The sequence below is a fragment of the Zosterops lateralis genome (assembly GCF_965231275.1).
Source record: "Zosterops lateralis genome assembly, chromosome: Z".
In the NCBI taxonomy this organism is placed as follows: Eukaryota; Metazoa; Chordata; class Aves; order Passeriformes; family Zosteropidae; genus Zosterops; species Zosterops lateralis.
Window position 1 is genome coordinate 54,034,793 of NC_139800.1, and position 72,089 is coordinate 54,106,881.

Below are 72,089 nucleotides of genomic sequence, written 5' to 3' on the forward strand. Positions count from 1 at the left end.
CTAGATAGTTGCAACTGACTGAAGATCATATGTTGTGTGGGAAAGTGAACAGTTTTTAGTAAGGAGAAAACTGTTTGAAAGTTTCATTTTTTTTCTTTTCTTATTTCTTTGTGTGTGTTAATAAACTATCTCTTTACCTTTAAGTTGAGCCTGTTTTGCCTTTTCTCCCAAAATCCTACCTCCCGGAAGTAAAAAAAGCGCAAACATTCAAACCACTACACTGAATTTAGCAAAACATGAACTCCGTGAACATGAAACAATTACAGCTGGGCAGGTGACACAGCTCAAGATGGCTATCCTGCAGAGGCAGCTGGACGAGCTTGACAAGCGGGACTGCAAGAAGCCAGTGGAATTTAGCAAGTTCAAGGTCTTGCACCTGGCACAGGGCAATTCAAGGCTCATCAGGCTTGGAGGAGACTCTCCAGATCTCCCAGTCCAGCTGTCAACGCAGCACCACCCCAAGCACTCCTAAAGCATCTCCAGACCTGCCACATCCAGAGTTCTCTTGAAGACCTCTAGAGATGGAATGGTTTGCTAGTGGAAGGAGGCTTCTGTTAGAAATCAACTTCCATTAAACACACTGGCCAAAAAGCCAAATTCAAGAAAAGAGGCAACCTAACCACACGGGTGTTGAATGAGTTTCATAGTAGCCATTTACAGCTGCTACGGAATTTTGGACAACGAAGTCCACTGGGTATGTGGAGGAGATCCTTGTAGCTCCCTTGAAGGTGACCTAGAAAGGAAGGAAGACTGAACACAGAGACGAAGCTTTGGCTTCCTTCTTGGCTTGGGGGTATGTGTTGTAAAGCTAGGAAATCAGGTTAAGCACAGTGTCCTATCTTGTGCTAGGATAGACCTTCCAGATATTATCGAGCCCTTCTAGTGTAGGACTACAGCTAACTGGAAGATCTGCAATTCCTATTCTTTTCCAATGGTTTTTTCCTCTCGTCCTTCCCACTTTTTGGTCTCTGCTCCTTTGTTTGTTGTCTACACTGGTTTTCCCCGGGAAATCTGACAGCTACCAAGGGCTGAACCGCGGCGTTCCTGTTCCTGCTTCCCTACAGGGGAAGCAAGGAAGAGGAACTACCTCTGTCAAAAGCAGGCAAAGGGCTTCACACACCCTGTGTCACTTTCTCTGCTCTGCAGGAATGGACACAGTCTAGCAATCTTGCGTAGACAGCATTGCCTCTTTAAAGCAGTGGCCTCCATGAGCATGGCATGTCATTCTAGTCTAGGGGAAAGACAAGAATTCCCATCAAACCACTGTGCCTTGAGATAGATAAATAGGTGCATTTGGAGGGAGTTACAGCAGACAGAAAGGCTCTCCAGTTCCTTTCCCTCAGTTCCCTTTTCTCCCAGTGTCCCTGAAGAAGGTGTACATTGGAAACAAACCCGTCTTGACCTTGCTTTGAGAATCAGCCCGTTTGCACAGTTGCCTTGAACATAACCGGAGGGACCCACATGAGCGTCCAGTTGCAGTGGCAAGGAGAGAAAACATCTGCCATTGCCTGATCTTCTTAGCAGTCCTGCTAAAGAGGATCCCTGCCGAGATACAAGAGAGCCTTGTATGTGCTGGCTGAGAGAGGAGAGCCCAGACCACCACCAAGGTCAGCATGTTCAAAAGATGTCTGACATCGCAGGAGGGCCATGAAGGTAGTGCTTGATGGGAAGTTCTGCTTTCAGATGGGAAATAAAGGAAGTTAAATTGAAGAGCACACCCTGAATATGCCTGTACTTGGCGGAGCCTCCACTTCAAGAGGCAACCTCCCTTAGAGACAACCGAGGAAGAAGGCAAAGCAGACATGAAGGGATCACGGCAGGGGAGATTCACAAACGATGGGAAAAACCCACTGTGTGCTCTGGAGCTGTGCTGGGGCTCTACCGTAGGCCATCCACCCCAACCAGTGATTGTGTAAGGGAGCAAGGGACACGTCCAACTAAAGTGCCCTTGTCCTCAGCGGGGAATTCCACTTGCTGGATGTTACCTGGGAAGACCACAAAGCTGGTACAAACCAATGCAGGTGATTGGCAAATTATGCCGGGACGAAAACTTCTGGAGGTTGAACTCTTCTTAGCGTGTCCACAGCAGAGCCACTCGGTGGCATTCCGCTGTGTGAATGTGCGAGGATTTCTTTCAGAATTCAAGGGTCAGGATCTAAATGAAGCCCAAGGAGACAAACCTGGTGTTTGAGAAGCGTTTATGGGTAAGGAAAAGCCAAAAGAGAGAGGAGTTAGGCAAATGAAAGTGGTCCAGGAAAGACAGAAAAGAAGGAAGGAAAATGGAAAAGGAATGAGGGGAGGGGTAGGGGAAGGGTGGCAAGAGGGCAGGGAGGAGAAGGAGAGAGAGAAAGGGGAGACAGAGGGGAAAAGCCGACGTTAGCAGCAGCGGATCAGGGAGGGCCGTCGACGTCGGTGTGACATCCAGGTGCCCGCGTGTGTCAGCTGCCTGCTGAGGAGCCCGCACAGCTCTGGGAGAGGCGCGGCTTCCCAGGCAGGGCTCCCGTGGAGAGGGGCCAAGGCAGGTGTGGGGAGGGGGCGCTCCCTCCCCAGGAGGTGCCCTGCCCTGGCAAGGGTCCTGGTGAGGATGGCGCTGGTGGGCTGGCTCAGAAGCAGGCAGGTTTGGACGCGGGGACACAGGGAGGCAGGACAGGACAAGCAAGGAGGAGCTAGCAAGGGCTGGAGAGCCAAAAGACAGGCTGTGGCCAGGGCAAAAGGGACAAAGACTAGGCTTGGGCAAGTCAAAGGAGCCAGCAAGGCAGCGAGCAAGCAGCAGGCAGCTAGCCCCAAGAAGCAAAAGGCACAAACCAAAAGGCCTCATCTCCAAAAGCCCAAAAGACAAGGGCTCAAAAAGCCCTTGTGAAAAAACAAGTCTCAAAAGGCCCTGAACCACGAAGGCTCCAAAGCAAAAGCGCAAGAGCCAGAAGTGCTAAGGCAAAGAGCCTGCACTGGAAAAGCAAGTTTCCAAACGCCTGCCAGGAGGCTGGGGTGCCATTCCTTTTTGTGGCCTCCTCCCAAAGTCTGCCTGCTGACAGGAGACCATTGGCCCAGTGCAACCTTTCCCTGCAGTGCATTGCTGGAGACCTTTCACCGTGGGATTGGAGAGTGTCTCTGCAGGGTACAGTGCCTTTGGTGGTCTCCTGCTGAGTGTCTATGAAATGGCTGCCAGGAAAAGTGTCCCCAGAGACAAGGCTTTCTCCCATCTTCTAGTTGACTCCTGCACATGGCACGTGTGCACCCCTCCTCCACATGCCTCTAGCCATCAGTGCTGGAGGCCAAACAAGACAAACGTGGCTCCTCATGCAGCTGCTTGTGGATTTCAGGGGAAGGAAGCATTCAAGGCTCATAAATGCTCATGATCAAAAGGAACAAGCGAAGGCACAGGGTGTGCAAAACCTCACCAAGGTTTATTAATAACTTACACAGTCGGCATGGAAATTGCTATGTTAGGACCTAGCCTAGCCTAAATCCATAGGGCAGAGAGCTGGGGAGAAAGGGGTGGGGTAAAAGGGAAAGGAGAAGAGATGATTTCAAGAGGGAGAGGGAAAAAGAATGGAAAGAAAGAGAAGGAGAGACTACTACTCCTGCTTCTAAACTACACACTTGGCATAGAAATTGCTGCGTTAGTCCAATGCCCAAATCCCCTCCATATTGTACCCCAGATATCTCTCTCTCTATATATATAGATAGATATATTCCTATTCTCTAGCCTAAGCCCCTCAACCTTAACTATTTCACCCTGTGACCTCACACACTTCTATACAACTGCACACACATCCTCCCAGTGCTATCACTGAGTTTTGGAAGCCGTTTCCACGGCCTCAAGTCAAAGGCGGTACCCCTCTAAGAGTCACCACCTGCCCAAACAGAAAGCCTGAGAGTTTCTGCATGCAGTGTTCTAACACCTAGCCTACCCTATCTACACATGGCAGAGGGTTTGGGAGAAACGGGTACGGTGGAAGAGAAGGGAAAAAAGAAGAGGTGAATTAAAGGGAGGGAGGGAGGGAGGGAGGGAGAAAAAGAGGGGGAAGGAAACCAGCAGTCCTGGTTCCAGCATCCATCTGGATGCTGGGATGTCATTCCTGCTTCCACCATTGATCCAGCTGATGGGATGTCCTTCTTGGTTCAAGCATGGATGCAGATGGTGGCATGTGAGTCCTGCTTCCAGTGTTCATCCGGTGATGGGCCGGCAGTCCTGGTTCCATCGTTGATGCAAACGATGGCATGTCTGTGGTCCAGGGGAGCCCTGGCTGGGCTCCGGGGAGGTCCGTCCATTTTATGGATGGCTTTCCCTGCCCTAAAGACAAGGTTTTGCGCTTCCGATGCCCTTAGCTGTCAGGCGTGGTCTGTTCTTTCAGACGTGTTGGGAAATGGGCCAGAGGCTCTTGCGTGCTCTTGACTCTGCCCTCTAGTTCATGCTCACTTCCTGGCTTCATTGCTGCTCTCTTGCTCTGCTGGGTTGTGTTGACCTCCGGGGACTAGAACAAGGAGGTTTGTTGCAGGGAAGTGGTGTCCTGCCTGCGCATGGCCCCTTCTGCAGTCACAACTTGTTCTTTCCCAGGGCCGCTTCTTACCAACAGCGCTGGCTTTCTCCCACCAGCTCTGGCACGGTTTTCCCCGGATCCCGTGTCTGACTCCACAGCCATGAGGCCGTGGGTGTTTGAGACACATACGCCGGAGTCTTGTCTTCTGGGATTGCCCATGGGCGTTGCTCCCGTGGGATGCTGAGCAGGCTCAGGGCCAGCCAGCACCTCTGGGGCCTGGCCCGGCGCTGGCAGTGGGGCACTAATCCTCAGGCCGTGCCCCCATGCAGGCACAGCGGCACAGCCTGCTCAGAGCCCGCAGCGCCCGCCTGAAGCGGGAGGGACGTTGGCTGCCCACAGCCTGAGCCCTGCCGAGGCCACGGCTTTCTGGCCATCTGGGCAAAGGGCTGAGTGGGTGGCAGGGGCTGTGCAGGGCAGCTGCCTGCCTCTGTGGCCCTGTGACTGTCACCGGTTCACCAAAGGCAGGAGAAGCTTCTCTTGCGTCCTCTTGTGCCTTGGGGGCGACTGGTGCACAGGGCTCCTCTTCCTCAGGAGCTCTGGCCAGAGCAGCACCTGCTGCCTCGGCGCCCGTGGCACCGGCTGTGGCAGGGGACGTGCTCTGCAGGTCAGGCACTGCCTCTGCTGCTGCCTCTGCTGAGTCCAAACTGCTGAGAGAGCTGGGCAGCTGGTGGGGCTCAGCGTGAGGATCGTAGTCATTGCATGGGCCCAAGAAGTAGTCCCAGAGGTCGTAGATGTCCCAGATGGCATCATTTTCCACTTGGAACTGCTCTTTGGCTTTGCTGCGTTCCCCTTGCAAAAGCTTTTGCTCGTTATCCTTTGCTGCCTGCCTCTGTGGCCCTGTGACTGTCACCGGTTCACCAAAGGCAGGAGAAGCTTCTCTTGCATCCTCTTGTGCCTTGGGGGTGACTGGTGCACAGGGCTCCTCTTCCTCAGGAGCTCTGGCCAGAGCAGCACCTGCTGCCTCGGCGCCCGTGGCACCGGCTGTGGCAGGGGACGTGCTCTGCAGGTCAGGCACTGCCTCTGCTGCTGCCTCTGCTGAGTCCAAACTGCTGAGAGAGCTGGGCAGCTGGTGGGGCTCAGCGTGAGGATCGTACTCATTGCATGGGCCCAAGAAGTAGTCCCAGAGGTCGTAGATGTCCCAGATGGCATCATTTTCCACTTGGAACCGCTCTTTGGCTTTGCTGCGTTCCCCTTGCAAAAGCTTTTGCTCGTTATCCTTTGCTGCCTGCCTCTGTGGCCCTGTGACTGTCACCGGTTCACCAAAGGCAGGAGAAGCTTCTCTTGCGTCCTCTTGTGCCTTGGGGGTGACTGGTGCACAGGGCTCCTCTTCCTCAGGAGCTCTGGCCAGAGCAGCACCTGCTGCCTCGGCGCCCGTGGCACCGGCTGTGGCAGGGGACGTGCTCTGCAGGTCAGGCACTGCCTCTGCTGCTGCCTCTGCTGAGTCCAAACTGCTGAGAGAGCTGGGCAGCTGGTGGGGCTCAGCGTGAGGATCGTACTCATTGCATGGGCCCAAGAAGTAGTCCCAGAGGTCGTAGATGTCCCAGATGGCATCATTTTCCACTTGGAACCGCTCTTTGGCTTTGCTGCGTTCCCCTTGCAAAAGCTTTTGCTCGTTATCCTTTGCTGCCTGCCTCTGTGGCCCTGTGACTGTCACCGGTTCACCAAAGGCAGGAGAAGCTTCTCTTGCGTCCTCTTGTGCCTTGGGGGTGACTGGTGCACAGGGCTCCTCTTCCTCAGGAGCTCTGGCCAGAGCAGCACCTGCTGCCTCGGCGCCCGTGGCACCGGCTGTGGCAGGGGACGTGCTCTGCAGGTCAGGCACTGCCTCTGCTGCTGCCTCTGCTGAGTCCAAACTGCTGAGAGAGCTGGGCAGCTGGTGGGGCTCAGCGTGAGGATCGTACTCATTGCATGGGCCCAAGAAGTAGTCCCAGAGGTCGTAGATGTCCCAGATGGCATCATTTTCCACTCGGAACCGCTCTTTGGCTTTGCTGCGTTCCCCTTGCAAAAGCTTTTGCTCGTTATCCTTTGCTGCTTGGGGAAGCTCTTCATCCAGGCAGTATTCCTTTTGGGACAGCTCTTGGGGCCTCTCCAAGCCTTCTGCTTGGGACATCTCCTTGTCATTGGTTTCCTTCCCTTGGCATGGCTCCCGGGGTCTGTTTTCTTCTGCCTGTTTCTCCTCCTTCCCTGTGGCCCCGCACTGGCTCAGGAAATTTGCTTCCACACAGTCGGGCACGCTCTGATGACTGGCTTCCCTGAGCAGGGGCAGCCTGTGCTCTGCATTGTCTGCATGCTTTGTGTTAAGCTCCTGCACAGGCTGCTTCTGGGACATGGTGCTCAGATAGTCGCCTGACTTTCCAGGCACTGGCAGAGATGTGCCACTGAGGTTTGGACTCATTTGGACACAGGACACTTGTGTGTCCTGCTCTGACTCTTGCCTCTGGCCCCAGGTGGCTGGAAGCCCTCCTAAGGGAGCTGACCCAGGCATGCTGTGTGCCTGGTCCGGCTGGGCTCTTGGCTGCTGCCTGGGCCTCTGGATCCCAGTGGAGACCACACGGGAGACTGGCACAGGGATACGGCTCCTGGACTCCACGTGGGTCTCCCGGGGTGCACGGCGGCCTGCCCGTGTGCTGGTCTTCAGCACGCGAGGAGGCTCTGATTCGCCGAGCAACGACACTGCTTGATCCCCGTTGCCTGGGGAAGCTGACCCAGGCATGCTGTGTGCCTGCTCCTGCCGGGCTCTTGGCTGCTGCCTGGGCCTCTGGATGCCAGCAGAGAGCACCCGGGAGACTCGTACAGGAATACGGCTCCCGGACTTCACGCAGGTCTCCTGGGGTGCACGGCAGCTGACCTGCGTGCTGCTCTCTGGCACGTGAGAAGGCTCCGCCTGGGAGATGACACTCGCATCCTTCTCACTCTTCTCAGGGTCCGGCACAGGCCTGCTGCTGATGCTCTCCTCCACGAGGAGCAGTGGCCCTTCTGGGTCCCGCTGGGCCAAGGGAGCCGCAACAGGCCGGCTGCGGGCCTGGTCCTGTGCGGCTGCTGACTGCTGGCTGTGGATCCCAGCGGAGACCACACGGGAGACTGGCACAGTAATACGGCTCCTGTGCACTGTCCTTGTGTCGTGGCATGTGGTGCGGCGCAGAGCAGCCGCCAAGCTCTGAGAGCTTGTGGCTGTGCCCCGCTCACCACGGTTGCCCCAACGCTTGGGGATTGCCTTCTCCTCCATCTGCATCTCTGTCTTCCTCAGCTGCAGAGCTCTGCAGGGAGCTGCTTCCTCCCAAGAGAGCCGAGTAGCTGTGCTGGCAGGAGATTCTGTGCGTGTCAGGGCAGGGGTGTGTGGCATCACAATGGCCTTGGTGCTGATGCGGCCCCACAGACAAGGGGCCCTTGCTTGGAAGGTGCCTGTGTCATCACAAAGGGCCACACCCGGCCGGCCCTCCTGGAACAGTGGAGCCAGCAGGACTTGGCTGTGCCTGCAGGGGACGGGCCCTTGCACTTGTAGACTTGTGGGCCCTGCTGTGCCCAGGGGCCTGCAAGGCTCTTCACACGCTTGGACGCAGCATCCAGATCTGCAGGCAAGGAAGCCCTGGCTTTGAAGGCCGTGCAATAGATTTGGGGCATGAGGCATTGTGTGGATGGATGCAGCCAGAGAGAGGGCTGTGGTCAGTGGCTCTATTGTCCTGCTGGAGATCAGGGTGTCGGTCAGCCTTCTGCCATGGCACTGGGGCCCTTTGATGTCGATGATGCTGAGAGTGGCCTCGAGTGTACCCTCAGCACTTTTCCAGCAGAGAGGAAGCTGAGCTGTTGTGGGAGTTCAGCACGAATGCAAAGTTTCTTTTTCTAAGGAAGGCGCAGCGTACATTGGCAGCTTGGGTGGCCAAAAGAAGAGTTGTTCTCACCTCTGGAGGAGCCAGTCTTAAATGACTTGCCCCTTTTTCCCCTGCCGGCTGGCAGAAGTTCACATCACTTGCCAAGTGAGAGGCCTCAGGCGGTCGGGGCGGGGCCCGGCCAGGCCTCCGGGAGCTGCTGCCCCACGGGAGAGAGGCCCGGGCCGGCCGCGTCCCCTCTTCCCCCTCGGCTGCCTCTCGGCACGGGGAGGGAGAGATGGCAGCTCAGTGGGGCCAGCCCTGTGCCGGGGGCCATGGCGGCCTTGCCCTTGGCTTGGCCGCCGGCACCGCTGGCCCGAGGGAAGGAAGACTCTTTCTCCGGAGCCTCAGGAAGCCAATCCAAGTCTGAGTCTACTTTGTATCTGACATGGAGTGGAGGAGGCTCATCTCATCGGCGTTCCCGAGCCCCGAGCGTGCTTCCTCCCCCCGCCCCTGCCCCCCGACCTCCATCACCTGCTCGGCTTTGAAGTTCCACACCAGGGGTCAGCTAGAGAAAAAAGAAAGATTCTGGGCCAAGACACAAAAACCCTTTCCCTCCTCCATGGAAGACAGAGTAATTTAAAAGGTAGAGAAACAGCATGAAATAAAGTCAGCAAGAAAACCTGATAAAGACTACTAGAAGAAAGGAGGGAGGAAGTGGAGACATTTTTGACTGTCTGACGTCTCTAAATGTAAACCATAGAGAAATGAACTATTTATCTGTAATATCATAATGCTGTTTGAATGAATAAAGTTTCCAGCCAAAAATTGTGCGTATTGATAGAATTGAGATTTAATGGAGAATTTTGAATAGACTAAGCCCCCTGGCTCCTGGGGTAAAAGAAGGAAGTCTCAGCTTTTGAGACCAAGATGATTCTAGAGAGCAAGTGATTTTAACGCCCCAGCTCCTGGGCTAAAAAGAGGTGTCTATTTCTTTTGCGACAGAGACAATTTTAAAAATAGAAGAAGAGAATCTTTGTTTTCTACGAGAAAAAGCATTCTTGAAACGGTACCCCAGAATATGCTGGGGCCCATAAACAGCTTGGAAAGCTGTTAAATGAGTAGGACTGCACAGATCTGCAAAAGTCTGAGCGGTTGCAGATTTGTGACATTAAAGCCACCAGACCTTTTCTTGTAGCATGTCTCCGTGAAATTCTAGAGAAACTCCTCTCCCAAAGTAATGCAAGATTATGTCTAGATAGTTGCAACTGACTGAAGATCATATGTTGTGTGGGAAAGTGAACAGTTTTTAGTAAGGAGAAAACTGTTTGAAAGTTTCATTTTTTTTCTTTTCTTATTTCTTTGTGTGTGTTAATAAACTATCTCTTTACCTTTAAGTTGAGCCTGTTTTGCCTTTTCTCCCAAAATCCTACCTCCCGGAAGTAAAAAAAGCGCAAACATTCAAACCACTACACTGAATTTAGCAAAACATGAACTCCGTGAACATGAAACAATTACAGCTGGGCAGGTGACACAGCTCAAGATGGCTATCCTGCAGAGGCAGCTGGACGAGCTTGACAAGCGGGACTGCAAGAAGCCAGTGGAATTTAGCAAGTTCAAGGTCTTGCACCTGGCACAGGGCAATTCAAGGCTCATCAGGCTTGGAGGAGACTCTCCAGATCTCCCAGTCCAGCTGTCAACGCAGCACCACCCCAAGCACTCCTAAAGCATCTCCAGACCTGCCACATCCAGAGTTCTCTTGAAGACCTCTAGAGATGGAATGGTTTGCTAGTGGAAGGAGGCTTCTGTTAGAAATCAACTTCCATTAAACACACTGGCCAAAAAGCCAAATTCAAGAAAAGAGGCAACCTAACCACACGGGTGTTGAATGAGTTTCATAGTAGCCATTTACAGCTGCTACGGAATTTTGGACAACGAAGTCCACTGGGTATGTGGAGGAGATCCTTGTAGCTCCCTTGAAGGTGACCTAGAAAGGAAGGAAGACTGAACACAGAGACGAAGCTTTGGCTTCCTTCTTGGCTTGGGGGTATGTGTTGTAAAGCTAGGAAATCAGGTTAAGCACAGTGTCCTATCTTGTGCTAGGATAGACCTTCCAGATATTATCGAGCCCTTCTAGTGTAGGACTACAGCTAACTGGAAGATCTGCAATTCCTATTCTTTTCCAATGGTTTTTTCCTCTCGTCCTTCCCACTTTTTGGTCTCTGCTCCTTTGTTTGTTGTCTACACTGGTTTTCCCCGGGAAATCTGACAGCTACCAAGGGCTGAACCGCGGCGTTCCTGTTCCTGCTTCCCTACAGGGGAAGCAAGGAAGAGGAACTACCTCTGTCAAAACCAGGCAAAGGGCTTCACACACCCTGTGTCACTTTCTCTGCTCTGCAGGAATGGACACAGTCTAGCAATCTTGCGTAGACAGCATTGCCTCTTTAAAGCAGTGGCCTCCATGAGCATGGCATGTCATTCTAGTCTAGGGGAAAGACAAGAATTCCCATCAAACCACTGTGCCTTGAGATAGATAAATAGGTGCATTTGGAGGGAGTTACAGCAGACAGAAAGGCTCTCCAGTTCCTTTCCCTCAGTTCCCTTTTCTCCCAGTGTCCCTGAAGAAGGTGTACATTGGAAACAAACCCGTCTTGACCTTGCTTTGAGAATCAGCCCGTTTGCACAGTTGCCTTGAACATAACCGGAGGGACCCACATGAGCGTCCAGTTGCAGTGGCAAGGAGAGAAAACATCTGCCATTGCCTGATCTTCTTAGCAGTCCTGCTAAAGAGGATCCCTGCCGAGATACAAGAGAGCCTTGTATGTGCTGGCTGAGAGAGGAGAGCCCAGACCACCACCAAGGTCAGCATGTTCAAAAGATGTCTGACATCGCAGGAGGGCCATGAAGGTAGTGCTTGATGGGAAGTTCTGCTTTCAGATGGGAAATAAAGGAAGTTAAATTGAAGAGCACACCCTGAATATGCCTGTACTTGGCGGAGCCTCCACTTCAAGAGGCAACCTCCCTTAGAGACAACCGAGGAAGAAGGCAAAGCAGACATGAAGGGATCACGGCAGGGGAGATTCACAAACGATGGGAAAAACCCACTGTGTGCTCTGGAGCTGTGCTGGGGCTCTACCGTAGGCCATCCACCCCAACCAGTGATTGTGTAAGGGAGCAAGGGACACGTCCAACTAAAGTGCCCTTGTCCTCAGCGGGGAATTCCACTTGCTGGATGTTACCTGGGAAGACCACAAAGCTGGTACAAACCAATGCAGGTGATTGGCAAATTATGCCGGGACGAAAACTTCTGGAGGTTGAACTCTTCTTAGCGTGTCCACAGCAGAGCCACTCGGTGGCATTCCGCTGTGTGAATGTGCGAGGATTTCTTTCAGAATTCAAGGGTCAGGATCTAAATGAAGCCCAAGGAGACAAACCTGGTGTTTGAGAAGCGTTTATGGGTAAGGAAAAGCCAAAAGAGAGAGGAGTTAGGCAAATGAAAGTGGTCCAGGAAAGACAGAAAAGAAGGAAGGAAAATGGAAAAGGAATGAGGGGAGGGGTAGGGGAAGGGTGGCAAGAGGGCAGGGAGGAGAAGGAGAGAGAGAAAGGGGAGACAGAGGGGAAAAGCCGACGTTAGCAGCAGCGGATCAGGGAGGGCCGTCGACGTCGGTGTGACATCCAGGTGCCCGCGTGTGTCAGCTGCCTGCTGAGGAGCCCGCACAGCTCTGGGAGAGGCGCGGCTTCCCAGGCAGGGCTCCCGTGGAGAGGGGCCAAGGCAGGTGTGGGGAGGGGGCGCTCCCTCCCCAGGAGGTGCCCTGCCCTGGCAAGGGTCCTGGTGAGGATGGCGCTGGTGGGCTGGCTCAGAAGCAGGCAGGTTTGGACGCGGGGACACAGGGAGGCAGGACAGGACAAGCAAGGAGGAGCTAGCAAGGGCTGGAGAGCCAAAAGACAGGCTGTGGCCAGGGCAAAAGGGACAAAGACTAGGCTTGGGCAAGTCAAAGGAGCCAGCAAGGCAGCGAGCAAGCAGCAGGCAGCTAGCCCCAAGAAGCAAAAGGCACAAACCAAAAGGCCTCATCTCCAAAAGCCCAAAAGACAAGGGCTCAAAAAGCCCTTGTGAAAAAACAAGTCTCAAAAGGCCCTGAACCACGAAGGCTCCAAAGCAAAAGCGCAAGAGCCAGAAGTGCTAAGGCAAAGAGCCTGCACTGGAAAAGCAAGTTTCCAAACGCCTGCCAGGAGGCTGGGGTGCCATTCCTTTTTGTGGCCTCCTCCCAAAGTCTGCCTGCTGACAGGAGACCATTGGCCCAGTGCAACCTTTCCCTGCAGTGCATTGCTGGAGACCTTTCACCGTGGGATTGGAGAGTGTCTCTGCAGGGTACAGTGCCTTTGGTGGTCTCCTGCTGAGTGTCTATGAAATGGCTGCCAGGAAAAGTGTCCCCAGAGACAAGGCTTTCTCCCATCTTCTAGTTGACTCCTGCACATGGCACGTGTGCACCCCTCCTCCACATGCCTCTAGCCATCAGTGCTGGAGGCCAAACAAGACAAACGTGGCTCCTCATGCAGCTGCTTGTGGATTTCAGGGGAAGGAAGCATTCAAGGCTCATAAATGCTCATGATCAAAAGGAACAAGCGAAGGCACAGGGTGTGCAAAACCTCACCAAGGTTTATTAATAAGTTACACAGTCGGCATGGAAATTGCTATGTTAGGACCTAGCCTAGCCTAAATCCATAGGGCAGAGAGCTGGGGAGAAAGGGGTGGGGTAAAAGGGAAAGGAGAAGAGATGATTTCAAGAGGGAGAGGGAAAAAGAATGGAAAGAAAGAGAAGGAGAGACTACTACTCCTGCTTCTAAACTACACACTTGGCATAGAAATTGCTGCGTTAGTCCAATGCCCAAATCCCCTCCATATTGTACCCCAGATATCTCTCTCTCTATATATATAGATAGATATATTCCTATTCTCTAGCCTAAGCCCCTCAACCTTAACTATTTCACCCTGTGACCTCACACACTTCTATACAACTGCACACACATCCTCCCAGTGCTATCACTGAGTTTTGGAAGCCGTTTCCACGGCCTCAAGTCAAAGGCGGTACCCCTCTAAGAGTCACCACCTGCCCAAACAGAAAGCCTGAGAGTTTCTGCATGCAGTGTTCTAACACCTAGCCTACCCTATCTACACATGGCAGAGGGTTTGGGAGAAACGGGTACGGTGGAAGAGAAGGGAAAAAAGAAGAGGTGAATTAAAGGGAGGGAGGGAGGGAGGGAGGGAGAAAAAGAGGGGGAAGGAAACCAGCAGTCCTGGTTCCAGCATCCATCTGGATGCTGGGATGTCATTCCTGCTTCCACCATTGATCCAGCTGATGGGATGTCCTTCTTGGTTCAAGCATGGATGCAGATGGTGGCATGTGAGTCCTGCTTCCAGTGTTCATCCGGTGATGGGCCGGCAGTCCTGGTTCCATCGTTGATGCAAACGATGGCATGTCTGTGGTCCAGGGGAGCCCTGGCTGGGCTCCGGGGAGGTCCGTCCATTTTATGGATGGCTTTCCCTGCCCTAAAGACAAGGTTTTGCGCTTCCGATGCCCTTAGCTGTCAGGCGTGGTCTGTTCTTTCAGACGTGTTGGGAAATGGGCCAGAGGCTCTTGCGTGCTCTTGACTCTGCCCTCTAGTTCATGCTCACTTCCTGGCTTCATTGCTGCTCTCTTGCTCTGCTGGGTTGTGTTGACCTCCGGGGACTAGAACAAGGAGGTTTGTTGCAGGGAAGTGGTGTCCTGCCTGCGCATGGCCCCTTCTGCAGTCACAACTTGTTCTTTCCCAGGGCCGCTTCTTACCAACAGCGCTGGCTTTCTCCCACCAGCTCTGGCACGGTTTTCCCCGGATCCCGTGTCTGACTCCACAGCCATGAGGCCGTGGGTGTTTGAGACACATACGCCGGAGTCTTGTCTTCTGGGATTGCCCATGGGCGTTGCTCCCGTGGGATGCTGAGCAGGCTCAGGGCCAGCCAGCACCTCTGGGGCCTGGCCCGGCGCTGGCAGTGGGGCACTAATCCTCAGGCCGTGCCCCCATGCAGGCACAGCGGCACAGCCTGCTCAGAGCCCGCAGCGCCCGCCTGAAGCGGGAGGGACGTTGGCTGCCCACAGCCTGAGCCCTGCCGAGGCCACGGCTTTCTGGCCATCTGGGCAAAGGGCTGAGTGGGTGGCAGGGGCTGTGCAGGGCAGCTGCCTGCCTCTGTGGCCCTGTGACTGTCACCGGTTCACCAAAGGCAGGAGAAGCTTCTCTTGCGTCCTCTTGTGCCTTGGGGGCGACTGGTGCACAGGGCTCCTCTTCCTCAGGAGCTCTGGCCAGAGCAGCACCTGCTGCCTCGGCGCCCGTGGCACCGGCTGTGGCAGGGGACGTGCTCTGCAGGTCAGGCACTGCCTCTGCTGCTGCCTCTGCTGAGTCCAAACTGCTGAGAGAGCTGGGCAGCTGGTGGGGCTCAGCGTGAGGATCGTAGTCATTGCATGGGCCCAAGAAGTAGTCCCAGAGGTCGTAGATGTCCCAGATGGCATCATTTTCCACTTGGAACTGCTCTTTGGCTTTGCTGCGTTCCCCTTGCAAAAGCTTTTGCTCGTTATCCTTTGCTGCCTGCCTCTGTGGCCCTGTGACTGTCACCGGTTCACCAAAGGCAGGAGAAGCTTCTCTTGCATCCTCTTGTGCCTTGGGGGTGACTGGTGCACAGGGCTCCTCTTCCTCAGGAGCTCTGGCCAGAGCAGCACCTGCTGCCTCGGCGCCCGTGGCACCGGCTGTGGCAGGGGACGTGCTCTGCAGGTCAGGCACTGCCTCTGCTGCTGCCTCTGCTGAGTCCAAACTGCTGAGAGAGCTGGGCAGCTGGTGGGGCTCAGCGTGAGGATCGTACTCATTGCATGGGCCCAAGAAGTAGTCCCAGAGGTCGTAGATGTCCCAGATGGCATCATTTTCCACTTGGAACCGCTCTTTGGCTTTGCTGCGTTCCCCTTGCAAAAGCTTTTGCTCGTTATCCTTTGCTGCCTGCCTCTGTGGCCCTGTGACTGTCACCGGTTCACCAAAGGCAGGAGAAGCTTCTCTTGCGTCCTCTTGTGCCTTGGGGGTGACTGGTGCACAGGGCTCCTCTTCCTCAGGAGCTCTGGCCAGAGCAGCACCTGCTGCCTCGGCGCCCGTGGCACCGGCTGTGGCAGGGGACGTGCTCTGCAGGTCAGGCACTGCCTCTGCTGCTGCCTCTGCTGAGTCCAAACTGCTGAGAGAGCTGGGCAGCTGGTGGGGCTCAGCGTGAGGATCGTACTCATTGCATGGGCCCAAGAAGTAGTCCCAGAGGTCGTAGATGTCCCAGATGGCATCATTTTCCACTCGGAACCGCTCTTTGGCTTTGCTGCGTTCCCCTTGCAAAAGCTTTTGCTCGTTATCCTTTGCTGCTTGGGGAAGCTCTTCATCCAGGCAGTATTCCTTTTGGGACAGCTCTTGGGGCCTCTCCAAGCCTTCTGCTTGGGACATCTCCTTGTCATTGGTTTCCTTCCCTTGGCATGGCTCCCGGGGTCTGTTTTCTTCTGCCTGTTTCTCCTCCTTCCCTGTGGCCCCGCACTGGCTCAGGAAATTTGCTTCCACACAGTCGGGCACGCTCTGATGACTGGCTTCCCTGAGCAGGGGCAGCCTGTGCTCTGCATTGTCTGCATGCTTTGTGTTAAGCTCCTGCACAGGCTGCTTCTGGGACATGGTGCTCAGATAGTCGCCTGACTTTCCAGGCACTGGCAGAGATGTGCCACTGAGGTTTGGACTCATTTGGACACAGGACACTTGTGTGTCCTGCTCTGACTCTTGCCTCTGGCCCCAGGTGGCTGGAAGCCCTCCTAAGGGAGCTGACCCAGGCATGCTGTGTGCCTGGTCCGGCTGGGCTCTTGGCTGCTGCCTGGGCCTCTGGATCCCAGTGGAGACCACACGGGAGACTGGCACAGGGATACGGCTCCTGGACTCCACGTGGGTCTCCCGGGGTGCACGGCGGCCTGCCCGTGTGCTGGTCTTCAGCACGCGAGGAGGCTCTGATTCGCCGAGCAACGACACTGCTTGATCCCCGTTGCCTGGGGAAGCTGACCCAGGCATGCTGTGTGCCTGCTCCTGCCGGGCTCTTGGCTGCTGCCTGGGCCTCTGGATGCCAGCAGAGAGCACCCGGGAGACTCGTACAGGAATACGGCTCCCGGACTTCACGCAGGTCTCCTGGGGTGCACGGCAGCTGACCTGCGTGCTGCTCTCTGGCACGTGAGAAGGCTCCGCCTGGGAGATGACACTCGCATCCTTCTCACTCTTCTCAGGGTCCGGCACAGGCCTGCTGCTGATGCTCTCCTCCACGAGGAGCAGTGGCCCTTCTGGGTCCCGCTGGGCCAAGGGAGCCGCAACAGGCCGGCTGCGGGCCTGGTCCTGTGCGGCTGCTGACTGCTGGCTGTGGATCCCAGCGGAGACCACACGGGAGACTGGCACAGTAATACGGCTCCTGTGCACTGTCCTTGTGTCGTGGCATGTGGTGCGGCGCAGAGCAGCCGCCAAGCTCTGAGAGCTTGTGGCTGTGCCCCACTCACCACGGTTGCCCCAACGCTTGGGGATTGCCTTCTCCTCCATCTGCATCTCTGTCTTCCTCAGCTGCAGAGCTCTGCAGGGAGCTGCTTCCTCCCAAGAGAGCCGAGTAGCTGTGCTGGCAGGAGATTCTGTGCGTGTCAGGGCAGGGGTGTGTGGCATCACAATGGCCTTGGTGCTGATGCGGCCCCACAGACAAGGGGCCCTTGCTTGGAAGGTGCCTGTGTCATCACAAAGGGCCACACCCGGCCGGCCCTCCTGGAACAGTGGAGCCAGCAGGACTTGGCTGTGCCTGCAGGGGACGGGCCCTTGCACTTGTAGACTTGTGGGCCCTGCTGTGCCCAGGGGCCTGCAAGGCTCTTCACACGCTTGGACGCAGCATCCAGATCTGCAGGCAAGGAAGCCCTGGCTTTGAAGGCCGTGCAATAGATTTGGGGCATGAGGCATTGTGTGGATGGATGCAGCCAGAGAGAGGGCTGTGGTCAGTGGCTCTATTGTCCTGCTGGAGATCAGGGTGTCGGTCAGCCTTCTGCCATGGCACTGGGGCCCTTTGATGTCGATGATGCTGAGAGTGGCCTCGAGTGTACCCTCAGCACTTTTCCAGCAGAGAGGAAGCTGAGCTGTTGTGGGAGTTCAGCACGAATGCAAAGTTTCTTTTTCTAAGGAAGGCGCAGCGTACATTGGCAGCTTGGGTGGCCAAAAGAAGAGTTGTTCTCACCTCTGGAGGAGCCAGTCTTAAATGACTTGCCCCTTTTTCCCCTGCCGGCTGGCAGAAGTTCACATCACTTGCCAAGTGAGAGGCCTCAGGCGGTCGGGGCGGGGCCCGGCCAGGCCTCCGGGAGCTGCTGCCCCACGGGAGAGAGGCCCGGGCCGGCCGCGTCCCCTCTTCCCCCTCGGCTGCCTCTCGGCACGGGGAGGGAGAGATGGCAGCTCAGTGGGGCCAGCCCTGTGCCGGGGGCCATGGCGGCCTTGCCCTTGGCTTGGCCGCCGGCACCGCTGGCCCGAGGGAAGGAAGACTCTTTCTCCGGAGCCTCAGGAAGCCAATCCAAGTCTGAGTCTACTTTGTATCTGACATGGAGTGGAGGAGGCTCATCTCATCGGCGTTCCCGAGCCCCGAGCGTGCTTCCTCCCCCCGCCCCTGCCCCCCGACCTCCATCACCTGCTCGGCTTTGAAGTTCCACACCAGGGGTCAGCTAGAGAAAAAAGAAAGATTCTGGGCCAAGACACAAAAACCCTTTCCCTCCTCCATGGAAGACAGAGTAATTTAAAAGGTAGAGAAACAGCATGAAATAAAGTCAGCAAGAAAACCTGATAAAGACTACTAGAAGAAAGGAGGGAGGAAGTGGAGACATTTTTGACTGTCTGACGTCTCTAAATGTAAACCATAGAGAAATGAACTATTTATCTGTAATATCATAATGCTGTTTGAATGAATAAAGTTTCCAGCCAAAAATTGTGCGTATTGATAGAATTGAGATTTAATGGAGAATTTTGAATAGACTAAGCCCCCTGGCTCCTGGGGTAAAAGAAGGAAGTCTCAGCTTTTGAGACCAAGATGATTCTAGAGAGCAAGTGATTTTAACGCCCCAGCTCCTGGGCTAAAAAGAGGTGTCTATTTCTTTTGCGACAGAGACAATTTTAAAAATAGAAGAAGAGAATCTTTGTTTTCTACGAGAAAAAGCATTCTTGAAACGGTACCCCAGAATATGCTGGGGCCCATAAACAGCTTGGAAAGCTGTTAAATGAGTAGGACTGCACAGATCTGCAAAAGTCTGAGCGGTTGCAGATTTGTGACATTAAAGCCACCAGACCTTTTCTTGTAGCATGTCTCCGTGAAATTCTAGAGAAACTCCTCTCCCAAAGTAATGCAAGATTATGTCTAGATAGTTGCAACTGACTGAAGATCATATGTTGTGTGGGAAAGTGAACAGTTTTTAGTAAGGAGAAAACTGTTTGAAAGTTTCATTTTTTTTCTTTTCTTATTTCTTTGTGTGTGTTAATAAACTATCTCTTTACCTTTAAGTTGAGCCTGTTTTGCCTTTTCTCCCAAAATCCTACCTCCCGGAAGTAAAAAAAGCGCAAACATTCAAACCACTACACTGAATTTAGCAAAACATGAACTCCGTGAACATGAAACAATTACAGCTGGGCAGGTGACACAGCTCAAGATGGCTATCCTGCAGAGGCAGCTGGACGAGCTTGACAAGCGGGACTGCAAGAAGCCAGTGGAATTTAGCAAGTTCAAGGTCTTGCACCTGGCACAGGGCAATTCAAGGCTCATCAGGCTTGGAGGAGACTCTCCAGATCTCCCAGTCCAGCTGTCAACGCAGCACCACCCCAAGCACTCCTAAAGCATCTCCAGACCTGCCACATCCAGAGTTCTCTTGAAGACCTCTAGAGATGGAATGGTTTGCTAGTGGAAGGAGGCTTCTGTTAGAAATCAACTTCCATTAAACACACTGGCCAAAAAGCCAAATTCAAGAAAAGAGGCAACCTAACCACACGGGTGTTGAATGAGTTTCATAGTAGCCATTTACAGCTGCTACGGAATTTTGGACAACGAAGTCCACTGGGTATGTGGAGGAGATCCTTGTAGCTCCCTTGAAGGTGACCTAGAAAGGAAGGAAGACTGAACACAGAGACGAAGCTTTGGCTTCCTTCTTGGCTTGGGGGTATGTGTTGTAAAGCTAGGAAATCAGGTTAAGCACAGTGTCCTATCTTGTGCTAGGATAGACCTTCCAGATATTATCGAGCCCTTCTAGTGTAGGACTACAGCTAACTGGAAGATCTGCAATTCCTATTCTTTTCCAATGGTTTTTTCCTCTCGTCCTTCCCACTTTTTGGTCTCTGCTCCTTTGTTTGTTGTCTACACTGGTTTTCCCCGGGAAATCTGACAGCTACCAAGGGCTGAACCGCGGCGTTCCTGTTCCTGCTTCCCTACAGGGGAAGCAAGGAAGAGGAACTACCTCTGTCAAAAGCAGGCAAAGGGCTTCACACACCCTGTGTCACTTTCTCTGCTCTGCAGGAATGGACACAGTCTAGCAATCTTGCGTAGACAGCATTGCCTCTTTAAAGCAGTGGCCTCCATGAGCATGGCATGTCATTCTAGTCTAGGGGAAAGACAAGAATTCCCATCAAACCACTGTGCCTTGAGATAGATAAATAGGTGCATTTGGAGGGAGTTACAGCAGACAGAAAGGCTCTCCAGTTCCTTTCCCTCAGTTCCCTTTTCTCCCAGTGTCCCTGAAGAAGGTGTACATTGGAAACAAACCCGTCTTGACCTTGCTTTGAGAATCAGCCCGTTTGCACAGTTGCCTTGAACATAACCGGAGGGACCCACATGAGCGTCCAGTTGCAGTGGCAAGGAGAGAAAACATCTGCCATTGCCTGATCTTCTTAGCAGTCCTGCTAAAGAGGATCCCTGCCGAGATACAAGAGAGCCTTGTATGTGCTGGCTGAGAGAGGAGAGCCCAGACCACCACCAAGGTCAGCATGTTCAAAAGATGTCTGACATCGCAGGAGGGCCATGAAGGTAGTGCTTGATGGGAAGTTCTGCTTTCAGATGGGAAATAAAGGAAGTTAAATTGAAGAGCACACCCTGAATATGCCTGTACTTGGCGGAGCCTCCACTTCAAGAGGCAACCTCCCTTAGAGACAACCGAGGAAGAAGGCAAAGCAGACATGAAGGGATCACGGCAGGGGAGATTCACAAACGATGGGAAAAACCCACTGTGTGCTCTGGAGCTGTGCTGGGGCTCTACCGTAGGCCATCCACCCCAACCAGTGATTGTGTAAGGGAGCAAGGGACACGTCCAACTAAAGTGCCCTTGTCCTCAGCGGGGAATTCCACTTGCTGGATGTTACCTGGGAAGACCACAAAGCTGGTACAAACCAATGCAGGTGATTGGCAAATTATGCCGGGACGAAAACTTCTGGAGGTTGAACTCTTCTTAGCGTGTCCACAGCAGAGCCACTCGGTGGCATTCCGCTGTGTGAATGTGCGAGGATTTCTTTCAGAATTCAAGGGTCAGGATCTAAATGAAGCCCAAGGAGACAAACCTGGTGTTTGAGAAGCGTTTATGGGTAAGGAAAAGCCAAAAGAGAGAGGAGTTAGGCAAATGAAAGTGGTCCAGGAAAGACAGAAAAGAAGGAAGGAAAATGGAAAAGGAATGAGGGGAGGGGTAGGGGAAGGGTGGCAAGAGGGCAGGGAGGAGAAGGAGAGAGAGAAAGGGGAGACAGAGGGGAAAAGCCGACGTTAGCAGCAGCGGATCAGGGAGGGCCGTCGACGTCGGTGTGACATCCAGGTGCCCGCGTGTGTCAGCTGCCTGCTGAGGAGCCCGCACAGCTCTGGGAGAGGCGCGGCTTCCCAGGCAGGGCTCCCGTGGAGAGGGGCCAAGGCAGGTGTGGGGAGGGGGCGCTCCCTCCCCAGGAGGTGCCCTGCCCTGGCAAGGGTCCTGGTGAGGATGGCGCTGGTGGGCTGGCTCAGAAGCAGGCAGGTTTGGACGCGGGGACACAGGGAGGCAGGACAGGACAAGCAAGGAGGAGCTAGCAAGGGCTGGAGAGCCAAAAGACAGGCTGTGGCCAGGGCAAAAGGGACAAAGACTAGGCTTGGGCAAGTCAAAGGAGCCAGCAAGGCAGCGAGCAAGCAGCAGGCAGCTAGCCCCAAGAAGCAAAAGGCACAAACCAAAAGGCCTCATCTCCAAAAGCCCAAAAGACAAGGGCTCAAAAAGCCCTTGTGAAAAAACAAGTCTCAAAAGGCCCTGAACCACGAAGGCTCCAAAGCAAAAGCGCAAGAGCCAGAAGTGCTAAGGCAAAGAGCCTGCACTGGAAAAGCAAGTTTCCAAACGCCTGCCAGGAGGCTGGGGTGCCATTCCTTTTTGTGGCCTCCTCCCAAAGTCTGCCTGCTGACAGGAGACCATTGGCCCAGTGCAACCTTTCCCTGCAGTGCATTGCTGGAGACCTTTCACCGTGGGATTGGAGAGTGTCTCTGCAGGGTACAGTGCCTTTGGTGGTCTCCTGCTGAGTGTCTATGAAATGGCTGCCAGGAAAAGTGTCCCCAGAGACAAGGCTTTCTCCCATCTTCTAGTTGACTCCTGCACATGGCACGTGTGCACCCCTCCTCCACATGCCTCTAGCCATCAGTGCTGGAGGCCAAACAAGACAAACGTGGCTCCTCATGCAGCTGCTTGTGGATTTCAGGGGAAGGAAGCATTCAAGGCTCATAAATGCTCATGATCAAAAGGAACAAGCGAAGGCACAGGGTGTGCAAAACCTCACCAAGGTTTATTAATAACTTACACAGTCGGCATGGAAATTGCTATGTTAGGACCTAGCCTAGCCTAAATCCATAGGGCAGAGAGCTGGGGAGAAAGGGGTGGGGTAAAAGGGAAAGGAGAAGAGATGATTTCAAGAGGGAGCGGGAAAAAGAATGGAAAGAAAGAGAAGGAGAGACTACTACTCCTGCTTCTAAACTACACACTTGGCATAGAAATTGCTGCGTTAGTCCAATGCCCAAATCCCCTCCATATTGTACCACAGATATATCTCTCTCTCTCTATATATATAGATAGATATATTCCTATTCTCTAGCCTAAGCCCCTCAACCTTAACTATTTCACCCTGTGACCTCACACACTTCTATACAACTGCACACACATCCTCCCAGTGCTATCACTGAGTTTTGGAAGCCGTTTCCACGGCCTCAAGTCAAAGGCGGTACCCCTCTAAGAGTCACCACCTGCCCAAACAGAAAGCCTGAGAGTTTCTGCATGCAGTGTTCTAACACCTAGCCTACCCTATCTACACATGGCAGAGGGTTTGGGAGAAACGGGTACGGTGGAAGAGAAGGGAAAAAAGAAGAGGTGAATTAAAGGGAGGGAGGGAGGGAGGGAGGGAGGGAGAAAAAGAGGGAGAAGGAAACCAGCAGTCCTGGTTCCAGCATCCATCTGGATGCTGGGATGTCATTCCTGCTTCCACCATTGATCCAGCTGATGGGATGTCCTTCTTGGTTCAAGCATGGATGCAGATGGTGGCATGTGAGTCCTGCTTCCAGTGTTCATCCGGTGATGGGCCGGCAGTCCTGGTTCCATCGTTGATGCAAACGATGGCATGTCTGTGGTCCAGGGGAGCCCTGGCTGGGCTCCGGGGAGGTCCGTCCATTTTATGGATGGCTTTCCCTGCCCTAAAGACAAGGTTTTGCGCTTCCGATGCCCTTAGCTGTCAGGCGTGGTCTGTTCTTTCAGACGTGTTGGGAAATGGGCCAGAGGCTCTTGCGTGCTCTTGACTCTGCCCTCTAGTTCATGCTCACTTCCTGGCTTCATTGCTGCCCTCTTGCTCTGCTGGGTTGTGTCGACCTCCGGGGACTAGAACAAGGAGGTTTGTTGCGGGGAAGTGGTGTCCTGCCTGCGCATGGCCCCTTCTGCAGTCACAACTTGTTCTTTCCCAGGGCCGCTTCTTACCAACAGTGCTGGCTTTCTCCCACCAGCTCTGGCACGGTTTTCCCCGGATCCCGTGTCTGACTCCACAGCCATGAGGCCGTGGGTGTTTGAGACACATACGCCGGAGTCTTGTCTTCTGGGATTGCCCATGGGCGTTGCTCCCGTGGGATGCTGAGCAGGCTCAGGGCCAGCCAGCACCTCTGGGGCCTGGCCCGGCGCTGGCAGTGGGGCACTAATCCTCAGGCCGTGCCCCCATGCAGGCACAGCGGCACAGCCTGCTCAGAGCCCGCAGCGCCCGCCTGAAGCGGGAGGGACGTTGGCTGCCCACAACTTGAGCCTTGCTGTGGCCATTGGCTCCTTCTGGCAATGTGAGGCCTGTCCTGGGACCTGGTCAAAGGCCTGTGCCCTTCAAGGTTTGGGCCTATCTTACTCCAGAATTCTGACACTTTGGCATTGTGTGTCATATCTTCCCTTTTGGACAGTTCTTGGTCAGTTTCTGCTCAGGACATGTTGTAGACTCTGTAATTTTTCCCTTGCTTCAGGTCTTTTTGGGACTCTACAGAGTCCTTAAACAGGAGTATTAAATGTTATTTTGAAAATCCCAGAATGGGCCCTGGAACTGAACTTTTTTGGCAGAAAGGCATCAATATTATTGTTGCAATGCTCTTCTAAGGAGAAGGATTTGGGAGAATCATCTTTAGCAAGCATTTAATGAGGCAAAACATTTATGAATCTGGTGAAGCGAACTTCCTGAGGAGAGACTGTTTTGTTGAGGTGATTCTTCCCTGGTTAAACTGGCTGCATGGTTGTTTCACTGCCTGAATGCTTTCTGTCTTTTTGTACAGGTTTGTGTTAGTTATAGCTGTGTTTGTTGCTATAACAAGCTGAAAACTCCAGGTATGTCCACTTTTGAATATCGTCTTCAGGAACAGCTTAGTGTGGCTGACTTTTAAATGTGTGTTATCTTTTACTTACATTCAGCTCAACAGAGCAATGACATTTAATTTTACAAGTCTCTGAGCACATCTTTCAAAACTTTGTTATGTTTCTTTTTTCTGTTTGTTTTAAAATATTTAGAAAATATTTACTGAGTTAGTGTTTATTTTGTATTTCTGCCTTCTAAAATTACTCCAAAGGTGAACAGAGTACAACTGGAGTGGTGGTTTGGTGTCACAGGAATAAATACTTGAATAGAGATTCCAATAATAAGTGATTTGTTTGGGAGCTTATTTACAAATGAGGCCTCCATCTTGATTCTTAAGTAGCTCAGTGTTGGGAAAGATGAATCAGGGAAACCTTATAAATATGATTGCTTAGGAAAAGATTCTGAAAATATGAAACCTGTAATCGAAATGAAAGCGTACTTTGAGTTGTAGGATACTGAGTCTTAGTTACTATATAACCTAAAGACAATGGCCTAGCCAGCTGAAGGAGAATCCCTTTTGATTGAACCATACCTTTCTGCTGGCTAAGGGATCCAAAGGTCAATGTAGCAAAACAGAAAAGTCTAAAGAGTAGTTTTTAGAGTTTAAAATATAACACATGGTAATGTAGTAGTTCTTATAGGCTGTATGTAGATTCTATAGGGTTTTGTGTCTTGTATTGGTTGGTCACTGTAAATTAGAATATTCATCACAAAAGGAGATATAACGTATTGTAACCAGGACCTCGCTCTCTTGTCTTGGCTCTCCTACCTTTCGCCCCTCTTCTCTTCTCTCTTCCCCCTGCACTCTGACCCCTACCACATTTCTCTAGCTCTCTCCCCTCTTCTTGCCAGCTTACCCTCTTGCTCTCTCTCTCCCTCTCTCTCTCTGGGACTTCCCTTCAGCCGAGGCTGGTGGCTGAAGGGAAGGCCCTTTCTACCCACGACCCTTGCAATAAAACCACATATTCTAGAATATCTCAGGTTTGCAGAATACCTTGTCCCTGATATCAAATGCTTCTACAGCTCAGAGCCCAAAAAATCCAAAGCACATATCCATTGGACTGTATGAGATGCTGCTAAATATGGACTTTAATTCTATGAGATGTACAAGCCCTGTTTTAGGATATAACATGCAATCAAGATGCTATTTCCTCTTAACAGCTCTCACTGCTTGGATGATTTTCCTTAAAATGTCTGAATTTACTCTTTCTTAATATTTTACATGTAAATGTAACTTTTTTTTCCTGATATTAATGAAATAAGTTGGTCCTAGCTAATTTGGGCTAAAAGGTTAAATTTTCTTTCCCAAATGATATTGTTAGTTCTTAATCAATTAATTGGTCTCTAAAAATCTTCTTACATTACTTTAGAATGTCCTTTTTAATCTTCCTTAGCAACTGTTTCCAATGTAAATAACAAAAAGGATTTTTCCTCACCTAAATTTTCTTTTGTTCTTCCCATCAGCCTTCTGTTTCCAGGTTCTAATCAGCTTTCTGGAAGCTCCTGTAAGCAGACATCATCACTAGATGGTGATGTTCTACCAAAGAAAAGCTTAAAATGTGAGAACTACAGATTTATGAAGAAAGGATGAAAAAGACTAGCAAATGTAGAGATTACAATTATTTAGTTAATGTAGTTTTTTCTCTGCAGTTTTGCAAAATTTTGAGTTCAGGGGAAAAACCCCCTCTTTTCTGGTTGATTTCTTTCAAACAGACAAATGATTTTTTATGGACCTTGACTTGAGTAGTGGCCTTGTACATGAATGATTACATCTTCCATCACCAGGCAGTTAACACTACTGCTGTAAAGATCTTGGGAAGGTTGGTGGCAGCTGATACTGCATTTTCAAATCTAAAGTTTAAAAATATGCCTGGAGTCGATATACAGAAGGGAGTAAATAAGGTGCTGAGGTTGATGATGTGCAGTTGTGAGACATTTCTGCTTTCATAAATGTATTTGCTTTGGTTTATGTTTTCCTAATCTATAGGGAGGTAAAAAAGTGTTTCTTAAAACCAGGATGGTCCTCCCTTAAATAACAGGATAATTGTTGCTTGTGTCACAGGCAATAGCGTGCTGACTACTGGAATTTTCAGAAGAATCATCTTTTCATCATTTTGAAACAGATGTTTAAACTTCTTCATTTTTTTTCCCAAATACCCAATTTTTTGTTATCCCCAAAAATTTTGACCAGATGGGTAGAATTTGCCTTTCCAAAGTATAAATGAAGTCTTGGTCATTACCTCTGTATTAAAAAGAAGTTGAAAAGGTGTATTTAGCCCTTTTCTCTCTGGTGGTTGCTGCTTGCAATTTGTGTTATGAAACTTGCAAGAACAAGAGCACCTGTATGCTAAAATAAGTGAATTGAGTCCTATCTGTCTTTTAATATGTGCTACTCTTTAGCATGACTCTCCTTTCCTGGCAAATACAAAGACTTTCTTTAGAGTGGCTACCATTCCTACTTCTGCAAAGTTATTTGTCTTTGTCATCTCTTTAATGTAGATTAAGAAGGAGCAGACACACACTGGAAGCTATGAAATAATACAAGAATCTTCTGGTTAGTCATCTGTGCTCTTGTGGGTTATCAAGAATTTTACTCTATGAGCACAATATTTTGGACTGGATAGGCACAAGGGGAAAGAAGTAGTCTCCTGAGTCCACAGCAACCTGTTTAGGAGTTCCAGCATATCTTTCGAGAATTGTGCATGTGTGAAATGGTAAACCAAAATTTTCCACCCAGATCCGATTCCTCCCAATTGCATTCCAAAGCTAGTTTCTGAGAAAGCATTTTTAAGGGCAGTGAACAACAAATACCCCAAGAACTTATGGCTACCCACCAATCTCAAAAGCAACAGAGTCAGTTATGAAATGTGGACAGCAGAGGAGGGAGAGGGAAAAGCATTGGTACAGGTAGGTGCAAAAAGCTTTTCCAAGTCTAGCGATGTCTGTGAGGCTTGTGGGGTAAAAAAATAAAATAAAGCATTTTTATACCAGCAGAGTAAATGTCTGGTGCAAATGCAACTCATTCTGACAAACAAGTCAATACAGTTTATTTCATTCGCAATTGTAGTAACAAGCTGTGTCAGCATAAGCAGTCTTGCTGTGTAAGCTGTATCGGTCCTGTGAGGGTTCATTAACTTTACCTGCTGTAGACCAGGCCTTTTAGAGGAGCTTCTTGCTTAATTACTGGCAACAGAAAAAAATGAGAGAGACATCAGCAACTTCTGATTACTAAGTTCTACATTCATCCTTTTGAAATGTCATGACTATTCTAGTATTGCTGTATATACTGATGACATCCCTGATACGGAGGTGGCTTTTAGGCAAAAATCAAACCACATTATGATAGCTTGCTTTCTTGCTTTTACACAGCAGAAAACATGCACCCTGTAAACAGTTCCACAGCTCTTGCTGCCCCATCTGAAAGCTTTTGTCTGTTTTATGCCATGTCTAATCATGCTGCAAAAGGAAGATTTTTCTGGAGTAGAAAATACCAAGATTCTATTACTGATCAAACTTTGAAGACAAGAATGCTGTTAGAAAGGCAAAAACCATCCCAACTCTATAATATTGAAACCTTGAGAAACTGCTGAACAACCAACAGGATGCTGTGGAATTAAATCAGGAGACTACTATAAAGATGCCCCTGTTTATTATATATATTTTTAATTTCATGGTCTCATTTTAGAGCCAAGTGCAAAGTTAATTGTATCCTGTATCTAACAGGATGGGAGGAAGCTTGTCCATCAGCTCACTTGAGTTTATCAAGTCCAGAGGATGAGTCCTAAGTATAGCTGATGAGAAGAGCATTTAGCAGGATTCTGGTTATCCAGCACATTTTTTCATTTAACCAGGAATATTTAATAAGAAAGGGAAGCAGCATATTCTAGCACATGCCCCTTGCAATGAAACATTTTTCAATCCACAGGCTGCTGGCATTTAGTCCTTTGAAAAGCTAATAACCTTTGAAATGTCCTCCTTCATAAGGAAAATCTGTTAAATTATTTTTTTTTTTTTGGGGGGGGGAGTTTTCCGCTGTGCTTTCCATATTAAATGTTAGGATTCGGTTGAGAAAACTGGATTTGTATTTATATTTGAAATTTGTGTTTCCTCTGTAAATGTCTCAATTCTGTAATAACATTTGAGTTTTACATGTTTTTAATGCTGGCACTTAGGAACTCTGCAGACTCCACATCTGGAAAAAATGCACACCATCTATAATCATGACAATCTTTTAGGTTAATTTTGTTTACTCCTGACAGAGTGACAATTTTTAATATATTTAATTATGCAACACCTTTTCTTTTATTGTTAAGCATTAGGAAAAACCCCACAATTTAAGCTTTGAGGCTCCTGCTTGTACTCTCAGTAAAATAGCTCTGCTTCTCTTGTAGGCAATGATGGTAGATCTCAGAAGTAGCAATATTCTTTGGGGCATGTTGCAATGTAATAAAATGCTGAAGCCTGTTAACTCTGTTGGTGATGCATTCAGAATGGCATCCATTCTTTCAACATTTAACTGATCCTGTTTTTGAGTGAAAGGAGATTTTGGGCATTTAGTTAACTTCTGGAACTGGAAACAGCCATCGACAGCACTCTAATGCCAGGGCTGTGCACAGGTAACTGCTTTTTCTTCAGTATTTTCAGGCAATACTGGGTAAAATTACTGCCAAAAAATCAATCATAAAGTGATTTTTCTCCTGCTGTGTGAATAGTGGAATTAGTATAACATTATTTTACTTAGTTTTTTTCATTTGGAAGATTTTCATTCATGAAGGCCCGTAGAGATATCTGTGCAGTTAAGCCATTCTGGTTATGCCAATCCCAACCCCGACACAGCTGTTGTGGGCAGCCTGTGTGTGCAGTGTGGTTCTGGAATACCTGGTTGCATAAGGCAGACCTGTGCCTGCAGCAGAACTCTCTGGCTGCAGCAGGAGAGTGAAATCAGTATCAAGTCCTTTAACTTACCAAAACCCACAAATACAGTGAAGGGGTAGAAGAGATTCTTTGCTGACTGGGAACAGAAACCTTGTACTACAGTGGGCAGATTATGCATTTGAGAGGGGCATTTTCTTTGGGTTCAGGATGGATACACCTCTTAATTTCATACCTTTTTGTGTAATTGTGATCAGGTGGTGGTGCCTCTCTGTCCTTTCATACTTCAGAAATTTGAACTGGTGATAGGAAGGTAAAGTGTTCTACACATTAAAAACTGTCTGCTGCCTACTGTGTTTTGCGCAACTAATCAGGGTAATGAATAGGGGAGTTTTAAGGATTATGGCCGTCTGGATACATAGCAAAAATAAATGGAGAAGAGTTAAGATCACTCAGCTGTAATGAGATAGAGTTTTGTAAACAATTTTTTTTTTAAATAAGCTGTGCTGGTTTGAAGCTAAGCTGGAAGTAGAAGTTAACCCCACACAAATACCTTGCAAGAGATTTTAAGTCAAAGTTACAATTTAATAGAAAGGTTACAATAAATGCAATGGATACAGAAAACTGGCTTAAAACCACGTAGTACAACCTGGCCTCTGTTAGTCAGGGTGGCGGTCTCAGCCCGACTGAGAAGTAGTTGCAGTGCTGTTGGGAGATGATTGCTGTCTTGTCAAAAGAGGTGGTCCTGTGGAAAGTCTGCTCCCACTCCAGATGTCCAGGGGTGGTGGTGGTGTCCTCTGCCACAGATTGTATACAGGCAGGAATGTTTGGCGCCTCCCCCAGGGCAGTCATTTTCACAGTAGAATGATGTAATCCTATCAGTCATAGGATATTTTGGGGAGACCTTGGTGGCCCACTGGCTAACATGGTCCCCCTTAGGCTGCGTGCATTTATCATGTGAAGACAAAGAGAGCACTGTGCCCAGCTCATATGCGGGACATGCATGGGACAGCTGCTGCAAATGACCCTCTATTAACAGTTCATCAGGAATAATGTAGATGGGAGTGAAATGCATACTTTGGCTACGCCCATATTGACACTGCTTCTCCTATAACCACAACAGAAGATAGTAAAATATTTTACAAGGAGAAAATGGTATTGGTTAGATCATGGAGTGCATCTCACATTTTCACCCTCATTTCACTGAGGAAAAAGACTTCTAGTTTTGTTTTCTTTAGCTGTGAGTGTAAGCTCTGTATTACCCTTTGGCCAGTAGCTAAGAGTTAGGGTAGGCGACAGTGAAGGTCTTTTCATCAGGAAACCTATGTCCTATTTGCATAGCAACAAGTGCTGTGGAAAAAAAATCTGAATAAATTTGGAGCAATGAGGTTTTTTTTCCCTAAAATGTCCTCAACCTCTACTTACTTTGGAATAAGTTTTGTCGGAGGTCTGGAACAGAGAGAAGCACTCGAGTAATTTGTGTCTATTACTATCAAATTGAAAAATTGCCATTGCCCTGCCTTCCATAGCTATACCACATAGGACAGCAGAGCTTTTGCTTTCTGATACTAGCAGGACATTGATGTTAGTGAGGCTTCTTTCCACACTGAATTGCTTCTCTGGAGGTGATGTTTTGCAGTTAGAGGTGATGCCTGTGATACTGTAGTGATCAAACCCGTATTGACTGTACACCCTATTTCTTCCCTCTAATGTTTTATCTCCATGAGGGTGGCCAGTCTATTCCAGACTAAACCACAGAGAAGCAGTTCTTGCAGAATGCTGTCTTGTATAGACGCGCAGCTCGCAAATAGAAAAATTGATCAGAATCTGGATTACTTTACTGTCTTGCAAAGTAGATTAAATAATCCAGAACAATTTTTATGAATTAGCAGTGTTCAAGTAGTAGCATTGCTTAATCTCTCCCTTATGGCTCTTGTAGATGAGACTAGCAGATTTTGTTTGTGTTCTGCTTCAGTTAATTTTCAAACCATTCATTATTTCTGTGTTCTACTGTTTCTAGCCAACAAACTAAAATAAAATTGCAGGAAATTGTGTTATAGTGTTTGGTATGGGTACCAAATAAAATCAATCTCCTTTTGTAATATTTAGTAATTGTTACTGAGTTTCACTTTGGGAGTCTCAAAAACTCCATCTCAATGAGTTGTAAGCTATCAGTGATTTGTGTTCTGCTTGCTGTTTATGAGTTATTGCTGTTACCAAAGCTGGGTCACATTCTCTTTGTGCCCAAAGCTTGTGACTTAAAAGTAGAATTTGGAATTAAGCTGCAGTAAAAAAAAGGAAGTGTAATTGAACATATTCAGGCAGTGCTAGTCTGCTTAGCATTCAAAGTTCGGTGTCTTTTAACCTTCTCATTTTATGGGTATAAATTTCTTTCCTTACTTCCCTGCTAACGGTTAGTGATCTGAAGGTTCCCAGCTGAGTGTTTCCCTATGTCTCCAATCTAAATCACATTAGGGAGGAATCTACAAAGCTGTGTGCCCACAACATACTTTAGTGGTTTTGCCATATGAGGAGAAAAAGGAAAAAGGAAAAAGAAAAAAGAAAAAAGAAAAACGAAAAAAGAAAAAAGAAAAAAGAGAAAAGTAAAAAGACAAGACAAGACAGAAAAAAGAAAAGAAAAGAAAAGAAAAGAAAAGAAAAGAAAAGAAAAGAAAAGAAAAGAAAAGAAAAGAAAAGAAAAGAAAAGAAAAGAAAAGAAAAGAAAAGAAAAGAAAAGAAAAGAAAAGAAAAGAAAAGAAAAGAAAAGAAAAGAAAAGGGAAGTCGAAGGATTTGTTTCCCTCTGTTTGTATGCACCAAGATATGGGACACATTTTCACCGTCTTCTCAAGGGAACATGAAGGGACAAAAAGATGACAGAGTTTGCCTTGTTGTTGTAGTTGTGGAACTACAGCTAGTTCAGAAGGATGGGAGTTGAAAGGTGATCCCTGAAATATGCTTGTGATTTCTTAGGGACTCCACAGATACTAAGGTTACCAGCACATGGTCTTTCCCCACCTTGGCAGGACTGACCCAAATGTCATTTTTTTGTGGAAGCAAATAGACAGAAAAGGTGGGAAAAGGAAAAAGACGGGACAGGGAAGTGTGCTGGAGAGAAGGAGAAGGTGGAGATCTGGCTGCTGCAGGAATTCCCAGGGGAATTTTTATACAGGGCCTTTGACAGTGAGGGTGGTAGGCTTACCATGGCCACCAGCATTCTTGTAACCTGAAAAGCTTTTGTGTTTTGTGTTAATTGGAGGCTTTTGTATTAACTGGAGACTATTAAATTTTCTCAGTGCAGGTGGGTGCCTTAGTGACACATAAATACCTACCCAAAACATAAGCTTTCATAGGCTTTCAGCTTCACTGAGACTTCCAGCCCTTTGTGATACCACCAGGCAAATTTGCAAGGTGAGAGCACAGCCCCCAGCAACTCTCTGTTCCCCTTGTCGAGGAGAATTTATAAACAAGGCAACTGGCATGGTGAGAAGAGACTGTCAGGACATCAGATTTCTTTTCCTGAATCCTGGCTCTTTGAGGCTGATTCCAACAAAGTGATTATTTATGTATGTCTGCAGCATGATTGGCATTTCTTCTTGTGAAACCTCAGGAGGTGCAAGTCATGATAAATGTGAGTGACAGAACTGAATTATGAAAGAAGCCAAAACTATTTCACAGGGGTGCCAGGAAATATTTTTGTAAAATATAGGATACATTTTCTGTAGGAGACTGCAAATACTTTAGTATTTAGGATAATAAATTCTTTTCTTTAATACATTGCTAGACAACCAGTCTTTACACTCAGCTAGCTTGGAAATTATTCAGAGGAATCAAAATAATCTTATAAATTCTCATTTATTCATGAGCCTTTAATTTGGGTGATTCCCCCTGCCACTCCCCTTCTCTCAGTCTGTGGGAGATGAAAGGCTCAAGGTTTTATATTGCAGTGAACAGTATCACCAAGTAACAGACAATTGATAAGAGGTTGCCTGGGAAACCCTGTGCCCATTGATTTTCATTTTGCTGCATTATGTGCTTGTAGGTGTAGCTATTTTCAGCCAAAAAATTTCCCTCAAATTTCTTCTCATGGAATCACCATGCAGTGATGGGGAAATTACCTTTTATTTTCTAGAGAATTTAATCTTCGTTTCTCATTTGATTTTTGATCCTCTCTAACAATGGGGGTGTTTCGTGTGTGTGTGTGTGTGGAGGTTTCTTTGGAAACTACTTGCAGCAATAGAAATTCTGCGTGAGAAAGCAATATGGAAATGAACTGCTTTAAATGCAGCTCACGTACAAAACATTGTCTCTCTGCCAATGGAAAAACCCCACCAGCTCTCAAGAGAGCCCTGCTCTGATCAGTCTGAGTAGATTATTCCTTCAGCTTTAATAATTCAAACTCCCTGTCTGCCTTACAGGGAGTTTTCCTCTCGCCTGGAAGACATATGATGCTGACTTGGGAAATCCCCAGTCTGCTCCTCGTATTTTTAATGATAGGTTTGTTCTTGACACTATCTTCTTAAGGAAAAAAACCAAAACCAACTCCCCCCAAAAACCAACCAACTTTTTAGTAGGAAAATCTGTATGCAATCTAAGAGATTTACATGGACTTTCACTGTCCGGTTACTTGGGATTTTCCCCCTCAAGTAATAGGAAAAATTCAAGGTTAAATATTTAACTTATGCTATCAGTAGAAGACTAATCAAAATCACGATTAACCTGTTTCACCTGATTTGATACTCTGATCCTCTTGGTATCCTAATACCCATTGTGTGCCCAAAGTATTTTCTTGATACAAGATTTGATGCTAGGGTACTAATAATGAAATAAACGAAAACCTGATTCTCTGTCCTGCATATCCACTATGCCATTTGCTGAGTTCTCTGTGTGCGTGTTCCTCTGGTGGTATTTATTGGCCATACTCTGCTGACTTTATTGCTGCAAGGTTTTATCTCTGAACACCACAGTACTAATGGTGAAATCCCAGGAAGCCCTGCAATCTCTCTGTGGCTCCTGCCCTTCTGTTGGGATGGGTCTCCCCAGCCTGGCTGAGATGAGTAAGGTCAGTCCATGTGTCTGTGAGAAGTGGCCATTGGTTACTCATGGCATCCTTCCCTCTAGAAGGGAATTAAGTCTGACAGACAAATATGATCAAAGTAGGGAAAAAAGTTGGTGGTACAGGTGGTGGAGGAGCTCTTTATCTAACAAACTGTTTTTGGTAGATCACTGTCCTGCTGGAACTGCCATAGATGGAGAGGTTTTCCAGGGCTTGAGCACAACATTGGTGCACTGCCTTCTGGTGCAGTCCATGTGTGCTTTGTGCAGGCTGTTTCCACCTGGCCACAGGAGGGGTGGCTGAATCTGCACAACACCTGAATGTTAACAGCGGGCCTTGAATGTGTGGGGCAGGAGTGAGCAACTGCACTCTGTGCTCACGTGGATTTTTGCTCACACGGATTTTCGGCACCCGCCTCGCTCAGCCAGCAGCAGTAGAGCAGTTCAGCTTGCAAAGCTGCCTCGGATGGCGGGGCGGGGAAATGGGGTCAGCCGAGGTCGGAGCAGGGACTTGTTTCTGCAGGTTCTCACGCTTCCATGTGCTGCCCTGCATCTGCGATGCTCTCTCATGCCAGTCAGGGCTCTGACACAGCATCCTCCTGACTGCACAGCCTTGAAAACTTTCCACCTGGGGTGAGAACAGCAGTCAGGTGAATTCAGAGCAATGAATTGTTTTTCTTAGTTGCTTTTCACGCACACAGTGGAAGTGATACTCATACCTGCAGGTGACCACGGACCAGTGCAGTGGCTGAAAGCTGCTGAAACACAGTGTGACAGAGGGCCATTCCAGAAATGAGGACATCTATCTTCGTCCTCTTTGCAGAGCCAACCTGGCAATGGGGTCAAACAGTGTACCAGTAAGTGCAGTACATCAAAAGGAGAACTGGGTTCTTGCTCCTTTTTTAACTCTCTCCTTTCTTTCTCGTCCACTTTTTTTTTTTTTTTTTTTCCTTCCTGTAAAACCTAATTTCTGCTCCTAAGACTGCGTTTCCTAGGAGTCAAGCATTCACTTTCTTTTCTGTCAAAGGGTAAAGAAGAAGATCAAACCCCAACTTTTATACCAGATAAGTGGTAAAAGCAAGAGATTTGTATTTCAAAAAGCTAATAGCACAGAATTAAATACGGTTGACTGTCAAATTCACTTCTGTTGCTATGCACAGATTTTGATTCAAGGTTATGCAGCTCCAAAGACTTCACTGAAAGAAGTGATACTTTTAGTTGTTTCAAGTCCTTGTTTGCGCACAGCTGTTACTTTCATTTATCCAATTTTTTAACCCACATTTTCTGCAATAGATGTATATTTGATTTCTTCTTGGCAATGATGCAATACAAAGATATGGTTTCCATAAAAATATGCTACATTTTCCAGGAGACTTTCAAATTGCTAGCAACATTGCTTAAGCACAGAAATTTGTTTAGTAAAACAGATTTATTGGAGCAGTACGGAATTAGTGGACATAATGTATAACCCACAGTTTGACATTGCCTTCTGCCCTCTCAGCTTTACCAATATTAAGTAGATTAGCTTGACCATGCAATAAGCTGTGCCTGCAATTTCCTCTTTTATGGGGAGGTTAAATGAAACACAACAGAACAGTTGTCCTGACTGTGCTCACAGAGCATATTTGTCAGGACAAAATAGAAGTCTTTTATTTTCCATGCCTGTGTCCTACTCCAATGATGGCACTCTTTTTTCAACACTTGTTATTTTACATGCTGTAAGTTTTCAATTTACATTTCCAGTTAAATGTATTACTGCCTAGTATATTACTAGTTAAAAAGTAACTGGGTTATGGCAGACTGTTTTTACTTGAAGTGTTCTGCTTTCTCTTAAAAAATATATGTGATTAGATTTTGCTTTATTTAGTACACTTTTGGTCTTATTTCTCCAAAGCAGAATGTCACCTTAACTTTCATGTTTCCTGTCAGAAGTGACAATACACTGCTACAGGTAAAACATGTTAGTTAAGAATCCAAATGGTATAGAAAAGTAGAAGACTTTAAAGTATTGAGTTTTAGAAAATGCACAAAAGACAGCGGGAGATGAGATATAGGGGGATACAAATATTCAAGATAAGATTATAAGGGCAGCTATTTCTTCGATGCTCACTAGTTTTTCCTTCTTATAACAAGAACTGAACCACTTTTGCTGTTCCTGAGATAGACAGTGGCTTAGGCATTGCATCAGTTCTTACTATTTTGTCCTATACTAGTAGTCTGCATTGGCTTTGGATCCAAGCAAGCCTAATTTTTCTTGAATGTGGAAAAATACATTGCCAATATATATATAACCTTAATCTGGCCATCATAGTGTAACTTGGATAAACTTTGTGCCTGGATAAATGGAGATGAAGGTCTTTGCTGCTACTGCTGAAGTTGGACCAGCAATTCAAGGGAAGTCTTTTGCTCTGAGAGTTAGTTATTGAGATACCAGGAAATGAGGCCCCACAAAAAAAGAATTTGTATCTAGTAAGATTATCTAACTTCAAACTGCCTACAAATGTATTTTGTACTAAGATTTGAGGCTTGTACACTGATGGAAATGCTGCACATCTAATAAAAACAGACAGCAAACATTTGTACAAATTGACTGCTGCCATTTTCTATCCCTTATGTTCCTCAACCACACCCCCTTGTCTTGTCTCCACCCCATCACTCTGAGGCACTGTTCAACCATAGAAAATTGGTCAAAAAGACGTCCAAAGTCAATTAGAGGTGTGTTTCTCTTAACATGAGGCTCATTGTCCTGTGCAACCTCCAACTCTGAGCAGCTGGTGTCAGAATTTCCTGAAGGCGCAAATTGTCAAAGATTGGTCCTGCCAGTGTCTCTCACTTAAGTCTCTGCTTTTGCATGCCTCTACTGTAGGTCTTCCCACCAGGTTTTTTACACTGCTGCTGAGAATAATTCTGTTCATCCTCAGTCTGGTTTCACCCAGTGAAACTGAGACTAGTTTCTTTCTCTTTCCCTGGCTTCCACCGTTATCTCTTAATGGTCTTCGTGTACTCGCTCTGTCAAGACTTAGTGGTGGGACCTGAGATCCATCCTTTCTCCCAAGAAGATGAGTGAATTTTCTCACTTTCCAGTAGCTCCTGGAGGGCTCTTGGGCCTTAGGCCCTTAGACGACAAATCAGACTGCAGCAGCAGACACTGAGAAACCCAAAGGATTAATGATCCATGAGCCTTCACTCTTAGCTGATTGTCAAGCTGCTCAAGCCTCTCAGTACTCTCTAGCTGCTCTTTATTTTTAGAAGAATTAGAATAGTGTGTCTGCTCAGCTATGGCTAATGTGATGTCAGTTTAAAAGTCAAAAACCTAACATCTTGAATATCAACTCAGTGGTTCAGATTGTCTCAAAGTTTGCTGCTTCTCTGGGGACAAGGCAGTTATCAAGATTTGGATGCTCTGAAGCTTGCAGCCTACCCAGGACATGGTCACTGCAACCCTCCAGCTCCTCTTGCTTCATGTGCACAGTGGAGGCTAAAAGTGCTGTTTCACTTCTCTTCAAAGGGATCTGTTTTACTAGGGATTTACCTAGTGTCTGGTAAAACAGAAGAAACTTCTGCTTTGGCAGAAAAAAACACAGTAAATGTAATAAAGGATGATATTTGTAACACCAAATGAGGATGAGAAAAAGAGTGGCCTGGGAGACTGGAATGGATATGTGCAGCAAAACTGCATCAGCACAGGGTTTTGTTGACAGCATCTTGCTGCAGACCTGAGTGTCTCGAGGGAACTTGTCTGTAATTTCAGAATCTCAGCTACATTTGTGCTTTATGAAATTAAAGCTTACATCAGCAACTTTCTGTATATGTGTGTAGTGAGCTGCCCGAAATGAGACCAGTGCTTCTAGGCTGAAAATTCCAACATACTCTGCAGACCACCCTGATTGCATGTTAGGAGTGTTATACGGGATATACTGCATTTGATAATTCATGCTAAAATAAAATATAAATAAAAATAATGAATAAGCCCAGATAAGACTCAACGACTTGACCCACCTGATGCAGCCTTCCTGGAAAAATAATCAACTCACCGGACTCTGCCTAGAAACCTGTTCAGAAGGGGGACTGCCTCAAAAGAAAATCTGAAGAATACATCATCCCAGAATAGTGGACAGAAGATCTAGCCTTGGGGAAAATAAACTGTATAAAAACTGGACTCTTGGTGATGGGATTCGTGAACGAGGGAGGACAAGTGTGATAGAGACTTGTCCATACGTTCACCCAGTTGCCGACCCGGGATCGGAGCTGCCTTTTTATCGTGGTTTTCCATGTTCGTTGTTACGTGAAAAATAAATTCTGTTTTTTCATTTTATTTTTTTCAAATCTGGCTGTCTCATTTATAACAGGAGGAAATGAGTCACTGTCAGTGACTCCACACCTGAATGGTGAGGATATTTTTTGTGGCCCATGCTTTTGTATTGCACGTGATACAAACCTCCAGGAGCAGTAATTGAGTATTACCCAGCTCTTTCTGACTCAGCAAAGAAAGAAGTTACTCCAAGCATGATAATTTGAAGCTCTTGCAACAAGATCCAAGCTATTTTCTGACCCTGCTTCTAGGAGTTTTTCTTTTAATGTGACAAATGAGTAAAAGACAAGAGGTTAAGGTGGTTTAAATTCTGCTTCATATCATTTTTCTAAGTAGGTCAACTGACATCATGATCATTTCTTTCATCAGATGAGGATCTTCCCATCCCACAACAGAGCTAAATAAAAAGAAGATATCTTTCTTCCATTTCTATCTTTCTTATAACAGTAGATAAAATGAACAGTATTCATTTAAATGCATTCCTTAATCTTAGCAGAGACTTCAAAGAGACTGCATCTATTACTGATATAAATTTCAGAAAGAGTATGTATCAGATGGATCTCACTTTGCAGTTGCTGCATCATTGCATTGAAGTTGGGGGGAGTAAAATAGTAAATGTTTGCCCCAAAGGCAAAGCACAAGTCAGTCTTGTTGCTAGGCTCTTTCTCACCTGATCATGATCATATTTTTTTTTCTTTATCCCCTCATGTCAACTGTAATAGCAACAAAATTAAGGGACATCTAAATGGTAGAAAGAAAGCCACCTATTCCAGATATTCAAAGCAAAAATCAGCTTGATTGATGATGTCCTTGTGCTGGAGGCAATGCAAACCCATTTGCAATGAAGATCAGAAGACTGAATGAGTGTGGTGCATCCCCTGTGTTACCTGAACAGCTCGTTGCAAGACAAATTACAGAACAACAACTGGCTAGGTGAAGGGAAAACAGTCTGGGGACATAATGGCTCGGGGGACAGCCATTATTGTCAATTTAGCCGATAAGACAAGTCTTTTCTTGTTAAAAGAGGCTTTTCCTGGAGTCCCGCACAAACAGGAGTTTGCCCTTTGGAACCTCAAATAAGTTATGAGATGGAGACAAAAAATGCAACTTCTTTTTCTTTACTTTCAAACAATACTGTACTTCAGGATTGGATGTCGATGTTTGGGCAATGACCAGGTTTCATATAAATCGTTCATACTGACAGCTGATTAGATATTTCAATGTGTGGAAAAAACATGGTACATTTTTTTGCTTTGGTATTTCCTTCTTTTTACAGTCATGACAGTCAGTGACCTTACTAGCCTGCACTTCAATTATGTTCTGGGGAACAAGGACCTGGTTTTCTATTACTTAAAAATTAAACAAGGTGTCTCCCCAAATAGCATCCTCATCAAACCTGTTAATTAGCTGTTAATCTTTTTTGTTGTTGTTCATGTACCTTTTTTTTCAGCAGCCATTTGCTTTCAAATCTCAAGGAATCCTCATCTATTTATCTTTTCTTCCTTGAGGAGCTGTTCTACAACACTGATCAGCTAACACCACTTTTTGCTGAATCTCTTCAATATTCTGCAATATCCCTCTGAAAAGAGGATATATTTTCTGATATCTTTATAAGATTTTATTATATATTATACTAATATGTTATATTTATTAATTAGATGAAGTTGCAGAAAATATCTATATAGTAGCAGCATGGTATTTCCTGCTCTGTACTTGATTTCTCCCCTAACACTTCTATTTGCCTTTTTGACTAATGTTAAATATTGATGTTATGTTTACATGGAACTGCTCCAAATGCTCCAAGCTTCTCCCTGAGACATAGTGGCTGTATTAAAACCTGTAATTGTATACGTATATCATTAAGAGCTTCCTCTTTTGCCATACATGGTACTTTGCATTGGTTGAATTTCACCCATTGTTTTATTCCTAGAAAATGCAGTCGAGATAGTGATATCCATCTTTACCTTATCTCACTTACCTTCTGCTCTCATTCTTGAGAAAAAAATCTGTTATCAGTAGACTCCACCGTACAGCCTTGCTTTATTTTTTTCCTAGTAGCTGGTACAGTGCTGTGGTTTGGATTCAGTATGAGAATAATGTGGGTAACACACTGATGTTTTGGCTGTTGCTAAGTAGTGCTTACCCTAAATCAAAGATTGCTCAGTTTGCCCATGCTCTGCCAGCAAGTAGGTTCATGAGAAACTGGGAAGGAGAACAGCCAGGACAGCTGACCTGAACTGACCAAACATAGAATGCCATGTTCAGTATTATAAATCAGAGGGAGTTGGCTGTAAGGAAGTGCTTCCTGCTTAAGGAGAGGCTGACTATCAGTCAGTGAGTGAAGATTTGTATTGTGCATTGTTTGTTTCTCTAGGATTTTATCCCTCTTTCTCTTTTTCCTTTTCATTGCTATTAGTATTAGTGTTAGTATTAGTACCAGTATTGCTATATTTTACTTCTTTTCAATTACTAAGCTGTTCTTATTTCAAACCACATATTTTGCCTTTTACCAATTCTCTCTAACCCACCAGAGAGGAGGCACAGGGAGGGAGGAAGGGAGGGAGGGAGGAAGGGAGGGAGGGAGGGAGGGAGGGAGTGACTGCAAGATACTTAGTTGCTGGCAGGGGTTAAACCAACAACTCCTTTTCTAAGTCAAATGTTATAGTGTTTGAGAATTTTGAAATTTTTGGATAGCTTTGGAGTGTTCAAACAAGCATGGTGCTATTTCTAGGAACCACACACGTGGCTCAAATCTCGTGTAGGATAAGCAACTATTTGCATGTACTCCAGACTGTGGGACAAGCAGTGCTACTACTCAAACCCAAGCAACAGGCACTACTTCTACTAAACACCCATAACAAACAATATCTCCTCAAACCCCAGCAACAGGTACTACAGCTACTTATATCCCAGTGGTGGGTGATGCAGCTAAACCAGAGAACCAACCCCTGCCTGTATCAGTTACCCCTATACATACAAAGAGATGGACATGAAAAGCAGTTTGTTTACTGCAGGAGGACAAAGCAGGGACACCACGAGGGCAAAACAAGAGGCAGAAAAAGAGGTAGCTACTTGATCTGAGTCTTCAAGTGAGCTGTGTGATGTGCAAAAAGGTTTCAACTGTTGTTCAGTACGAGCGCATTGTTACCTGGCTGCTGGGATGGTGGCATTGTGGGGCCAGTAGCCTGGAATAAAAGGTTAAGGAAGTCAAGCAGCTGGATCACCTTCTAGGGAAAGGGGCATCAACAAAGTGGTTGAAAAAGGGACATAAGTACTCAGACTCTCTGAGGGCGACTCCCGTCAAATGTGAAGCAAAGGTGTCCCTAGAAGGAAGATGTTATGTGACACTCTAGCAAGTGGACCACAGTTGAAAGAGGTATCCCATACCTCAGGGAATTAGCCGTGCTTGAGATTACACATTTGCACACAAACCCTCTGAAATTACCCACAGATCCAGACCAAGTCCAGTGCACGTGAGCCATGTGTGGGCCAGTATCTCAGCTATTAATAGGAAGCCTTCTTTTGATCAAGAGAGAGGTTATAGAAAATACACACCATGGGGTACTATGTGTATACTGAAAAGACATGATTAAGTGGGAAGGAATATCTACCACAACCCTAGAGGTATGAGTGCCTGGACTTCAAGGGAAAACAATCATAAATGAGGGCTCTTCCAGAAAACTTGCTGTCCAGTCTTCAGTTACTAGTTCCCCCAGCAGAGTATAAGGATTGATCTTCCTCAAGACTACATGGAAAGGAATTCTAATCTGTTTTTACAAGAAGTAAGTGAGGAATCCTATGACCAGGACTAGAGGGGTCTGACCCCCTGCCAGGTGGAGGAGTGGGACACGGTTTACTGGGCTTTGTGGATCTGATGGTCTCGCTCATCAGCCCCACAGGGTCTCTAGTAGACACCAGTGCAGAATGTACCCTTAATGCCATCAAACTATGGAGGGACTGAATCCATTTGTGTTTCTGTAATGACAGGGGAATCCAGGGTAACAGCTACTGCATTAGAGGCTGAAGTCAGCCTGGCTGGGACTGAGTGGAAAAAGCAGTTTATTATGATTGGCCAAGAGGCATCTTTAGTGTAAACTACCTCAGAAGAAGGTATTTCAAGGATGCCAAAGGATAAGAATTGGTCATTGGTGTAGCTGCACTGGAGATGAAGGAAGTTAGGGAGCTGTCTACCTTGACTAGTCTCTTTGAGGACCCTTCTTGTTGTGGGGTTGCTGAAGGCTGAAAAACAGCAGGTGCCAATTGCTACCACAGAGATGCACCAGTCAGATGATCACTCCAACTAGACTCCATGATTCCTCCCCACAGGAGCCTTTGCTGACTGGAAAAGCAAGGGGTGATCAGCAGGACCTGCTTACCCCTTAACAGCCCCATATGGCAAGTGTGAAAGTCTAACAGAGACTAAAAGAAGATTATTATGGCCTTGGACTGGAGGAAGGTCCAAGACAGTTTGTTATTCGAGAATGGCTTCCTCAGGCTCAAGAATGATACAACCTGATGAGCAAGAAATTGGACAAAGGGGTGGGACACCTGCACAGATGAATAAAGAACTCCTGTCATTATTTAAGTTTAAGCACAAAACACACAGGAGATGGAAGCAGGGTCATGCCACTTCGAATTGGTATTGAGAGGTTGTCAGACTAAGTGGAAATGAGACAAGAAAGGCCAAAGACCATATAGAATTAAATCTGTTATCAAATACATTAATAACAGAAGGAAAATGAAGCATGATGTAGACCCAGGGGACCACGGTAACAGGATGCAGAGAAGGCAGAGTTACTTAATGACAAATCGGTTTTGATCTTCACTGGCAACACCAGCCTGTAGGGATCTCTGAGCCAGGAGATCAGGGTGAAGCAATGCTGGAAGAGTTTTCCTTGTTCAAGAAGGCTTGGGTTGGAGAACATCTAAGCAAATTGACATGTACATGTCCATGGGCCCTGGCAGGACGCACATTGGAGTGCTGAGACAGCTGATGGACATCATAGCTGTGCCCCTTACAATCACCTTTGAAAGGTCATGGAGATCAGGACTAGTGCCTGAGGGCTGAAGAGAGCGAATGTTACCCCAGTCTTCAAGGCAAGAAGGAGGGTGCAGGGACCTATCAGCCAGTCAGCCTTCCAGTCCCTGGAAAGGTGATTGAGCGCCTCATTCTGAAGGCCACTTCTATCCACAGGGAGGACAAGAAGGTGATCAGGAGCAGTCAGCATGGATTCATTAAAGGCAAATCATGCTTGACCAACCCAATTGCCTTCCACAATCAAACAACTACCTGGATGGATGAGGGGAGAGCAGCAGATTGTCTACCTTGACTTCAAGGCTTTCGACACTGTCTCTAACAATGTCCTCACAGGCAAAGTCAGGATGAGTGGACTGGATGAGTGGGCAGGGAGGTGGACTGAGAAGTGGCTGAACAGCAGATCCCAGAGTCATAATCAGTAGCCCAGGCTCTAGTTGGAGGCCTGTCCATGGTGGTGCCTCCCAAGGTTCAATAGTGGGCCCAGTCTTGTTTAAATTACCCACCAATGACTTGGGTGAAGGGGCAGAGGCCTCCTCAGCAGTTTCACTGACAACACAAAGCTGGGAGGAGTGGTGATACCCCAGAGGGCTGAGCAGCCCTTCAGAAGGACCTCGACAGGCTGGAGAGATGGGCAGGGAGGAACCTTCTGAAATTCAGCAGAGGCAAATGCAGGGTCCTACACCTGGGGAGGAACAAGTCCAGGCACCAGCACAGGCTGGGGGTGACCTGCTGGGAAGCAGCTCTGTGGAGAAGGAGCTTGGTGTTTTAGTGGAAAACAACTCCCCATGAGCCAGCAGTGCCCTTGTGGCCAAGGCCAGTGATAGCCTGGAGTGCATTAGGAAGAGCACTGCTAGCAGGTCAAGGGAGGTGATCCTGCCCCTCATCTTGGCCTTAGTGAGCACATCTGGAGTGCTCTGAGCACTTCAGTACAAGAGAGACATGGAGTTCCTGGAGTGTGTCCAGCAGAGAACTCTGAAGATGATTAAGGGACTGGAGCATTTTTCTTACGAGGAAAGGCTGAGGAAGCTGGGCCTGTTTGATGTTGAGAAGAAATGACTGAGAGGGGACCACATCAATGTCTGTCAGTATTTGAAGGGAGGGTGTCTAGAGGATGGACCTATACTCTTCTTGGTTCTGCCAAGCAATAGAACAAGTGGCAACAGGCAGAAACTGATGTACAAGGAGTTTCACTGGAATACAAGGAAGAAATTCTTTACAGTGTGGGTGACCCATACTGGAACATGTTGCCCAAAGACACGGAGTTTCCCTCACTGGAGATATTCAAGAACCATCTGGATGCAATCCTGTGCCATGTGCTCTAGAGTGGTCCACCCTGAGCGGGGCAGTTGGACCAGATGACCCACTGGGGTCCCTTCCATTACAACCCATTCTGTGATTCTGTGAGTCTGTGATTCAAGCAATTCTGTCATTCATGTCATCACTGACTGCTGCCATACCAGACATGCTGGAACTGGAACATAGGGACTGGAGTTAAAAGCAACCCAGTGGTGCCAGAATTGATACCGATGATGCATCTTTCTCAATCTCTTTGGCAGTACAGGGAAGACCATAGTTTGTCTTCACTAAGAGGGGTGTCTAGTACAGCTGAAATCACCTGTCTCAGGGTGGAAATATAGCCCTAACATCTGTATACTGATCCAGACAGCTTTGGACAGATCGAGTCAAAGGTCATGGTCCAAATTAACTAATTGAACTTTTACAGGGATGGTCCATAGACTAAGGAAACTATATCTGTGGGTATAATTACCAGGGGACAGGAAAGGTGACGTGTTATTCGGAAGTGTTAGACCCGGAGTGAAACAAATTGTATGGGGTGGATACTATCCTGGTTTTGGTTTTGACAGACTTCATTTTCATCTTAGTAACTGGTACAAACTGGTACAATGCTGTGTTTTGGACTCAGTAGGAGAATAATATTGATAACACAACAATGCTTTTGGCTGTTGCTGAGCAGTGTTTGCCCTGAGTCAAGGACCTTTCAGTGTCCTATTCTCTGCCAGTGAGCAGGTGCCCAAGAAGCTGCAGGGAACCATGGACAGGACAGCTGACCTGAACTAGCCTAAAGAATATTCTATACCATATAACATCGTGTCCAGTATGTAAATGAGGGAGAGTTATGTGGAAAGGGGCCAATTGCTTTCTGGGCTGAGCATCAGTCTGTGGCTGGTGAACAATCGTACTGTGCATCACTTCTTTCTCTTGAGTTTTACTCTCTCCTTTTCATTAAAATTATTATTGTTGTTAACATTAGCATTACTATTATTGTAATTACTGCTATTTTTGTCATGAGTATTGTTAGGACTATTATTACATTTTCTTTTGTTTCAATAATTAAATGGTTCTTACATCAACCCATGAAGTTTTCTTTTTTCCTTTGGTTGCCCTTCCCACTGGAAGGGGTGGAGGAGAGAGATCAAATGTGTGATCCTTAGTTACTGGCTGGGATTAAGCTATGATACCTGGCCAAACAGAAAAGAGGCCAGCTTTCTACCACTAATACAAAAGTTTCTCTGCTCACTGCATGAGAATAACAGACTGGAAGCTACTTAACCTTGCAATTATGTCTTATCCAGATGTTCCTCATTTCCCTGTTCCCGTTATCTGCTGCTCTTTGCACAAGTGCTGCTTTTGGAGCCCTAGCATGCTGCAGCTCAAAGGCAAAGGATGTATGTGTTTTGAGAATGAAAAGTGTGTTTTGCTAGTTTTAAATACAACTGGCAAGCTGAAGCACATTAGCCCTAGTAACATAATTAGAATGACGAACTGCCATATTTGATACGTGTATCCTAAACTAAATTCTTCCCTTGCTCCTCTTCTCCCCTGTTTGAGTTCTCTTGTCTTCAGGAATCAGTGGGTCCCTTGATGCTTCTTTTCAAACTATGCCATCTGTCTGTAGGCATTTGTTCTTCGAAGTACTAACACTACCAACATTATAGGATTGCTAACTTACATGCAGAAATATGCAGCTGAAAGGGAATTCCTCTCTTTTGAGCATTCACACACATCAATGCATTCTCCTGTGGAAATTATTAAAGTGTTTTTCTGCAAGGCAGATCAATTAATCATCACTTTAATATTATACAGTGAAGTAAAACTTTATCCAGACGACTTGCCTCCTCTACGTCACTCTTCCATTGCATGTTACATTCAAGAACCTTAGAGAAGTTTGCAGATAGCAATAATTTCCCAGCACTGCTGAGACCTGTAGGAGATTGAGCCTTACACTACAGGTGGTGAATGTAAGATACAGGAGAAATTATTCACTAGGTATTTATCAACAAACAGCCATTATACGGCAGAACTTAGTACATACTAGGAAGGTCAAGAGTCTCTCAGTGGCTTCCATCTATCCAAATGGCCAGGACACACTTTCTGTGTCTGCACAATCAATTTGACAACACGAGAAAAAAATTTAAACCCCTTGGCTGTGCTGTGTACTTATCAGCTTCTGCAGGATGAAGAACCTTCACAGATGCATTATAACTCAGAGACAGTGCCGCTAAGCATCAAGTAAAGTATAAGGCTAGACTCTACAGCAGAAGAAATGTTTAGGTGTAAAAGGATCTCAGCAATACACAGTCTAAATAAAATGATTGGCTACTGCTGAGCAGCAGCATAACAAAATCCTGTGGTCACCTTCTCTGTGGACAGATCACAGGCTCATATATCGAAGTTATGTTTGACCACTTCATGCAAACCAAGAAGCCTGGATAATTTCCAGTGCTTGCCACCTTCTCTGTGAAGAACATATGCATCCAAGCTGAACTTTCTCTGATGCTTGAAGTCATCCCCTCAAGTCTTTTTAGCACACACAAGACAGAAGAATTCAACATCTCAGTCTCTGCTTTCCTTCATTGACAAAGGTGTAGACAACAATGAGATAACACCTCAGTCTACACTTCAATAATCTGGAAAAACCTAACATCTTCAGCTGCTCTCTAGTCCTTTCACCATGTACGTTGCCCTCCTTAGGACACATTATAATTTTTTATTTTTTTTTTTAAATTTTGGGAAGCCCAAAACTGCACACAGTACTCAAGGTGAGGCTGCAGCAGTGCTGAGTATATTGGGGCAATCACTCCTTTTGGCCAGTGAGTTATACTGCAATTGATATACCCCAGGATATTTTTGTCCCTTTTGGCTGCTAGAGCACATTGTTGATTGCCATTGAAATAATCATAGCCCAAAATTCCTCTACCTCTTTCTACAGGGCTACACTCCAGAATCTGGTTCCCCAGTCTATACATGTATTTTTGGATTATATTCAAAAGTACAAAGGGAGACATGTTCTTGTTTCAATTTTGTACAGCTGGTGATCTTACTGCACTCTAACCTTTTAAATATCTCTCTTTTGTCTCTACCCTTAAGGCAACCAGTTTCTCCTCCTAGTTTAGTATCGCCTGCAAACTTACTTAGAGTGCATTCCACTTCTGTGTCCAGGTATCTGGCATAAAAACCATAAAAACTCTATGCTGAGAGCCCTGAAAACACCACTAGTGACTGGCCATGGCCAAATGTTACCCCCTTTACTATGACTCTTTAAACACAATCCTTCATCCGATTTTTCACCCATTATATTGTGTATGTGTCCACTTGTATGCTGGACATTTTGTTCAGAAGGACAATGTCAGAGACTGTATCAAAAGCTCTGCTAAAAATAAAAATAAAAATAAAATAAAATAAAATAAAATAAAATAAAATTTTAAAAAAACCCAACCAAACAAACAAACAAACAAAAAAAAACCAACAAAAAACAAAACCAAAAAACAAAACAAACCCACACAACTGCTTTCCCTTTGTCCCCTAAACAGTAACCTTAGGAAGGCATGCCCCTCAGGAACACATCTTGGCTTTGATTGATGACTGCATTGTCTTTCAAGTGTCTTACAAGGACTCCAAGATAACCTACATAATATTATTGTGAACTAAAGTGAAAATGATTGAAATTAAATTTATCCATATGAATTTTCTTCCTGCTGTGTCAAACAACCGTTCTCTAATCATCCTGTGCAGCCTGATCTTGCCTCTGAAGTCCATACACTTTCCTTTTCTACCTGAAAGCCATAAGAATTCCTGAGCCATGGTAAAGATCAGTTTGGATTATGTGTTCTGTTTCATTCAGTTCCTATTCAAGGTTCATAGTTTGACTGGAAATTGCATTTTTAATCTCAAGTGTAGAAAGAATATTTTAGTTCTGGTAGCATAGTACAGCATAAATTTCTGTGTTGCTTACACTTTATGGGCCTTTAAATAAAAAATCCCAATTACTAACCTCTCACTTGCCTCTGATAAGCACCTCTTGTTGACTTTTGAAAACAAAATTTAGGAGAATAAGGATTTCAATTCTGTATGAAATTACTATCATACAATTTAAATCTAACTCTGTAAAATTATACTTTTGCAAAAGAGTCTAGTTCAGAACCATTAATGATTTAAAAGCATATGTTATTGGTAATTTTAAAAGCTCTGAAGCCATGTAAGAATTCAAGAGTTCTAAAAAAGCAACAAAATGGAAAACTGGCAAACACTGGAATCCTATAAAAATAAAAATACTTCTTGAAAATCTTTCTTGCTTCTTTCCAGCTTGGCAGACTTTTTACAAGTAGGTTAACGAGCTATTTCTTCAAGTACCTCTTTGTGCCTGGGAAGAAGGGTGTTAAATAAGTTCATTTGGTATAAAACTGTGCAATTGAAAATGCCAGTAAAAGGAGACGGTGTTTTCTGCACTAATGAGCACTTTAAAAACCCCCAAACTTCAGTATGCTTTTATGTTTAAGAGTTGTGAAGACTCTCCAGATTCTCTACCCTGACACAGAAGATGCCTAAAATATGTTTCTGAAGTGAAAACTTCTCTGTCTAGCCTGAATGCACTTCCCTTGCTAAAGGGAACTAATGATTTCAAAGCAGTCAATACTCTTAATAAGAGTGGAAAGATTCATTAGTAAAGCAGGAGATACAGAATAGATGACAATGTCCTGGTAGTAATGTTCAGGCCGGGTCTACCAACCTGATAGCTGGATACCTTGGCACAACTGACCTGGAGAACCCAATTTTCACCTGTGAGAGGACAAGTAGGAATTATATTTCATATGACTGAGAAATAACATCCAGAAAGATTAGTTCATATTTACATCTATTTACAAAATGGTGAACTCTGTAGGCGGTGTCCTGTATCAGAAATTTGGTTTGATAGTCATGAACTCCAGCTGGAACTGAGGAAGGAGTTTTGTTCATTTCAGAATGCCAACTAAGCCTGTAAGTGTCCTTCCGATGCTTCAGGTCTGCTAGGGAATAAGACCTGGTGATATACATTGTTGTTTTGAATTAGGATGTGAAACACTCTAGATTTATTTATTTATTTATTTATTTATTTATTTATTGTCTTCATACTCCTCCCAGTGATTCGGCAAAAATATTGGCATGCATTATTCCCGCATGCAGAGCCTCACCTGCTTTAAAAAAACAAAGTCAAAGCCAGAACATCTGTTTTTGTCAAGGGAAGACAGTAAAGGCATCAGTCCAAAGTCCGTGTTAGTTGTCAAGTCAGTTGTAATGCTCTTCCCTTTGCCACAGCAGTCACAAGAAGCAGCTTTCCTTGTTATTCAAAATAGTTATTGTGCTGGCAATAATTTGCCCCATTTTTTTTTTTTCTGGACATTATTTTCAGCAATGCTAGTTCTTCCTCTTGTTTTCAGACATCTATTTGTGAACACTTGCTAATTACAACAAGCAGTGCCATCTCCTCACTTCACACTATTTTCTCCCATCAGGTGTTGGCTGAATATAGAGGAGCAGTCTGGGGTCTACACCACGAGTGATTAACTTGCATCACAATTGAGATAGAGTAGCATCTTAGCCTTCAACATAATGCTCCTCAAGAAACAAAACAGATGGTAAAGTTTTATTTTGGAGACACCGATGTGTTGCCTATTTCTTACCTTTTGCAAGGCAGCATCACAAAACCTTCCATGCTTTTTGTTCATCTGTAGAGTGATTACATTTTTAGCTATAAGTAAATAAGTAAAACATGTTAAGCATACAATAATATTCCTTTAATTCAGCTGTGTGTGAAACAGATTGTGTGACTCAGTATTATTTGTATAGAACAGTTCATATCCAACTACTCATTTGTACTGTGCTACTCCATTTTTCTTAAAACCTGAAGGTTACAGATTTCTTTACACTTCTTGCCTACAGGAATAAAAAATGGTGGTTTTTTTAAAGTTCTTTGGGACACTATGAATAATGCTCCTATCTCTGCATGCAGTAGACCTACAGACCTATTAAAAATTAGAATGTTCCGTGGTGTGGATATGAAGCCTGACTTCTGCAGATGTTAGATACAGCAAAAGAATGCAAGTTGTCTCCATTTCCAGAGATGGAAGAACATAGATTTATAAATCAAAACACTGCTGGCATAATTTTACCTTCAAATGCATCTTTTTGAAGCCATTTTTGGAATATTTTTTATTAATATGTGGTGAAATTCCAGTAACTGCAGTACAGAAGTTCTGCTCTGCTTTTTGTTTAACTATATAACCATAATGATGAAAATGGATTGTTCCCTGGAAATGAGCTGCTTACTTCACTCAGACTACACTTTGCCTAATTTCTCATTCTGAGATTCCCCAGCCCACTCTGTATGTCAGTGGTTTTCCTTAAAAGCAAAGAGAACATTCAAAGTGTTAATGAAAAAAAGCACAAAGATTTGTTATCAAGCCCCCTAATTATTACCAAAAAACCAACCAAACTCTCTTGAACTTGTTAGAGAACCAGCATAAATGTTTACAGTGGTTATTATGTCCCCAGATTCTTCTCTGCTAAACAAGGACTTCCACAGAATTTAATAAAATTTTATTGCGGACTTACCTACCAAAAAGCAGAACTTAATTTAGTATTTCTGTGGATTTTCTAAAACAAGTTTTTACAGAATCCTTTTGTTTTCATTCTGGTAATGGTTTCATAAGGACAAATTGGAAAGTTTTGGAAGTGCCTGCATTAACCTATCTTTGGGGTAGGATGTGCTCTGCAGTGATGTTCTGAAAGTGCTTGATCTGTACAGCAGTATTCATAATTATGGCCAAAGAGTTTCAGCTCCTGCAGCAAACAAATGCTGATCCACAGCATTTTTGGATCAGGTAAGAGTTATGGATGCCACTGTAAGGCCTTTGATATGCTTCCCCCCAACATTCTTATCTCTAAATTGCAGACAAAAGGATTTTGTGGAGAAGGAATTGACTGACAGCTGCATCCGACAGTTGCCATGAGGGTGGTGAGACACTGAAAGATGTTGCCTGCCCAGGGGAGCTGTGGATACCCCATGCATGGAAGTAAGTGTTCCAAGTCAGGTTGGACTGGGTGTTTGAACAATCAGGTCTAGTGAAAGTTGTCTGTTCATTGCAGGGCAGTAGGACTACACAAGCTTTAGTGGTCCTTTCCAACCCAAAAGATTCCATGATTTGATGATTCTTTGTTTAAGGCATATGCCATTTGAAGAGAAGAAGGACCTAGGGGAAGGGTGTCTGTGAATCATTAGATTACAGGCATATGCAACATTCTTTATCTCTGTTACAAGCATGTCTGCAACTGGAAATATGATGATACCTTCCTATTAAACTGTAGGGCAATGACATATGAACTAATGGTGTCTCTGCATTTACACCCCACCCTGCAGAGAGAGCAGGATTCAACCCCTTGTACTTAATCATCCCTATAATAATGGTTTATATTATAAATTCTATCACAGTTTGTACAGAGACAGATGAGCAGCTGTGGATGCCATTGGATATTAGACAATGAGTGGATATTTATCATACCAAAATCTGGACACTTTTATATTAAATAGATGTCAGTAAAGCATTGCACAGTTTATAATACTAATTAAATTGTTGTATTTTTAGTATGGAAACCTTGAAAACTACAAGGCTTGATCCATGATGAATGATGCAGTCATTTTTGGACTGTAGGGTTAATGGCTTTTCTTGCCATGCAAGACTAATTTAAGGAAGGTTCATCCCAGAAAATCTAAGCCTCTACTTAGTTTCCTTTCTAGTGTAGAAATATAATACCAATAAGACAGTTTTCCTGAGTACTTTAACCTTTTTTTTTTAAGTAACACAATGACAGTAGTTATTGCATGTGATGTGGGTCAAATTTTTCTACCTTTTGTGTGAAAGGAAAATAACTTTTCCAAACAAGAATGATTATGAAGTATTGAATTCTTTCAAGTATTTGACCCTGTCTATCAGCGTAAAAGCTTTGTGCTTCAAAACAGGAAAAGGTAATGAGCATTTGTGATTCCTGAGACCATACGTTAGATGGAAAAGAAGCCTTGAGTCACATATAGAGGATAAAAGGATGCACGAGGCTCCTGATTAGTATTCATCCACTACTGGAAGGGACCAAGCATAATACAGCATCCTCTGTAATACAGGAGCTCCCATAGCATCTGTTCCTCTGTGATGCATTTTTTCCAGCATATGTGCCCAAGCACATTGGTGCCTACCTCCAAGATGAACCCTACAGAGGTCCAGTTATAAAGAATGAAGAGTCCTTAGATTTTCTGAGCATTACTGCCTAGTGGCTATAGTTAGAATACAACTTACACAGAGACACAATGCTGAATTCACAGTGGTTATAGCTACTTTCATTCAAAAATGAACAAGTGAAAAGCACCACTTTGCAAAAGAAAGGTAAAGCATATTTTAAAGACAAAATTTCATTGACTTCAGGATAGGAAGGAAAACATGGGAAGTGTAAAGTGGGTCAGATAAGTAAGTGTGAGGTTAGAATTATAGTGTAAGCTTAAGAAAAATCAAAATACAACACAACCACAAAAATCACCTAGGTACCATGGAATATGTATCAACAATAAAAAGATGAAAAAATTATTGGTTTGCTGTGCTATGTTTGATGCAGCTCTTAGTAGGGTTTGTCCTGGCACACTGGTGGCTCATACTGAGCCTGGTGCAAACCAGCACCCCTGGGTCCCTTTCTGCAGGGCTGCTCTCCAGCCTGTTCTTCTCCCAATTCATATTTGTGCCAAGTGTTACTCAATGCCAGGGGTAGTGTCCACTGTCTGTTCTTGATAAATTCCATGGCCTTGATGATTGCTCAATCCACCAATCTGTGTAGATCCTTCTGGAAGTTCTCTTGTCCCACGAGAAAGTCAACAGCATGTCCCAGTTTGGACTCATCATCAGGCTCTCTAATGGGGCATTCAACTCCTGCATCCAGGTCATTGACAAATATATTGAACATTACTGGCCCTAGAATTGAGCCCTGAGGAACACATCTGGTGACTTATCTCCAGCCACTGATAGCCCCATTCACTGCAATCCTTTGAGCTCTGTCCTTCAGACATTTCTACACCCAGTGCACCTTGACCCAACTCACCCCACACTTGGATAACTTGTCCAGAAATGTGTTCTGAGGGGCAACCTAAGAAGTCTTATTAAGACCAGAAAAAATACCTCAATCAACTTCCTTTCATGTATTAAGAGAAGGTTCCTATATCTGTCTTTTGAGGATGTTAGTGCAAAACAAGATATCAGATTGCCTCCTCATTGGCCACTGTCTATGTGTGCCCTTTTTTAGTTTCTGTAATTTTCTGGGTTGTTATCTGCTCAGTTTCACTCACCTTATTTCTGATAGAGGGCAGCAAGGGCTCACTGCTCCCTACAGGAAGATAAGTGGGATGTCAGGCATAGTAACCAGGCAGATGGAGCAAGAATCTCACTTAAAAGGAGGTAGGATGGGGATGGACATGGGAGTGGGGATGGAGATGAGGATGGGGATGGAGATAGGGATGGGGATGGCATAAGTCCAGGTCAGGATCAGTGTCAGAGGCAGATATCAGGGTCAGAAGCCCACTGTACATTGTGTTCTGAGTATGGACTCATGGATTTGAATTTTTCTGGTTTTGACAGGCATCTACTGTTGCTGTATGGATGCTTTGGCAAACCTTGGTGCTTCTTCTTGCTCTTTTCTGCTTATTCAATGTCTATTGATAAAAGCTTCTTTTGTCACTGTGGGAACCTTCAGTAAACAGTGGTATGACTCTGAAATGAAGGGAATCAGTAAGAAATTTCTGAAGACAGCAGATGCTCTGAGAGGTAAAACTGTTTCAAACCATATTCCCAATCAGACCTTGAGTAGAACTGAATCAGTTAACCAAGAAATAGTAACAGCTTAAACCACTCATTCTCACCTATCAGAAAGGCTGTCATACATGAGGGTTTCTGATAAGTTTTGGAATAAACCTATGTTCAGGAACTTGCTTTTTCTGTTGAGGCTTCTCATATTTTTCCCTCATTGAAGGCAAGGCACACTTGTGCCTCACAGCACTTTGTCCAGCAAGGTAGACATGCCCATTACAGATGTTTGTGAGCCATCCAGTAACACAGAAAAAGGTTCTTCAGTACAAGCAATGTTTCTCTGTTCAATAGTCACAAATTTCAGTCTGAACAGTCACTTTCTGGAAATGAGGAGCAGTTCTATGCTTACCTCATGACAATGTTTTCTCTCTAAAGCTGGAGGACACAAAAATTTGAAAACATATTTTTTTTACTGTATGTCTTCTGCTTAGTTGTAAAGAAAAATCCAATTACAAATGCTTCAATAATCACACAGAGGATTCCATTTTATGGATGGTTGAACTGGAAAATAAAAAGTCATTACTGTAAAATATGCTAATGAAATTCTTGATAGCAGGGTCAAATGCAGCTTCTAAAGTAATGTTTAAAAGAGGTTATAGTTTCAAAGTATTGTTTCAAAGGTGATATTTTTTCTTTTCATGATTTCCAAATATACTTTTTATTGGAACTAGAATTTTATGAGGGTTAATATGCAACAAGTTCAACAAGTAGTGGACATATGTGTGGAGCATGTAGTTTCCAACATGAAGATTTTACCTGTTGCAGAAAAGCACAAAAACTGGAATCTTGAGGCAAACATAAAGATCACAATTCTGAAATGCTGTCCAAAATGTAGACTTGTCCAACATTTGAAAGGATGGCTTGGTCTACTTTGAAAAGTTCATGAAAATATTGCATTTCTACTCAAAAAATTACTTTCTTGAAGCTATTAATTTTTTTCCTTTTTTTTTTTTTCTTTTGGTGATTTTAGAAATTGGGTTTATTTCCTACTTTATTCTTGTTAACCACAGAAATACAGAGAGAGATGAGTGTAATATCTCTTCCCATGCATCACCAACAGAATTAGTAGGATAGTTGCATTCACTGAAAGCTCTACCAATAATTTCTGTAAAAAAAGAAAAAATATTTTCACGGGTGTTACAATTACTCTGGAAATTTTGTTTGCAGAGTCCCGAGAGCAAATATTTTTCTAAAAAATACCTTGTTACAACAAAAGAATTGGCTCTTCTTTATGTGACAGAGGACAATAGAAAATATGGATTTATTTGAAAATTAAGCAGGACAGAATATAATGTAGGGCAAAAGTAGCTCTGTATTTTTTGACTGTCACAGAGTGACATGAATTTATTAATAATTTTGAATTAATATTAATGGATTTTACAATCATTGTGATTGGTCATTGAGATTATTATCATTAATAGTAGGAGAAATAGTAATCATCATCATCATGGTCATAATCATCATCCTCTTCATTACTTTCCCCTGGACATTGAATCATAGAATAGTTTGGGTTAGAAGGGACCAACCTTCCTGCAATGAGCGGGAACATCAACAACCAGACCAGGTTGCTCAAAGGTCCATCCAACCTGACCTTGAACACTTCAGGGATGGGACATCCACAGTGTGTCTAGGCAAACTGTTCCAGTGTTTCACTTACCTGGACTCAATCTATCCTCATCCTGTTGCATCAAATCCTACTAAAAAGTCTGTTCCCACCTTTCTCAAAAACCCCCTGTAAGTACTGAGTTGGGGCAATAAGCCTTCCTGGAGTCTTTTCCTCTCCAGTCCCTTCTCCAGGGAAGAGGTGCTCCAGACATCTGATCATCTGCATGGCCCTTCTTTGGACTCACTCCAATAGGTCTATGTCTTTTCTGTGCTGAGGGCCCCAGAGCTGAGTGTAGCACTCTGAGGGGGTGTCTCACTAGAGCACAGTAGAGAGATAATATCATCTCCCTTGATCTGCTGGCCACAATACTTTTGATGTAGTCTGGTTGACTTCCCGAGCTGTTGAGTGTATATTGCCCAGACACCTCCAGTTTTTCATCCACCAGGACTCCCAAGTCCTTTGTGGCAGGGCTGCTCTCAATCCACTCGTCCCCAAGCCTTTGCTGATATTGAAGATTGGTCCAAATGAGCTGCCACACCTTGCATGTGGCCTTTTTTTACCTCAGGTAGTTCTGATGGGCTCACTCCTGAAGCTTGTCCACATTCTTCTGGATGACATTTCAGGAGTGTCAGCTGCACTACTCACCTTGGTGCAGATTTGCAGGGGTTTCACTTGCTTTAACTGTCTTCTTATGACTGATGAAGATATGTCACTCTAAATATGCAAAAGGAAATCCTTTCTTGCCACCCCAGGTCACTTCAGACAACTAGACTGCTGTTTCTGTACCCCCTGTTTTGGCTTTTTATAGCAAATTGTTTAATTACAGCAGCTAGTCCATGCATCTTGCTAAATTAACAATAATCTGGTTGTCTAATGTTGCTAGATGTCTTCAATTCTGCTTTTAGTGTTCAGTATTCTTTAAGTGTATGCCAGGAATTTGACATTGGCCTTATCATGACCTATTACATCTATATGTCTTCTAGTTTACCTTTTTTATTCCTTCAATAGTTTGATATTTCAGTTTAAGAAAATAAGGGGGTTTTTTTTGCAATTTCTACCACTCTGTGACAATTATTTGGAAAATGAGAAATGACTTTGTTTGTGTGACCTGGAACACTTCTGCTATATTTGTTTAATTACACCTGTTCTCCTATCCTTGTGAACAACTTGGCCACTTTCACGTGCACAGAGGGTTTAATAAAGGCTATTGTATGCAGATGCCAAGAAGTCAGTTCAGCAGTCCTTTACTCCTGGAATTCCAGTGAGGTCAGTGGAGATACTTTTGATTTATACTGTCATGACTGAGAATAAAGGCAGTTCATGTAACCTGCCAGGGTGTCACCACTGACATACTGTTCAAGGAAAACAGTGACTATGTAATGGATCCTACCTAAAAACAGTGCCTTATAGAAGAGTTTTGCCCATTTTCTTTAAGTAGGCTTATTCAGATGATCTCTAGGGGCAGACTAAAACTTCTGGTCTTAAAAGTAGTAGACAGATACTGAGTGGGCCTTTGAAAGCTGCTTTGGAGTCTTTCTTTCAACAAAATCAGTATGCTGATTTACAGCTTTTCTTACTTTGGAATACTTACATGGGAACTTTCTTCATTTTAAGAACCTCATAATTTCTGAAGTTGTCCATTATGATGCCTATGGAATACTGTGATAATGTTCTATTGTCATAAGATAAAATACATCACAATCTGATTTCATGCTCTGGGAAAGACAGTTAAGATTTCTTGTTTTTTCAAATATTCTCATATCCAGACAAGAACATTTTCCTGGAAGCTTAGGGATATACCCTTGGCAAATTTAGAACCCATTTGTAGGCAAGGCACACTGCCTTCTTGCCTATCCATTGTCAGAGGGATAAATGAGTAATTTTGAATGCAATGAAAGATGACACAGTATGTGGGGTATTTTTTTAGGGAGAGCGTGGTTAATGAATTTATGGCAGGAGTGTAGGAAGGCTGTATTGGACTATATTGACTGCAATACTCAAAGGAATACAGTAATTTTCACAAGATCCTTTCTCTTTACTGTTAGATCTTTAGTGCAGGGACAGTAATTTTTCCTCTGCCTTTGCATATTACAGTTTGTGTGACATTTCTTGCAGTAGTATAAGAAAAAATAAATTGCAGTAGTAATAGTCTGAAAAATTACTGACTGTGTATTCTTCCCATGTACTTGGATTAGAAAAGATGCAATGTACACATTGCCTGGAGTGTGCACTTCTAACATATGGAGATATAAGGATCTTTTGCAAAAGCATTATAAATATAATTTTTAAAGGCTGATAAGTAAACAATCTAAGTTTCCCTTTTTTTTTTTTTCCTGGAACATATCAAGGTCAAAATATCACATAAATCTAAAAATTTTTGAATTATAGAGCTTTCTTAGTTAAAATGTAAAAACATGCACTTTTGCTACTGACATTTTCTTAAAGTAATTTCAAGTCTAGCTACTAATACATAGAATTTCAGATGGGGTCATAATAGTTTATATAAAGATTTCAAAAAACAATTTGATACATTACAAACTTCCCATGAAACAGACAAGCTTCTCCTTTCCATGTCAAATATTTTGTAACTGAAGTGAGTGCAAATGGAATGCAAAGTTGATTAAAATATTGTTACTTGAGAGTTCTGTATTGGCTTTACAGTGAGGTAAATTGCTGCAAGGTGCCAGGCATCAGGAATCAGCATCAGGGCTGACAGTCCTCTAATATTCACTTTCTGAACACAGATACTAGTACAAGGATCTTATCCTGGCAACAGCATAGTGAATATTTACAGCTCTGCTACTGGCATCCTAAGCAAGAAAAGGAGAAAACTAAAATTGGCAGAGAGAAAGAGAAAGAGAAAGAGAAAGAGAAAGAGAAAGAGAGAAAAAGAGAAGAAAAGAGAGAGAGGAAGACTTTAAGATTCAAAGGCAGATTTGAGCTCTTTTTTTCACATCATCCTTATGAAGTCTGAGTAAAACCTGCTCAAATTAAGCACTACAGGTCTAGAGCATTATAAAAGTCTTTGTATCTGTTGAGAAAATATCCTTGAGAAGGCTGGAGGAAAGCTCCAGGGCAGAACGGGTCACAGCTGGCTGTCTGTGAACAAGAGCACTGTCATTTCCCAAAGCAACTGGAGAATAAATGCATTGGGAGAAGTGTTCTGTGAGCCATGGCCTGACAACCTCAGTCTGTCACTATCTGATAGCAGCATGTGAAGAATAGTAAAATGAAAGCAGCAGACAGTGTGTATAGAAATCAGCAAGTACAGCGAGAGAGGGAAGTTGGAATGAAAAACCTCCATGGTCAGCTTATATAAATTTTGGCAGTTTTGCTTCTTTGCTTCTTCTAAATGCTTGATTTTTTAATTTGTTTGGGGTTTTTTGTTTAGCTGTTACGTGTTTGGTTCTGTTTTGTTACATTTGCATTTTCTAATCCACCTCTCCTGTAGATATTTATACTTTTGTGATCTACTAACACGCAGTTGAAGACCATGAAATACATGCTATATTTGGCATATTCAGACCAGGGATGAGGTTTTCCTCTAGGTGGGTATTTACAGTATTATGATGAAGATTCTTTCAGTAACTTGGCCTTTGGCAGTGATAAAAGTCTGTTAATATGTGCCATGAAATGTCTTTTTGAGGGATATAATTGTATTGGAGGGTTACTTTGCAGTGTTGAGGGAGCAAATGTATTAATTTACAGCTTAACCATTCAGTCACCAAAGCTATGCGCTGGCAGTAATCTTCTGCTTTGCATCCCAAAGATTGGTAGCAAACCTGTAAACACACGTGAAGAGTGCATGGGCACATCAGCACAAGCATAAGAGTCCTCCCTGAGAACACCACTGACCAAACATGACCTAGTTCCAGTCCCAGACCTTGACTTGTAGCCTCAGTCAGTTCATGCAGAAGAGGTATGGCAGTCACATAAACACAAACTGGCATAAATTTAATTCTTAAACTTCTCTTTCACATTTCTTACTTTTTCCAAGGTCCTGTGACAACTTTTTCAAGATTTTCTAGGTCTTGCTTCTACACAGAGAACATCCCAGCCATAAGCTACTGACCTTCAACATCTGCAGAAAGTAAAATCTCCCACCACCAACTCCCCCTCAGCTCAGTGCTGTGGGGATGCTTCCCTCCACACAGTGTACATGTCCCCTTGGACCTATTTCTCTCTCACAAATTCTCATCAAGGTATGCTCTCCCTGTCACTGATTATTTTGCCTGTTTACTCCTCTAGTGTTTTTTAGGTTCATCTAGACTATCCTTGTTTCTGCAGCTGTGCACAGACACAAATGTTATAGGAAGATTTGTGGCAACTCAACTCTCTCTGCAGGAAGCCTTTCTAGAAAGAGAGATGAGCAAACAAATAAAACTTTTTGATTTCTTTATATTGTGTCCCCATGATGTTTGTATCTTTTCTGGATTCATGGAAAGAGAAAAATGTTAGAAAAATGGTCATCATATGTAGAAATTATTTAATAAATATCCTGATTTATTTCCCTTCAAGTGCTTTACTTCTTCCTTTGTTGAGAAATATCTATTTAATGTAATTTAATTTTATTGCTACTTTTTCTCTTGTCTTTCCAGCTTCCCAGATTTCTTAATTATGAAAAATCCTTTCCCTGAGGGAGCTTGGAAAGGATTTAGGATAAAGCAAATAAAGACTACAAAAGTATGTAAGATTTTCAAGATCTGGCGCTTTTTTTTTTTTTTTTTTTTTTTTTTTTTTTTTTTTTTTTTTTTTTTTTCCTGCCATTTTGGTCTGAGAAATAGTATGTGTCTCTAAGAAGGTTCCAGGTTCTAAGTAGTAATTTCCAGGTTGCAGTCTAAAACTCAAATAAGTAACTCTGAAAAACATGACAGAGTACAAATCTTCTCAAACTTGGAAAGAAAATGGTGCATACCTAAAGCTCAGCTGAGAAACATCCATAGCTGGTTTTAAGGTAACCATCTTCTAGTACTTCAAATCTTGACTTCTACCATTTCTTCCCATTAACAGATTTTCAAGATGAAAATATATACAGAATGTGAGTTTCAGTTTAGTACATGGCTGTATTTGACAAAACCTTTATCCTGCTTGTCTAAGTTTAATTTGAAAACCAATTACTTCTAAAATTCCTTCTGCTTCTGCCCTTTACTCTGTGTTGTGCTAGAAGTTTGTTTTATTTTTACTAATATTTGAAATAGAATAGATCATATGCTGAAAACTCATTTCACAATCAGATTTATTTCACTTTATATGTTCCCGCGCCTTTTACTCCTTTATAGTTCATCTGACCAGAAAGTGCAAATTATTTCATGGAACAAAATGTCTCTTTCGAAATATGCTCTGTTGAGCAAATTTCTCCAAGATCTAAAAGGAGTTTCTGAAAGAATATGTCTAAATATGTGACAGATGTTTCATTTTTTTTCCCAGCCCAGTGAAAATCCATCTTGTAGTTTTACTCTGGGTCTGAAGAAGGAGGCATGTGGCTTTGGGACAGTCAGCCAAAACAAACTTTTCTAGCTTTCTATGCAGGTGAGACTTGGAGGCTGCAAGAATAGAATTCCTAACCCCATTTGGCTCCTAGCATTCCTGCTGGGTGACAGCAGCTGTGAAAGCTGTGAGCTTCCAGGTGTTCTGTTGCAGGCCTGAAAATTTGGGTTTGATGTTATTGAGGCTGGATCCAGGGTATTCAAATCATGGAAACTCAGTATGCTGCCTTGAAGACCTAGATATATTTTCAGAGGAAATTATCATGATGCTGCTTCATCTTTTCATGAAGCTGCCTCAGCTTTACTTAAAAATCTATGGGGCCTCATGGGACTCATTCAAGAATTCCTAAAGAGCTAGCTAATGTCATTGCAAAATCTTTCTTGGATGATTTTTGAGCGATCTTGGGAATCCAGAGAGATCAAGCCAATGGGAACCTCGTGAATAGTCATTGGTCACATGAGGGGAAAGTCCTGCTTGTCAAACCTGTGTCTCTTTTACAAGGTAATCCACTTAGCTAATCAAGGGAAGCCAGTGGATATAATCTTTCTGAATTTCAGTAAAGCTTTCAATACTGTCCCTCTGAGCATCTGTCCCGGTTAAGGACAAATTTGGGAGGAAGCCTCTGAAGAGGTCTCTCTAGAAAGCAAACTCAAGTGGCCCCTCTCCCTACCAGTCTGGGAGACATAAATGTCCTTTGAGAAAAGTAGAAAAAACTGTTTATTTAACAAGCAAAGTGTTCACAAACATGGAAAAATGAATAATATTTAACAATAAAACCTCTTGCTGTTCTGAAGAGATGGCAGATTCAGAAAGTCCTTGTGGTGGGATGTAGCTCAGCTCACTCAGTCTCTCATCAGTCCCTCCTGTGCTGGAAAATGCTGCTTCCCAGGCCCCAGTAGGACACAGGTGTGAGTTTCTGGTGTTCCTCAGGGTTTTCAGTCCAGAGCAGAGCCTATTAGTTCCAAGAAAAAGAAAATCTACACTCTGGAAAACTTCTCTGCCTCAGCTAGCTAAAAATTACTGACTAAATGCAAAGGAGAGGTCTCTCCCACTGTAAGTGCTGCAGACAGCACAGTCCATGAGAAATAATGCAGAAGAGTGAGTGCAGTTTCTGGAAACAAACTGTGTGCTTCTTCTTCCCCCTTCACTCTCAGAACCAGTCCTAAAGGTGCAGAGCTTAATATCTGGCATAAACAGATGGGGATACAAGCATCATAAAGTCACCCTAGGATATCATTCTGGACAAAACATCCAGCCCACAGCTGGATAAACACATCATGCTGACATCATGTTGAAAACTGGCTCAGGGGTCAGGCACAGAGGTTTACAGTGAATGGAGTGACATCAGACTAGTGACCTGTCACTAGGGAAGTTCCAGAGGGCTCCATGCTCAGCCCTCTGCTCTTCTACATCTTCATAAATGGCTTGGACACAGGACTGGCCAGGATACTAAGCAATTCACAGATGATACAAAACTGGGAGGAACTGTTCAAACTCTTGATGGAAAGGAGGACCTGCAGAGAGACCTTGACAAATGAGAGGCACCAACCATATGAAGTTCAGCAAGGGCAGGTGCTGGCTTCTGCACCAGGGATGGGGCAACACTGGATGTACAGGCAGATGGGTAAAGGAGAGGCTGGAAAGCAGAAATTGAGTGCAGGAAATGGATGTGGGTGTCCTGGCAAGGTGAAAATGAGTCAACAGTGTCCTGGCAGCCAGGAGGCCCCTGTGTCCTGGGGGGCATCAGGCACAGCATCACAGCCAGGCAAGGGAGGGGATTGTCCTGCTCTGCTCTGCGCTGGGGCAGCCTCACCTCCAGTGCTGGGAGCAGTTCTGGGTGTCACAATACAAAAAAGACATTGAGCTGTTAGAGAGGGTCCAAAGGAGGGCCATGAGGATGGTGAAGGGCCTTGAGGAGAAGCTGTGTGAGGAGTGGCTGAGGTCACTTGGTCTGTTCAGCCTGGAGAAGAGGAGACTGAGCGGAGACCTCACTGCAGTTACAACTTCCCTGTGAGGGGCAGAGGAGGGGCAGGCACTGATCTGTCCTCTGTGGTGACAGAGGACATGAGGGAGTGGCCTGAAGTTTTGTCAGAGGAGGTTTCGGTTGGATATTTGAAGAAGGTTTCTCCAACCAGATGTCAGTTGATCACTGGAACAGGCTCCGTAGGGAAGTGGTCGCAGCACCAGCCTGACAGAATTCAAAAAGATTTTGGACAGTGCTCCTGGGGCTGGTGCTTTGCAGGGTCAAGAGTTGGATTCTGATGATCCTTGTGTGTCCCTTCCAACTCAGTGTATCCTATGATTCCAAGAAAGTGAAGAGTAACGCCGTGCATAAGTGCTACTGAATTTTTAAAATTCTTATTTGAAAATGTGGAAATAAAAATAAGGAAAAATATTTATTTTCACATATGAAGCTGTCTCTAAAAATGAAAGTAATTTCAATTGTATCAAGAGCTGAAAAGGAGCCTATGTCATTCAGCCATTAACTTTGAACTACATTCAGTTTTGGTCAAACAGAAAACAATGCCCTCTACTTAAAGCTTTGAAGACTGTGTATTTATTCCATTTTTCCACTGTAAATTGTAAGGAGACTGGTTTGAGCTCTGGTGAGTCTTCGAACTCTGTGATTTTTAAAAACTCGTCTCAATGCAGCAATGAAAAATTTTCTTTTTCCACCACCTCTACCTGACCTGGTGCATGCTTAGACGGCATCATGCCTAGAAGAAAGGCTGAACCAATGTTGCTCTAGTAAATGTAGCCCCAAATCCTTGGTGTTCTGAATAGCCTCATGCCCCCAGTACATGTGATTCAAGATAGAAACTTGAAAAACCACTTCTGATGTTACTGCCCTAAATCTTAAATTATACAATTTGAAAAAAATCCCAGGACCTTCCAAAAATGTAGCAAAAATCACAGGAAGATCTTCATGAATATAGTGGAAATAAACTCTCCTCTATTTACTTTACATTATCTTATGTATCTCCATAGCTTAAGGATTGAACTATAAGTCTGAGGTTCCAAAGGGAAGCAGGGGGCACATGCTTCAGGAGCAGGTAGTTGTTTAGTGTTCTCTAACTCATTTGTAGTGCTTTGCTAAATTGTTAAAGATTTTCTGAGAATGAGGTAAAATCTACTACAGCAGCAAGAAATTGCAATTACAGTATTTTTGGGATCTTTCAGTCTATTTTTAGGAAGTACCAATCTTTACACATGAAAACAAACCTCTCTCTGTTATTTTTTACTGAAGTATTCTTCAGTTTACTAGCTCCTTTAGTTGATAAAGATGCCTCTTGAAGAAAGTTCCCATACACTTCAGCTGGTGCAGACACCAAACTGCTCAGCGAGCAAGGTGAGGTAATCAAAAATCACAGTTCCTTGAGCCTAAATAAACATATCTTGCCTCTCAGGAGGCTCTCAAGTTGGGCTCATTGCTACACTAACTGTAGTTATGTGGTTCTTGCATGGTTTGAGCAGAATAGCTGCAAGTGTGGAACTACTGCTTTTCACAGAATGTACCTTCAGCAGATGAAATTTGTCAAGAAAAACACCTTCTGATTAGCTCTGGCTTGTTTATGATTAAGAGCACTTGTTGTTCTATGCTGTGTTACATACCCAACTGAATACAAAACCAGTGTATTAATACAAAAATTAACTTGGAGGGTTAAGTCTCAACACATCTGCATGTGATGATTACTCGCTGTTAAAAACAAACTGCAAAAACCAAAACCATCTGATTCATATTACTTGAACAAGGCACATGGAGAGGGAAGTCTTGCTTTGGAAGGAGGGAACTACAAACCCATATATAGAGAGATTTAAAAATGTGGCACAAACAATCAAAGGCTCTTAGGATCAGGCTCTGAAAATATCCGTGGTGCCTATGGCTTATGTGTGCATTAGGAGAATGGCAGACTCCATCCCTTCAGATGCCACTGTGGCTCCAAAGAAGGAGGTCTTTGACTCTTTTGTGGCCTGAAGATCAAGGATGTTCTGAGGTGCATGTGGTTGCCATTCTTCTCCTGTTGGAACCCTGGAAGCTGAGTGTTGGGCTTTCTGTGTTGACAGGCACTCAGGCAAGTACTGTATTTAACTTGGGGTGGTGGAACAGGCTTCCGGGGTTGAATGGTGGTGCTGGGGTTGTGGGTGTGCAGTTTGAATGGAGCTGTGTGATGTTACAGGTTGGAAAAGTTAGAATTTAATGTTTTAGTATATGGTAATATATGTAGAGCAATATGGAGGATTTGGGGCATTTGCTAAATTCTTCTTTCATCTTCTTCTTCATGGTTTTGGGTGGTTTCTTCTAATTTGGTGAAAAGGTCTGCATTGTGGACCTTGGAGTGTTAGTAATTGGGTTAAAAGTAAAAATAATACAAGTGTCATCCTGTTATTGGATAATTTATGCTTAAAAAGACCTTGGGAAGAGCTAGAGGCAGATCCATTTTCTACCTTGTTAGAGCTCATAACTTGTGAGACTGTGCTATAGATAAGAATTAATAAACATCTGAGTCTGAACACGAAACTGCAACTCCCATGGCTTTAATCTCAGCTCTAACAAGAAAAAAAGAAGATAAAACCCCACATTTTAATGGTACCTTCCTGTGAGGAGGAACACCTGTTAGACTGTTAGAGCTGGGACTCCTTGAAGAAAATCAGAGATAAAGAAAGGAGCTGGAAGCTGGAAGAATAATATCCCTGGGGAAAAGAAAAAAAAAAAGAATGAGCTCAGAATCCCTAGAGGCTGGTGAAACGTTGAACCAGAAATCATGACTGCTGGTCAGCCATGGAGCAGTGGAACCAAGGAGAGAAACTGATGGCTGAAGTCAGCTATGTGTTGAATTCTTCAGGGCTAATCCAGTGTAATAATGGGAAACATAATGTCCAGATCGAAGAAGCACGCAGTAGACCTCTTAGAGTCTATGGTCAAAAATCATCCTATGACTGTCTCAAGAGACCAATTAAAAGACCTCTTACACTGGGTCCATGAACAGTTCCTGAATACAGATGCAGGAGTACTTTTTAATCCCTTTTTATGGGATTTTGTCAGTCTAAGATTCTATAATGAAGCTACTCTCAAAAATACAACAGTGGCAAAACCTCTCTCTGTGTGCAGGGTAGTCTACGATGTTGTTACCAAGAGATGAGATGCACAACAACTTTCCAGCAACATTCAGTCTGTACAGAGGAAATCGGAAAAAGCAGAGGAAGGAGGGGTAGCTGCTTCTCCTTCCATCTTGGCAGTGTCAGCAGCTGTTAAAAGATCACTGACCGCAACACAGTCAGAGATGGGGACAATCCCAGTTAACAGGGGACACTCTAACCCTGTGGAGGTGCTCCCTAAGGATAGAGGAGGGATCTCCTGAGTCATGGGCCAGCCCGGGACTTGGCGGACCTTTCTGTGCACAGCAGTTGGCACTCGTGCTTCTGCCGTACAACAAAATGGTGGCACCAGATGTGCTTCTTCCATACAGCAAAATGTCAGCAGCAGATATATTTCTTCCATACAACAAATGGCAGTGCTCTATGCACTTCCATAAACAATGCTTACGTATTACCACTGACATCATTTTGTGATCAACAAGGCATCCAACCTCCTGCTATAGCACCACCACTCTACCCCTGAAGCCCACTCCACAGCTCCAAGTCAAATCCAGTGCTTGCCTGAGGGTCAGTGCCTGTCAGCACAGAAAGCCCAGGACTCTCAGCCTCCAGCGTTCCAACATTCTCCCTTATGCCTTTTACAGGTCATCTTTGGGAATGGAAGGGGTCCTTCCAGCACCAGCTCCCTGCTCTCTCCTGCCATTATGGTAGTGTCACTGTGGAAGTGTCACTCCAACAGCTCAGCCCCCTTGAACAGCCATGTCCTCCCCTCCTCCACCCTTCCTTTCCTGGACTATGTAGAGTAGGTAGGATGGAGAAGTCTGAGGGTGTACTGGAGTACTGTGGAATTTTCACTGGGCACACTCCTGTGCTGTTACCTGACTGCATGTGTTGATTGCACTACTCCTCACATCTGCAAATAATCCGTAGCCCAACAGCTTTCCAAATTGCTATTTGTTAAGATAGTTTCACCTTGTTTTACATAGAAAATGATGATAGACAAATTTGGAACTCCTTCTACTTGTACCTTGGATGGGAAGAGTGTGTGGCAGATATATGCTCTACAGGATTTGAAGATGCAGAAGTTCTAAAGGAGTGAAATTCTAACTATGAAGTGAATGAAGTGTTCATTCTAAGCTTACTTTTAGCCCTCCAAGTTGCAGCATTACTGTTACATGTTGCTTGGATAAAACTTGGATGCCTTTGATTACAGGGCAGGAACTCCTGTGTGGAAATTTATGGTAATACATTTAATTTAAAGCACTTTGGTGGTGACAAAACCTTGGTATGAAAATTCAATCTTATAATTACTCCTGAACCATGTAATCTTTATTTAAAAAGACCCAAAAAACAACACACAACAACAACAACAACAAAAAAAATAGTCCCCCCTAAAACAACCCAAACACACAAAAACCTGTAGTGCTGCTAAAGACTTTTTACTCCCCTTCAAGGGCAAACTACTCTTACTGTTTCAAATTTCATAGTGACAGTGGATTTTTTGGAAATGATTGTTCATAGCTGAGTGTTTTTCAAAGGCTGTAGAGAATCTAAAGTTTGGTTTCAAGGTATGGTATTTAAATCATACCTAAGTGAAGTAATGAAAAAGGAAATGCTTTAGCAGGTTTTTGTCTGATATGTCCTAAGATATTGAAGCTAGAGCTAGTAGGAAGTGTATTGCTTGTTTTGTCACTGGCCTTATCTCATTTTCATAGGTCATTTATTCTCTATTCATCTATGTCTATTTAATATTTCTTTAAATTAGAATAATAATATGGAGCTGTTGTAAAGATGAATTTCTGACATATTAGCAAGGTAATACTCAAATAACATGTCAGTACTTTCCTCAAAACTGAATGAAATGTTTAGGAATCAGTATTTTATTTTTCTGTTATCTACTCCCAGATGACCTAAGTCGCTGTTATTGGAGCATGTGCATCTGCTTTTATGGGTTCTTTTCAGCCAGAAGCTGGAATTTGATTGACAAATAATGTGTCATTCTTAAACTTGCTATCTTCAGAAAATGTTCCCCAGCCTCTTGCCCTGCACCCCTCATCTAGATTCTTTCATCTGCTATAATGACGTTTTCTTCCATTTCTTCAAAGTGAAGGTTGTTTATTCAGTAATTCTCTAATTACAAACATGCTTTCTGATTTGAAAAATGGATTTTCAAGATACAATCTGGCAAAAGAGTTTGAAATACCTACTTTGAGCTTTAATAGCTGAATAACCTCTGTTTTTCATGCATTTTCTTTGTATTCTTCTGTGAAATAGCTCTATTTCAGGTCTTCAAGAGCAAAAGGAAAATTTCTTCCAAGAACCAGGCTTCTTATTAAAGATTTCACAGGATCCTCTTTCCCCAAACAACACGATCCCACAAGAAAAGGAGATAATTGAATTTGTGAAAATCTAGTGGTGAAACATGAAAGTAGAGAAACTTAGCCACAGATTTCTTTTGTTAAATCAGCGGCTGAAAGATGCTACTGTTGAATGTGGTATTTTGCATATTGTTGCATACCTGGCCCTTTCTGGCTGGATAGGATCCCAGCTAAGTCAGTGGTTTTGAGTTTTGATGTACTTGAAAGGCAACATCAGTCAGGACCTTTACTTTACCCACATGACAACGGATATAAAGGTTTCCTAGATAAGGCACCCTACTTTCTATCAGTGATTTTTTTGAATTAATATTTTCTGAGTCATGATTAATTCTTTGTCAGTGCATTGAAAAACTGTTGGGTTTTTTTTTTTTTTTTTTTTTTTTTTTTTTTTTTGTTTTGTTTTTTTTTTTTTTGTTTTTTTTTTTTTTTTTTTTTTTTTGTTTTTGTTTTTGTTTTTTGTTTTTTGTTTTTTGTGATAACAGCTTTCTTCTGATGATATTGTTTATTTGGTTGTTTACTGCTAATTGATTGTGATAATTCTCAGTGACATATCAGCCTTCTCATGGTAGATCCAGCATGCAGGACAGGGTCCTAGATGATTTTTCTCTACTCCTTATTATGCTGAAAGTGGCATTTTGTCTCCAGAGCACAAGATGTGGAAGAGACTGGTGGGTAGGTGTGGTATTTGTGTAAAGCATTTCAGTGAATAGAAAGTTGGAATTTCAGGTCAGAAGAAATAAGTAGTGTGAGTGTGGCACTGCAAGCATGGCATGTCAATGAAAAATCACAATCCTTGTTTAACACACCCCTCCATGGCATATGATAAGCTTATGAGTGGGCATCTCTGCAATGCAGCTTCTGCAAAAGGGTCTGAAGGCTTACAGCTGTTTAAGAATAAAAAGGGTTATTAGGTTGTGCTTCCCCCAGGAAAATTTCAGGGTCTCGATGAATGGAGAGAACACATCAAGAGGACTCCCTTGGCGAAGGGATTCATGTGGTTGGTGATGTGGGTTGAAACTGGAAATGCTGCAGCTATGACAGCCACCATCCTGATTTATGAACTGGAGAGTACACTGGAAAACGTTCAAAGGTCAAATGCACTGCTCTTGCTCTTGCTGGAGGGTCGCAGCAGATTCCTCTTCTTTGAGTTGCATACAAGGAAACAATCTGTGAAATACATTTACCTGGTTTATAAACTTCCTCTGCTCAAAGCAAACCCAATCTCAATATTCTGACCTTACCTACATCCTTGTCAAGCCCATAAATTGTTCTGTTGATTCTTGGAGGACATCAGGAACAGCAGGTACAGATTTAAAGAGGTGGATGGGCTTTTGTGTACTAGCACTGGCTAGTACTTGTTACCCTCTGTGTAACAAATTCTCTTTCCTGGTTCAAGAGGAATTTGCTAACTGTATTACTTCCCATCCTGAATGATCTACTCTGTACTCTGGAAATCCAGAAAAGATTAGTTTCCTCAGACTCTGACTGGAGTCAATAGGGATAGAGGGTCTCTTTCTAGGAATCACTCCAAAGTTCATTATGTTTTCACATGAAATTTCCTGAAAATCTGACTTTCAAACTGTTCTCTATGAGGAGAGGATATTAATCTTTTATTCTGGCTTAGGATGACAGGAGTTAACTCTGTATTTTTGTATGTTCGCATATTTACAAATAACTAGAAATTGGGGTTGGGCCTGCAAGTTGACTTAACAGTTCAAAGTGAAAGCAAGGCCTGGATTTGTCCTAAGTTTAGCGATGCATATGGAATTTCTCAGGCCTAAATCTTCATACCTGATTATATGGAGCTTCACTTAAGATAAAAAATGCGGGGATGTGTTTACCTATAAAAGATTTCAGTCAATGGAGTTTAAAACAAGCATAGATTGAAGATGCATTGGAGAATCTTTGCAGGAGAAGGACACGAATCAGCTACGTGTTTTATTTTAAAATCTTTCATGTATTTTTATTTTAGATAATAGATTTCTTCCCAAAAAGAAAATGATAACAACATGTTAAGTCAGCACCAGGAGGCATGCATTTGTTACTGTTGTGATGGAATAAGAGGCTCACAAAATAGGAGAACACACTGAATAAGACAAAGTAAGAAATTGTAGGAAAGAGAACTTGTTCCCAATCCTGTTAAGTCAAACTTTTATAGTTATGGCCCCATGTGTAAATTGCCTCTGGATTATTTATTTTAAGTGGTCTTGCATTCTGAGTTCATAACATAAGTCTAAAAAAGTTGGTTTTAATCCTTGTCCTAAATTGCTCACTGAAAATGGACAGCTATGTATAATGGAAGACAACCTAAATGAAAAGAATTAATTATTTTTACAAAATTTATTACTGTGAGGATAATGTAATATGTATTAAAAACTGTTGTCATGAAACAGTCATGGTGTCTGCAAGACTGATGATCTTATAATGGCAGACAGCAATTTTTAACAGGTCAGAAGTAGATAAAAAGGTCTGGAAATTTTAACTTCTGGAAGCTGGAAGTTAAATTTACGAATAAAACATTTTAGTGCATATGAGGTTATGCTTCATATGCATATGCATTCTCTGATAAAGAGTAAAATCTGTACAATATCCTGTCTTTTGTTCCACATGCCACAGTTATGAAGGTATAATGTGGACTTCTTGTAACTATATTAATAAAATTAAAATTTGGAAAAATTTGAAATTATGTGCAATCCTGTTCAAATATCACCACATGGACCCATTTATGGTAATTAGGAAATTAGGAAATAAAAATATGTGTTTACCATTCACTTCCATACAGAATGAGAAGT